At 45.4% G+C, this 70,861-nt stretch overlaps 4 protein-coding genes, 1 long non-coding RNA gene and 1 pseudogene across 8 annotated transcripts; 2 read left to right on the plus strand and 4 right to left on the minus strand.

Annotated features, from left to right (window-relative positions):
- Nucleotides 1-2,726: 2,726 nt before the first annotated feature.
- LOC136509296 (uncharacterized) lies at nt 2,727-5,471 on the minus strand (annotated as a pseudogene).
- A 19,515-nt stretch (nt 5,472-24,986) lies between these two features.
- Nucleotides 24,987-29,575, plus strand: LOC136508936 (BTB/POZ domain-containing protein At2g13690-like). The gene is made up of 2 exons (XM_066503716.1): nt 24,987-25,659; nt 27,969-29,575. Exons 1-2 carry the CDS (start codon nt 25,018-25,020, stop codon nt 28,890-28,892), a joined length of 1,566 nt encoding a protein of 521 aa, XP_066359813.1. The 5' UTR covers nt 24,987-25,017; the 3' UTR covers nt 28,893-29,575.
- Nucleotides 29,576-32,940: 3,365 nt separating this feature from the next.
- LOC136506757 (transcriptional corepressor SEUSS-like) lies at nt 32,941-41,092 on the plus strand. 2 transcript variants are annotated; one of them, XM_066501645.1, is made up of 10 exons: nt 32,941-35,052; nt 35,129-35,248; nt 35,431-35,479; nt 35,581-35,795; nt 36,433-36,501; nt 36,597-36,691; nt 38,565-38,658; nt 38,889-38,958; nt 39,613-39,843; nt 39,886-41,092. In XM_066501645.1, exons 1-10 carry the CDS (start codon nt 33,907-33,909, stop codon nt 40,563-40,565), a joined length of 2,769 nt encoding a protein of 922 aa, XP_066357742.1. In that variant the 5' UTR covers nt 32,941-33,906; the 3' UTR covers nt 40,566-41,092. The 2 variants fall into 2 exon arrangements, with proteins under 2 accessions (XP_066357742.1, XP_066357741.1); XM_066501644.1 differs by having other exon boundaries at nt 32,943-35,052; nt 39,613-41,092.
- Nucleotides 41,093-41,793: 701 nt separating this feature from the next.
- On the minus strand, nt 41,794-42,859 carry LOC136506759 (thioredoxin M-type, chloroplastic). The gene is made up of 2 exons (XM_066501646.1): nt 42,526-42,859; nt 41,794-42,409 (listed from the first exon to the last, which is right to left on the minus strand). The coding sequence occupies exons 1-2, from the start codon at nt 42,746-42,748 to the stop codon at nt 42,087-42,089; spliced, it is 546 nt and encodes a 181-aa protein (XP_066357743.1). The 5' UTR covers nt 42,749-42,859; the 3' UTR covers nt 41,794-42,086.
- Nucleotides 42,860-46,287: 3,428 nt separating this feature from the next.
- LOC136508690 (uncharacterized) lies at nt 46,288-50,153 on the minus strand. Its single transcript, XM_066503436.1, has 5 exons — nt 49,569-50,153; nt 49,416-49,466; nt 48,147-48,280; nt 46,694-46,782; nt 46,288-46,615 (listed from the first exon to the last, which is right to left on the minus strand). Exons 1-5 carry the CDS (start codon nt 49,959-49,961, stop codon nt 46,503-46,505), a joined length of 780 nt encoding a protein of 259 aa, XP_066359533.1. The 5' UTR covers nt 49,962-50,153; the 3' UTR covers nt 46,288-46,502.
- Nucleotides 50,154-52,543: 2,390 nt separating this feature from the next.
- Nucleotides 52,544-55,316, minus strand: LOC136509525 (uncharacterized). 3 transcript variants are annotated; one of them, XR_010772372.1, is made up of 7 exons: nt 54,956-55,316; nt 54,716-54,813; nt 54,219-54,535; nt 53,931-54,097; nt 53,624-53,674; nt 53,181-53,245; nt 52,544-52,911 (listed from the first exon to the last, which is right to left on the minus strand). It is a non-coding gene; the product is annotated as an uncharacterized lncRNA (long non-coding RNA). The 3 variants fall into 3 exon arrangements; XR_010772371.1 differs by having other exon boundaries at nt 54,716-54,818; XR_010772370.1 differs by having other exon boundaries at nt 54,716-55,316.
- Between the last annotated feature and the right edge of the window lie 15,545 nt (nt 55,317-70,861).

The following is a 70,861-nucleotide window of genomic DNA, read 5'->3' on the forward strand; positions in this document are numbered from 1 at the left end:
TTCCACTGTAGCCACAACCCCCGTCGATCGCATACGGGAACCAACTAGTTGCACCTTGGTGTTTCTCAGCGGACGACAGAACATTGTGATGGAGGTGGCAACTGGTGTGGCACATCCTCCCGGTGGCTTACACCACAATAATAAGATATCGTCGGACTACACTAGGGTCGAGGTGCATACCGTGAAGCCTGAGTTTATGCAGTGGAGGATAGACTACGCAACTCCTAAGGGGCTGGTGTTACTCGGAGACGTAATGGGGCAGTTCATCCTCTGGCACAAACAGGACATTATATTGACTGCTTCTTCGCCGCCTCCCCCTCTCCTAAATTTGGAGCGAGTTGTTGGGGACGGGGAGATATTTTCACCATCTCGTGACCACCACAATCCTAAGATGCCACATTCTTCCCTGCCTCCTAGCAAGCATATGCCTGATAAGCCACAACCTTCTCCAGCTCGTACCGAGCAAGTGCATAATGAGATGCCACAGTCTTCTCAACAAGCACAGCCGATACATGAACAACGAGTGCCTCCTGAACAAGGTGATGCACAAGAAAATGAGAATGTGCCTGAATGGGAACTTCAAAAGAAGCATCCAATCACCATAAGGCCAATTTATGTTTTGATGAAAGATATCTCGTCGGTGCACAAGTGGTATTCCCATGACCAGTTCAAGCCTGAGAATAAGTTAAAAAGTCCCATCATGGGCTTCTGAGGAGACTATCACTAGCAAACTCCACCAAACAGCAAAGCAGTATCCAAATGTTGATGCCATCAAATGGTCAAAGGATTGCCCAAAAATATATGAAAGAGGCAAGCCCTTCCTACCAAACCGATACATCCAGCGCCTACCACTTGGAATGAGAAGGTTTCATGATTGGTACTTGTGTGTTCTCCTAACGAGCATAGACCTCATACAAGCATGCTTCCCCACCGGCACATTTGGAAGCCTAGCTGGGAAAATTGTCTTTGACTTCAATGATATGCAGACATGCTTTCACCTCGGAGCAATGGAGATGAATCTAATTCGCACGTGGTGCCTGTAAGTCATTGTCCTCCTGATATGATATGAATGTAATCTTTGAATTTTGTTATAACTAACCCACGTTGTGATTTGTAGAATGCAAGTGCACATTGTAAAACAAATGCTAAGTGTGAAAGCCGGGTATATAGACCCTCAAGCTATAGCACAAATAAATTTTAATTACCCTAAACAGTGGCTACTGGATGCCAAAGAGCTAGCTGCTGGATAGGCTCTTCGAGAGAAAGAGCACATCCGTACGGCGAAACTAAGGGAAGAGCCCATTAAGGTTGCGGCATACATTGCCCTAGCTTTCAAAATTCTCCAACAACACTCTACAATATGGCTACCATACAACTTCGAGTAAGTTCAACTCTATACATAAAGCTTTGTTCGATATATTTTATTTGATGCAAAAGAGCTTATCTAGTTCTATGATTAAATCCATACAGCAACCACTGGATTTGTATAGGCATCGATGTCGGGAGGAGCATGGCATGGGTCTTTGATTCAATAGATAGGGACCCGGTGATATACAAAGACTTCATATCGATTCTCAAGACGTATACATATCGACAATCCTTATTAGCTTATATGTTTGTATACATACTTGTAACGTTCACTTTTGGATACTAACAAGTTGTATTTGCTAAAATAATTTGAACAGGACATTTAGGTTCTATATCACTAAACATCACGGAAGGCATGATCCAGTAAGGAAGGAAAAGCTGGCTATAAAAACACTATGTGCGGTAAGTGTAACTTACTTCTTCGGTACTCCATTACATGGCTGTCAAAAGTATTACTTAACATTTCCATATACAAAACACACAGTGCCCCAAGCAGAAGCCTACGAGTGTACATTGTGGATATGTTTTATGATGAGTAACACCGGTGCCTAGAGGAGACACCCCTTAAGGGTAAGTTTGAACCTCTTCACCCGTAGTATAAAAACTTCGCACATGGTATGAAATACTAAACCAAAACTTGTTCTGTTGTAGTGGAAAGAAGAGAATGAAATGAAAAGAGACCCATACAAGGATGACCAACTCTTAGAGCTCGTCGGCGACCTTTGCAACTTCATATTTGACCAGATTGTATACGTCAAAGGCACCTACCATGACCGAGAGTCTGACTTAGGTAGAAATCCTCAGTACCAATACATTCGTGAGACTGAAAGGCTAGCTCTAGGCCGCTGATAACAATGTGTATGAAATTTGATATTAGTTTTACTTTGTGAATTATGTCTATTTAACGATGGATTGTATATATTCTTGTGAATTGGACTTGTAATTGTAGCTTATATAATACTCTTGTGCTTTTAGTTTATATAATACTCTTGAGCGAACGCGATTCGGAGGCTGCGTTTTGCGAATCACGGGTCGTAGTTAAGTTTCGTGCGTTCCATGCCGCGGGCGATTCTCGGTCACGCGTTGGTCGCGGGGTGTTCGGCGGGATTATCTCGCTTTCCTCGCTCACTCGCAACGCGAATGCGGGAATACACGGAAACAAACAGGGCCATATGTATGTTCTGGTCGAATTTGAATTGTAAATTTAAATTTTTTTTGCGGAAAAATATACTGTAGGGGCGTAGAACCGCCCATACAAACAGGTATTATAGGGGCGGCTGGTACTACAGCCACCCCTACAAATCGATTTGTAAGGGCGGCTGATAACACCAGCTGCCTCTACAAATCGATTTGTAAGAGCGATCTAGAAACTGCCCTACAAATACATGATTTGTAGAAACGGTTTGGTAGGGACAGCTGGCCAAACCGCTACTACAAATAGTCTTGAACCGCCCCTATAAACCCTGTGTGACGAGGTGTTTAAAAACATGTAAGAAAAGAGAAAGTAAAAACAGGCCATCCAAAGGAAAGCAAGTCAAAACAGGCGAGAAAAGAAGAAGAAGAAAATTAAATACACAAGTACAGCAGACTCTAGACTATTCCTAGTACGCACGCAGCTAACAACTAGGAGTAGCTAGCTAGAATGGCGCTGTGGCGACGTCCATGGAGTGCCGCCGCCGTCGACCACGTCGACCGCCTTTGCTCCCGCCGCCGCAACAGCCTTTGTTGGAGCCGGCGGAGGAGCAGCAGCAGCCGAGCTCGACGTCGTCGTCCGACGAGGAGTCGATAGATGGAGCTCGACTTCCGGACTGTCGTCATCTGCACGGGCTTGAGGCCCTCGGTGAAGATCCGGATCGCCTCCTCTTCCGTCTTGGTGCTCACCACGTACAGCGCCGCCTCCTGCAACATGCACAGAAAACACACTCGCCTGTTATTTAATTTATTCGTGTTTATGTTTATTCACTTTATTAAATTGTTATTAATTCAGAGACCTACTGTTGTTAACACGTACTAGTACGTATGGACGTATCGTGGACGTACGTATATATACGTGTACGTACAGTATGAATAATGCAAATACGTCCTCATCACGGTGATGGGTACGTATGTACGCAAGGTCGTCTAGTCGGAGTACACGAATAGTCCATGTGCGACGTGTTGTAACAGCACACAGAAGGAATATGGAATTATTGTGCCGGCCGGGCACGTCTCTGTCTGTCACAGTTGCACCCGTTAACGCGTGTGGTGTGGCCAGTCGGGCGCATGGGGTACACGAACGTACGATGTTCAGGTTGCGTGACGGAGACCCGTAGTACGCCATGGACACGTGACACGTCGCACGCCAATCATGCGTGTTTCAGTACGCTACACTCGCCTTCGTAACTACCATGTGTTTCATTTCTTCTTTTAGAAAAGAAAAGAATAAAATTTATTGCATTCGGCTGCTATAATATACTCACTCCATCCTAAATTGTAAGTCATTCCAAGAATCTTGGAGAGTCAAAGCATCTCAAGTTTGACCAAGTTTATATAATAAGATAATAACATTTATGATACCAACTAAATACTAATAGATTCTTTGTTAATTATATTTTTATAGTATACCTATTTGATGTCATAAATCTTTGTAATTTTTTTTATAATTTTGGTCAAACTTGAGAAGCTTTGACTCTCCAAGATTCTTGGAATGACTTATAATTTGGGATGGAGGGAGTACGAGTTTAGTTACCCCTTCATCTTTCGTCGTCCTAAAATATAGTAAGTAATACTAAAAGTTTCAAAATAAATCATTAAATAAAATAAATGATGTATATTAGAGAAATTTTATACTATCATATTTCAAATTTGATTGTAAAACAAATGACGCATGTAGCTCTTTTTAACTATACAGTTAGATTTTATACATTTAAACCTGATGGTAGACACTAAATCTAAATATATATATAGGTAGACATGTAACTGCTATTTTTAATTTAAGGAAGGACAATTCACCTAAATAAATTATAATTAGTACAAATTATGAATGCATCAACATCTTATTATTTTAGGCCAGTTCACCTAAATACATCAATACAGTAATTAATATTTGTTCTGTGCATTTTGTGGATGGAGAAAGGTAGGTGAGTCACTACATGGAAAGATGGAGTGATGCAATGGTACCTAAACACGTGGAAGGGGCTGCCTAATTCAATAGGTTTTCAGGAACAGTTACACTCCAATTATTTGGGAATTATTTTACTATTATAAGTTATCATAGTACTTTGGAAAGAAAAATATATATAAATTCAAAACAGTTCGCAAGCTACCAAAATATGTGTCTATTATATAGTTCTTGTATGAATTATGAAATAACGTAGTCGACAGTGTTTTTACGAGAGAAAATAAAAGAAATATACGTACTCGACAATGTTTTTACGAGAGAAAATAAAAGAAGGGACCATGGAGGGGAAGATGCATTTACAAATCGAGAGAAATGAATGTGATACTAGTGTACTTATTAAGAAAATTTTGGATTTATGAGAAGAAATTTTGGATCACACACATTAATTTAGCTGGGCGGGGAACAGAATTCATCGTCATGCGAGATGGCGACAAACGGGGGGGGGGGGGGGGGGGGGGGTGATTTGCCGAGAATGATGCAAGTTCTGGGCTAAAATAGTCTCACACATCAGACGGCTCATCGGTCACAAGGACGACCCGAAAATTAGAGACATCCCTAGACCCTAGTGCATATACAATTTTTTTTTGAGAATTGCATATACAAATTACAAATGTATATTTATATATAATATAATGCATTATATATTCATAATATGTGTGCATGCATGCTTACCCTTGCCAACTTGATCCGGTCGAGGGTGAGCGTCTTGGGCTCCCACTCTATGGACGACATCCGCCCCGCCTCTTCCACTCTGTTGCTCGTCGTCGCCGTCCCCGTGACCGCCATCTCTGCCAGCGCTGCCATGGATGCCGCAGAGCAGCCTCTTCCTCTTCGATCGGTACTAAATCCGGAAAATATCCCAAGCCTTTTAATTTGTAATATACGACGTCGTCGTCAACAACCTCTCCTGTTGATCCAAATTTGGTAGCTCTGCGCGGTCTGCCTGCGCCCTGCGTTCGAGAACGATGAAGGCGCCACGGCCAGGTATATATACCCCGGCACGGCAGGGGACGCGAGAGACCAGGCCATGGAATCGACGCGTGTCGCTCCCGTACGGGCGGTCCGACCCCCACGTGGCGGCCGCGGAGTGGGGGTCGCGCGGCCACGCGGCGCAACCTGCATGCGTCGTCGTCGCCGTCGTCGTCCGGCTTTGTTGATTGCGTGCGTCCCTGCCGGTCCGAGGTACGTGTGGCTGTGGTGTGGCAGTCAGGTGCGCCCGGGACACGTAGCGGCGTCCCCGGGGTGGGTCAGCCGCGCCGCCCAATCGGGGCTCGCCGCGTCGCCGGCTTGGCTTTGACGGGCCGGCGCATCGATCGGCTCGCGGCCGGAATATTGCGGACGTTTGCGTGCCGGGCCTGGACTCGCCACCGGCCGGCAGCAGCAGGCAGGCGGTTCCATGCGGCTCGATCGGGTGGTCGTTACCGCCGGCTGGTTAATTATGTTCAGTACGTGTTCATATGCTACCTCGTGCATGTGCATGTGCCGACCGCCGGCCGGCCGGCCGGCCATGGTCTTACGTGTATGCACGTGGATCCGAAACATGCACATGCAATCAGCAGCGGATCGAGGAAATATTTCAAGGGGCTTAACAACATTGTTGCTCGATCTTAAGTCTCAACTCCTACACTATAGAACTTTGCCTAAAAATTCATATATGCTCCACAGGGGTTCCACTGCTCCGCCCCTGGCTTGGATGGACGATCACGGTGACAAGAAGCTGGGGAGGCCAAGACGTACGTGTGCACGACTGCACGCTGGCGTCGTTAGCCGTTGCTGCGGCGGCACGCTTGCGCTGCATGCATGACACACGTGACATGACACGGCACAATGCATGCCGTAACGTAACGTACGACGTAACACAAACGGTTTTTTTTTTGTGAGTCTACGCAGACGCAGGGCCGATCCATGGATCGATTTGCAATATCGTCACACCAGAGGTACCTACATGCCAAACCGACCGAGCGAAACAAAAGGAGATCTTTTGTGTGTGAGTGCCGGGTGCATGCGACGACTGCATGCGTATGCACCGATCGGGTGCTGCATGTGGTGAGGACGCGGCCCCTGTGGCGGAGAGGCCTGCAGGGGCACCACCCGGCGGGGCCCGCGCCCGTGAGGTGCCGCCTCGGATCTCCGCGCCATCGTCCTCATCGCTTTCGCCTCGATTCCATGCCAGCAGCATGTGTACGCTTTGCCTTCGCTAGCTTTCGTTCCCCTACCGCCGGCTATCGCCCAACACATGGCTACTCCGCCAGCCTCTTGTGCGTATATATGTGGAAGAATTGAGAGTACGCAGCTAGCTGAGTCGTTTTCATTTGCAAAAAAAGTCTACCCAGTCCTCCAAACTATTTAGGGTGGACTACTTCATCCTCAAACTATAAAACCGGACTTTTCTAGCCCTTGAACTTTTCAAAACCGGTCAAATAACCTCTCAAACGGTTTTGGATGGTGGTTTTGCTACAGTGACGGCGGTTTTATCTTTTTCTTTTTTATTTATTTTCGTTAAATTTTTGAAAAATCATAGTAAATCACAGAAAAATCATAAAATAGCAAATCCAATTTTGTTGGACTCAACATTAGTAAATCTACACAGTGAACATATAATATAGTATGTTTGTTGTAGCTTTAGATCTAAAGCTTTGTACTAAAGCATACCATATTATATGTTCACTGTGTAGATCTACTTATGTGAAGTCCAACAAAATTGGATTTTCCACTTTATGATTTTTCTGTGATTTACTATGATTTTTCAAAGATTCAACGAAAATAAGTAAAAAAAGAAAAAGACAAAACCACCATACTGTAGCAAAACCACTGTCCAAAACCGCTTGGGGTTATTTGACCGGTTTTGAAAAGTTCATAGGCTAGAAAGTCTGGTTTTATAGTTTGGGGTAAAGTAGTCCACCGTAAATAGTTTGGGGGTTACGTAGACTTTTTTTCTTTTCATTTGGATCTTATTCTACACTGCTCTCTAGATCTATCTTAGTTTCATGTATCATGAACAAGTAAATTTTACGGGCGCTTTCTAAATTTCCACGGCAATGTCATTTAGATCTCAAGCTCTTGAATTTTGATATTTGTTTCATCGAACACGTATGGTGGATTTTGATATTTAGTCCTCCAAACTTGTCATTTAGGTCAATGAGCTTGTGTGCACTTAAAGTCCACTAAAATCCTTTAATCCTAAACCCTAACTCTATGAAACTGTAATCCCAACCCTAAATTCACCAACCTGGAAAGCATGTTTGAATATTTTTAGCAGCTGGAAAGCATGTTAAAATATTTTAAGTAATATACATGTAATTTAATATTGAGATTTTATATTCCTCATAGTAACTTGGATTGTTCTTAACAAGTCCATTAAACACTAACTTATTAAGTGTTACTACCCCATTCACAAGTATTATATACATACACTGCATGATAGCAATAGAAAGCGAGAGTTAAATTTTCAAAGAAAATCAATATGTGTTTAAGGACGATTTTGATTGACAATACAAAAGTACGTGTATATTACTTAAAATATTTTAACAAAATAGCTCTTATAAATAGAAACTAATTTTTTATAGGAAAAGTCCAAGTTACTTTGTACAAGTTAAAATGTCCAGACAACTCATAAACTAATGCTTGGTTTGATTAATTCGCTCCCCTCAACTATTTTAGTTGGTTCAGTTTAACCCCTAACAAGATTTGTCTTTTTGAATTTTGATTTCAAATTTTGTGATGTGATAGAGGACATCATATTTTATGTTAAAAATAATTATGAATTTTTTCATCATTATATTTCGTACAACTTTGTATTTATAGTGTTTAAATGTCATAACATATCAAAATAATCATGAAAATTTCTGATGTATCTTTTTAGTATAAATTATGATATCCACTGTATCACCTAAAAAAATAAAACTTAACTTGTACATATAGAAACAAAAGATATACAAATGTTATTGCAGGGTAGAAAATATAAAAATTGATTTTTGTTCAGATGGCTTTCCAAACAATGATTTATAGAATAAGTTTTAGAAAGACTTGCTATGAGACATCATACTTCTACAAATGACTAGATATATGCTCGTGCGTTGCACCGGGATTACGATTATTTTAGACCAAACCTCAGTAATCAGATGTAGGTGTGAACTTCGAGGATTTTGTATAGGACACGGACACGTGGATCCGGTCTTCGTATCAAAACCAGATAGGACGCAGATGCGTGAGGTCCAAGTGGAGGATGATTCGTATGGGACGCGGATGCGTGAGTAAGGATCGAGATTTGGTATCACCAACTATGTAATATATACATAGTTCAAATATAGTACCTGGTAATCGATTTGAGATGTTCCCATTATCAACATTGTAACGTAGGTATGAGTTCCTATTGAGCCGTTCACCATTGTTAGCAGGATCCTCATTTTCCTTGTTTATTGATATGTTGCAACCTACATATTATTTCAAAAATATATATGGATTGTGAGATAATATTATGTCGTGTGTGTGTCTATATATATATATATATAAAGAAAACATTATGTCGTATCACCATTTTTGGCTCGAGGAGCTTAGGTTGCCCTTTCTTTGTTTGACATGATTCACCACGCTTCTTGTTCATTTCTTCCCTCAGGAGGCATTGATGCACGGCAGGCTCTACCCTTTGATTTCTAAGTATTATAGGGTTAACGACTCCTAGACGTGAACCACACGCATTTTGACCCACTGTAAAAACTAAAGATAAGAAACCATGGTATTGGTGTGTGTGTGTGTGTGTGATCATAATTCTCAAAGTTGCATTACCTTTTCTGCATTGGTACGATTCGCGACGCTTTTTGTTCAATTCATTCCTTCTCTCTTTAGACGTCGATGCAAATCTCTCTCTTTCTCTTCTCCTCTTACATTCCTTCGGGTGTTCATCCACCCTTGATGAATGTGATGTATTTTGACCAACTGGAATTAATTGATATTGTTTTCTGATGCGTGTGAGACCGGTTATATTCAAACATATCCAAGTGACCATGTGCATAATTTGGTACCTTTTATTTGAAGTGGTTGGAAGGAGTCGAGTTCCGTGACCGAGGGTGCGCGATTTCCTTCGGGTAGTTGGATCGGAGAGGCAGAGCGAAGCGGGGCGACGCGCGATGTCTGTCCGGTAGACTTTCTGTTAGAGGCTTTTTAGGTGTTGAGATATGAGTGTTCATTTCTAAGTATTAATTAGTTAATCCGGTGAGTGCCTTGCTTACACCGCTTGCCCACTCCTACTGCCGCACCATGCCAGCCGATAGGAACCGGATGCCGTCCAGGCCGCCAGGGCCGGTCTACGATGAACGGGGTGGACTCGTGTGGGACTATTGTTGGTTAGACAGCGCATCAGATGCAGATCTTTTCAAGCTAAGAGAAATATAATACGCCTTTTTATGTTCTTATTATATGTATATGACTGCAAGGATATGCCCTTTGATTATTGTAACGGAGTTGATCGAGTAGTTGACTAACACAATTTTCGAACAAGCCAAGTTAGGCGTAACTGATTGAGAGTTTTGGTCAGGTCGGTCTCCCTTCCACCACCACCAGCGTCTCCAAAACAGTAGGAAGGGTAGGACGACCAGCATGCATGCCTACGTGTAGACTTCTCATCGCGACGCATGCATTTCTGCTTCTTTATATATAATGCTAGGTGTGTGCGTCGTTGTCCAAATGCTTTCCATGATTGATTGATCTGGGCCATCGCCTGCGTTATCCATTGCTCTAGAACCAGAAGAGTTAGCTAGCTGTGCACATGCATGTATATGCTCAATGCTCCTATCAAAGTGGCAGGGTAGTATCAACGATGCAAGCTCTTTCAAGATGAGCACTGATCCGATCCAACAGAATTAAAAAAAGTCAAGATCATCTGTATAGTAGTGCCAGCTCTTGAACAGTCACATCATCATCCAAATAGCGGCTAATAATATTCATACAGCTAGCTATGCAGAATACTCCATGTCACTGTTGTTTTACTTCCAACCATGCAGCAGGAGCAGGGACCGGGACCCGCGCGGACGGCTGGATCCTCCTGTTTGTGTGCATGATTGCTCAGCTCTATGATAGTGCAATTAATGATAATTACGACCATATGCTTACCTACGATCGTGCATGATTGCTCTTGCTCAGCTCTATGATAGTGCAATTAATGATAATTACGACCATCTGCTTACCTACGATCGAACCAAACTACTCCCTCCGTCAAAAAAAATATTGCAATTATAGATCGACAGTGCTAGCGTCCGGACGCCGCGCTGCACTCCGTGCGCTCGGGCCAACACGCCCCAGCCCAAGCCCATATTTCGCGCGCCCACGCGGGGCCCGTGCCATACAGACAATGCCCGCAGACCACGCGTAGGGACTCGCGCCCCCTCCGCCTCTGACGCGCATTGTAACATATGAAACACCTGATCTACTTTTGCAGCATCTAGATAAAACGCTTACAACATACGTCTGAAACACTTGCAAAACACCAGAAAAAAATTAAAAATATGTGTGTAGCCATTACAAACATATGCAAATATCAAGATGAAAACTTGCAGCATACGTATGAAAACACCTAAAACACTTGCATATATATGCAACATCCCGATCTAGTTTTGCAACATCTAAATGAAACGCGTGCAACATACGTCTGAAACAGATGAAACATTTGGAACATACACTTTGAAACATACATGCAGTGTATAGCCTATTGCAACATGTGCAACATCCCGATCTACTTTTACAACATCCTTATGAAACACTTGCAATATACCTCTAAAACATCTGAAATATTTGAAATGTACACTTGCAACATGTATCGTATCTCGGTGCGGCCTCCTCCGCCATCTGCATCGGGGCGTTGCAGGCTCGCAGCCATAGCAGGAGCCGAGGCCGGAGGGATTCCACTCCAGGGCCCGACGCTTCTCCTTGTGCGACGGCCTCAATGGCAAGCTGGCGACCGAGGGAGCGATCAGCACGCGTGGGCGCGGCGGTGCCCGTGCCGCCGTCAGGTGAAGTGGGCCGCAGAACAGAAGCAGCAGGGCGACGCGGTGGAGCAGGAGAAGGAGCAGCGTGGGGTGACCGTCGCGGCGGAACGGGCCGCAGAGCAGGAGCAGCGTGCGCGACCGACGGAGCAGGAGCAGGCGGGGTGATCGTCAACACGTAGAGCAGAGCGAAGCAGGTCTCTCGTCTCCTTCTCCTTTTCTTATTCAACCGGCGCAATGGAAGAGACGGACGCAAATACCGTAGTAAAAAACGAGCGGGTGTAGAATAGAGGTCTATTGGCTAGTATGCTGACCCAAAAGACTGCACGTAGCATTTCCGTTATAGGATCCGCGCCCGTCAAACTAGCTCAAGTTTAACCAAAGTATTTATGTCTCTAAACAAATTTATTATAAAAATATATTCTATGATTAATCTAACGGTACTTATTTTGTATCATGATGTTAATATTTGTTTTGATTTTTTAGATATATTATTTTTATTATGTATTTAGACATAATATATATCTAAGTCTGTATCAAATGATATGTATATAGAAAACTCAAATGCCTTATAATTTAAAATGAAGAGAGTAATAACAAAATAAAGTTATCGTAATTTAACGGGAAGAAACAAAAGGAAAACATGGTTCAAGCCCATCTCTCCCTCTACGGGCCACTAGACTGCTGCCAGGCCGCGTCGGTTGCGGTTCGACTTCGCGAGTTCGCGCCGATGCGCTCTGCATAGGGCGACTGGGCTTAGCTGCCACCATGGGCTGTTGAACGATGACCACCCGGCCCATCTGCCACCATGGGCGAGTGGACTATGGGCTCTTACTCCTACATGTCGCGTCGCCACAGTGCCATACCAGGCCCAAGCCCAAGCCCTAGTGACCGCCACTCACATGTTTGTTTCTCTCTATATATAATAAAAAGACGTACTCTCTACCTCTGCAAGGTCAATTCTATAAAGAAAATCCTTGCGAGGTGACAATGTGTGCCATTGAAATGCTTGTAAGAAACTGTACTATCCTCTATCTGTACGGTGCATTTTTCTCATTAGTTCATTCTAATGGCAAACGCGCATAAAAAAGTATTCAAATAACGCCAGAACATAGAGAATGCGCTATTGCTACGATAACTGGTTGTTTCAAAAAATATATAAAAATCTCATCTTCTAGAATCTAGAGGGACCAAAATAAAGAGCCTTGCATCTTCGTTTGAGCCAAGGCCTAGTAAATGTTAGGAATGGTCAACACATATCACATTCTCTCTCTCTATTCTAAATTATAAGTCAGCTTAGCTTTTCTATAGATAAAAAATATTTTTATTGTATATACATAATAAAAAATATATTATACTCAAAAAAGCCAAAACGATCTGTAATTTGGTGCGAAGGGAGTAGCCCGATCGACCTCTGGTTATTACTTGAGCTAGGTTCGAAAGCAAAAGAGAAAACTTTCACTCAAATGCCCAAAAGCCCAAATGCCAAGTAAAGGCAAACACAAAGACCACTTGATATATGGAAGGACCATGGTAGCACTAAATAAAACTCTCGGTTTTCAAAGAAAGGGCAAAGGCTAAACACAACCAAAGAATCAAATAAGAGAGATAAGCAGCCTGTTTGGTAGGCTGGGCTTGCTCGTATAGGATCGTAAATTTTCAGTCAGAACAGTATTTTTCTCTCATACCAAACCAACCAAACCAGCCAGCAGTAAATAATCCACGATCGTTTACGGCCTGCCGAACAGGCTGAAGAGCTTCGTGCTCCCAAAAGCAACTTCACGCAATCCCAAAACCATTTAAAACCATTTCATCAATGGCTAGAAGTTGATTTACTCTGGGGCTACCTATTCTTTTTTATATGGCACAGTTTGATATAACATGGTCTTTCAAAAATTACACTTTGATTATTTATTTATTTTGTTTTATATCTCCATATATTCCAAATTATAAGTCGACGTGGTATATATCTAGATACATAGCAAAAGCTATATATGTACCTAGAAAACCCAGAACGACTTGTAATTTAGAATGAAGAGAGTATTATTTGTATGCTTATAAATTTGTCATAATTGAACATTATATTTGATTACAAATCTATCCATGTTAAGTTTGTATTACGATAATTAAAAATTGTTGCTAAATTACTGATTAAGATTTTTAAAGTTTGAATCTTGCTATGCATGAACATCGAGGGAGTATAAGTTGAGCAATAGAGACTCTTGAATCCGTCCTAGGCATGTTGGACGCATGCTCCCATGCTAGGTTTTTTCCCTCTCTACTACACACACCATGTAAATGGTAGGGTCATGGTCATACGTGAATCAGGAGCTGCTATCATGTTACTCGGAGGCACAAAGTACAATCATACAGAGCTGGTAGAATGTGGCCTCGGTAGGCTAGGTGTGCCATTGCCTACATCCATAGAGCGTTTGGTGCCAGCGCTAGGTAACCACCCAAGTGCAGAACTGTAGCACACGTACATCCTACCATTATGTTCGCGTGTGCAACGTAGCACCATCGTGCCTCCTAAATTAAATTATAAGTTGTTTTTTCTAGGTACACAACTTCTGCTATGTATCTCGGTATAGTATATCTAAATGTATAGCAAAAAGTGTACGTTTTGAAAAGCCAAAACAACTTGTAATTTAAAATGGAGGGAGTAGAAATTAGCACGTAGAAGCAGAACAATAGAACTACACGGGTGTATATGCCAAAATGTATATACCTCCTCGATCCCTGAAATGCAATGTATCTTTGAAATTCAAGTATACATAATTTCCCATAAGGTAAAGTAAATGACACATGTAACAATTTCTTAAGATATCGTTATTATTACCATATATATTTGGGTTATTAGTGACTGACGAAGGACTGATATTATTGGTAGGGATGTATGTGAATGATACCTATTTTTAAACTTAGTTGAGGGGTTATTTTACCTAGAATCTCTTATAAATTAGAATATATTGTAAATGATTACAAACCTTAGATTTCAGGGACAGAGTAGCTCTCTCAAAATGCTAGGAAAGATGGGATTGCCGATCATTGAGAGAGTTGGAGGGTAATGTTGTGTGTCAGCGCCACTAGAGTGGGTAGGGTGGTTGACACTTTTTTTTTTTTGCAAAACACTGTATAGATGCATACGCTCTCTTATACATGCACACGCATCCTTATGAACGTGCACACACATGCCCTATCTCTATGAGCGTTTTCGAAACTAGGCTGGATGGACAAATATCAAGATTAATAAAATCTCCATAGTCGCCCTTGCTCCCCACCGGTATCAAGATTTATATGCGTATGTCACCTACGACTAAAAGAATAACGTCGTTAAATCTTGAAATAAATTTAGAAAATGTAATCACCCACGTCAAATTAAGAACTTAAACCCAAATAGTCAAGTTCCACGAAGAAAATCTAACTAGCTAAGCTACACTCAATTCTCAAGGTGGTTAATACAATGATACTTGATACTCGTTTCATTGACGACACCCCCTAAGGGTATATTCGGTTGCAAGGGATTGAACCCCGGGACCATTCCAGATTATCAAGATTATACAAATTAGTGAACCATTCCAACTGAAAATCATTCCAGGGCCTCAAACCAAAGCAACCGACGAGCCCTCAATTAGGCAGGAAGAGTTGGTTTTGTCAAGCTAAGCATGCGGCCGGTTGCTAAAACTAGCCAGTATTAGCTATAGTAATAATCTCAACCAATGCAACCAGCTAGTTAAGGCTTAGTTTAATTGCAGGTGTGGCTAGGCTAACCACCGATTTAATTTGGTTGGCAACAACATGCGTATATATAATCCTGATCCAGTCCTTCGATGATAAATGATGGGCGCTAGTCTAGGGTTAATTAATTTAATCTGTTTATGCTTAACGCCAGGACACAGGCATGTCTGGTCATCAATAAGTCTAGTCGGTCGTACGGGCTACATACATGGATGCAAATAAATGTGGTTGCGTTGTATTCTCTTCGTCCACGAAAGAATTGAACTGTAAATTTGTGTAAGTTGAACTAATTTAATTTTGGCAAAATTAATAGTGAATAGTATTAACATTTATAACTACAATAAGATCCACTATGAAAATAAATTGTATAATTAATTTAATGATCCTTATTGTGCGTCATAAATGTTTGTATTTTTATGTAACTTTGGTAAAATATCTAAATCATTTGACCTCTCGAAAAATGAGAATGGGATCCTTTCATGATCGGAGATAGTATATTTGCTACCATAGGCTAAATATATATATGAGATTTTTTAGATGATTCTTGTAAATGAAATATTTTGTGACTCTCTCCACAGCGGAAAGTTTGGGCACTTGGGGGTCGCTGCTATAAAATCTCTCATAAAAAATAAAATTGTTTTGACAGTTTATATCACTTGCCCGTGAGGAAACAAACTAAGACCTCGTTTTAGCGGGGCTTTGGTTCCGGCTTCTTGTGGCTCCTTGCAAGGAGCCCTGCCAAACGGGCATCTAAAAACGACTCCTTGCAATGTGCCCGGAGGTTGGAGGAGCCAAAACCATCTTTGTATAGAGGAGCTAGAGCCACAGAAATGTGGTTTCTCTAGGCTCCTCCTTGCAAATGTATTATAAAACAGTCATTTGAGTTTTCTTTGGCAAATGTTTTCCAAAATGGCTTCAACTCTACTAGATAAGCTGCTCCACATGAGGAGCCAGAGTAAAATCAGAGCCCTAAATAAACTACTCCTATCACCACCATCTACTCCCTCAAATCCAGAGTTCAAAATTTGTACCAAAATACAATGTATCTTGGGTCATCATCAACCCTCTGTCTGTCTTTGTAGGCAGGAAATATTGAGATTTGTTTTAAACTTAGTGTCATCCATAACAACAAGCATTAGTTAAGGAAACTGAACTACTCCCTCGGTCCTAATTAGCTAGAGGCAAGATGGTATTTTGCTAAGCTAGCTTTTTATTTTGACTAAAAATTTCTTAGATTACTTATATGTATTACAGGATGGAGCGAGCAGTATATACTGTGCTTCGTCTGCTGGCGCAGATTAGTTAGACTGTTGATTGGTACTTGACACTCCTGGACAGGGCAATATATACAAATAATTATTATATGGATTTGGATTGGAGTAGTCAGAGGATGGAAGAGGTACGGAGGTGCCCACATCTTCGCTATGCTTTATCAGTCATGATATAGTTTTTTCTCTCACAATAAAACATCATCAGCCGGCTTATAAGCCACAGAAACGATCGAGCGAACGGGTGTCGACTCTCGGTATATAGCTCTCGTACTTTTGTGTGGTACAACTACTGCACAACAAGCAATGGAAAGCAAAGCAAAAGAGGCGTGTCATCATGATGAGAAGCTAGCCCAACTGCGGTTGCCAAACGGAACGGAGAGCCACGCGTACGTACGTCCGCCACACGGTATTATACTGCAGAGAGCAGTTATCAGCAAGTGATGATGGACCATCTGATATATATCGATCATGATCTTCCTATCGATGCAACCAACAAAATTAGGGAAAGCGGCGAACTAGGTAAACGAAAAACGAAAGCGCTTAATTTAATAATTAATCGTGATTGCAAGTAGCTATTGTGTGGCCGCCAACCACACAATGCAACCGGCAGCAGCTGTAACCACTGTTTGGTGCACCGGCTCCTCCTCCTCTTCATCTATCAGGCCTGCATGCGCTGCCGCACCACGACGTTGGTATCCCCCGGCCGGGCGCCCGTGAAATTTTTTTTCTTCGCGCATGGGCATTGGCGGCGTAGTTAGCTAAGCTAGAGGTAGCTTATCCGATCCATGGACTGTCTGTCAGTCGCATAGGCGCACGCTGGCTGGATTAGCTAGGGTATCCACCAACTAAATTTTAGTTAGTTAAATTTAGTTGCTAGAGGTCCAAACAGTCCAGCGAAAAGACCAGCTACAGTTTAACTGCTCCAATCCAGCTAAACTCAACTAAAATTTTGCTAAGTCTATTAGTCGGAGGATCCAAACGCCCCGACTAAAGTTTAGTCGGAAGAACTTTTAGCTGGCTAAAGGTTTAGCAATGAAACCGTAGCTAGCTAAACTTTAGTTGTTGGGTGGATCAAAACATACCCTTATTTGGTTAATCAAGATCCACCATTGTGTCATTAGGTTACTTGTTACTTTTTTTTTTTGAGGAACACTTGTTACTATTATTTGGTTATCAGTGGGGTTGGGCCGTTGGACTGTACGGCCGGGCCCATATATATAATCGGGTCGTTACGTCTCGGCGAGGCTGGCTGTGTGTCTGCTGCTGGCGAATCCACCGCCGCCCGGTGCAGCTGCAGCCGCTCGCTCTCTCTCCGCTATCGCCGGCGGTGATCACGCCCGTGGTCGGGCGGCGGGTTCCTCCATCGCTTGTCACGGGCACCCCCAATAACAATTTATGTACAATAGCAGAATGTATATAAATTATTAAAACGTGCGCGCTGCTGTTCCAACTGCCGCTTTCTGCTGGCTTCTTCCTGGCTTTGAAGCCACTCCTAGCAGGCTCTCGCTCCCGCGATTCCTTTTTCCGTCCGTGTACGTCTAATCGCAGAGAAATTAAGCCTCAGCAACCAAACAACAATGGGTTACATAATAAATAAGACTGTGATCGAACTGCACCACAGAGAGAGAATTCTAGTATTCCTCTTCATATTGGACGTAAGCTGGGCGTGGAGTACGAGTATTAGTGAGTAGTGACTTTGGTGTCAACTTGTTTAGTTTAATCCCCCCCTGAACGGTGGTAGAGGCTGCAGACACATGCATCATGCATGTTTTGTTTACACCAAAAGCAGAGCCGAGTCAGTGTATCGCAGGCATGCATGCGCGAATAATCATGATGGCTGATTAATGAGTGTGTGTGTGTAGGCGGCAACGGTAGGAAATTTTGGGCAGTGAGATTAATTAGCAACGATTACTGATTCCATGGGATTATGGGAGGAGGAAAAAGACTACACGAAAGCTCTAAGCTTTCGCCGCTTTAACCCAAGGAAAGCAAGGAGTAGATGATGATGTGCCTGATGGGCGACACAGGCAGACAGGGGCTCGAACGAATTCGATCGATGGGAGATCGAGCCATAAAAATAAAAAATAAAAAACACATGCCGTTGCGCACAAAAAGCTGCAACGGCAACTTTGCTTCCCGCTTTCCCTGTACACCATCGTCTTTATTATTATTATCAGCAGCTGAGCACGACGCCACGGCCCAACCTCGCTCCGTTCACCCGCCAACTGTACTCACACAGTACTGCGGCCATGTTTGAAATACTCCATGGATATATCACATAAATCGTCCAAAGATTCAACATGGTTGACGAAATCGAAGTGTCGTGCATGCCGATTTGGTTGGGGACACAAAGTTCATATGAAAATTTATTGTTTGTTTATAATGCAATTATTGCATCGTCGTTTCATTAGCGTGTGAACTAATGATTCTACTGCCATTTCACTCATGGGAAGCATAGGTACAGTGCCGAGGTGGCTTTGGTTTTTATGAGGTAGCACTAATATTAGACTTTTATGCCAGGATGGATGCTTGCAACCTATATATAGCTGAGCTGGATGATTTGGTGATGGGGTCTTAGAAAAATAGCATTGCTGCCAAAACAATGTAACTATTAATATCCAGAGCATTGTGAAGTACCTCCATAGTAAAACTAGAATACTTTAATAAAAAAACAAAAAAAGCATAGTAAGAGATTGGCCTACTGTACGTGCAACAGTAACACCGGGTTTATCTACTAATCATAGTATAACAATGCAAGTATTAATATGCTAGCTAGTGTCTTGTCCTAGAAGTTACCAATATATAACCACCAGGAGGTAGGATCTAAGTTGCAAGATTCAGTTATTTAGTTACCTACTCCCATGCGCTGTGATTTCCTTGAGGGTATCTATACCTTGTTCCTCATAAACATCACTTCTGTTTATTATTTCCTACGAAAAGCATACAGGTTAAGGAGTAAAAAAATCATGTAGAGTGATTTTGATAACATTTAGTTTTAAAATATAACACTTTACTTGGAATCAACGACAAGAAAGGTATAAAACTAGTATTTAGCCTAACCCTAGTCCAGGATGGGGGATATGTAATCGAGGCAACATAATTTACTAATGACGTATCAAGTGGCCTCATCTAAACTTAATTAGAAGCTACGATATCCGACACAATTGAGCATAAGTTATTGCTCAAGAAATAAAGCACTAGTGTATATCAATTCTAAGATGAAGCTAGGTCTATGACATATTGAATACATTTGGATTACTAGCTTAAGGACACTAAAATGTAAGAGAGGTAGTAGTTCATTTCTTTTATATTCCAAACAATGAGAAACATGCCTTTTGCCACACACTCTATCTCTCTCTTAAAAAAATCCACTAACTACAACCACCGAATTCTAGTCATAAACATCTCAATGAGCAAAGCTTTTATATGCAACTAATATTTTCTATGGTGATGAACAATAAACTAAATACTCATTACAATTTGCACAATGATAAGTCCAACACAAGAATATAGTAAACAAATGCAATCATCATCATTCACAAGCATGTACCCAAAAGTTTTTGGTTAATCGGAGAAACGCCATTATAATTTTCGATGTTTGGAGAAACATCATTACTATTCGTCTATTTTGAAGCATGCCATTACAATTCTTTGCTTCCCACAAAAATGCCACTGAATACGTATGGACACAGCCTGAGCCCAGCTGCAGCGTATACGAAGACGTATACTTTATCACCCCTGTCACTGACACGCTGTAACACCTTGGGTGTTGAAAATACTAAAACCTGACATGTCATCATATGCATTGCAAAGCATTTGGCATTTGGTGAAAACTTTGAGATGCATACACTAAAACGAGTTTATATTCATGTGGTATGTGTTGAATTGTATTGTGTGACTTAAATTCAAAGTTTGTTTGGATTTTTGAATTTTTCGAGAAAACCCCGCCTTTCAGTATTTAAATCCTACCCTGAAAATCCATTTCAAAATCTAAGCATAATTTGGGGTTGATCCCAAAATCAAAAGTGTAGATCTTGGCAAGTTATACAAAGTTTGTTTTTGGAGTTTTTCAAGTTGTTTAGAAAAAATTTGAGTAATTCAAAAAGGCGTAATTCGTTAAATTTCCCTATTCAAATTCAAAAGTTCATTTCAAAATCTAGACCGAATTAGGAGATGGTTATAAAAGCAAAGTTGTAGAACTTTTGATTTTGAACAACTTTTATTTTTGGAGATTTTTGAGTTGTTATACAAATTTGGGAGTAATTTGAATTTGAAACCGAATGGCAAATCTGTAAATTCGATGAACAGTACTCACCGCCCTAGCTACATGGCCGGCGATCTTCGGTTTGCTTCCAGGCGCGGTCGTGGCCGTCTTTGACGTCGCGCTAGCGCGGTGAAGGCCACAGCGCAGCTTCCTTGCGCTTCTGAGCCGCTCTACTTAGCCTTGGCCGTCGCCGTTTGCCTCCGCTCTCTTGCTCTGTTTTTCCGACGCCACGGCCATAACTCCGGCGAGCTCGTGTCGATGCCGTAGTGCTTCACCGTCGCAGACAAGCTTGTCCCAGCTCCGTCTCATCCTTGCGCACCTAACCAACTAGCCCTGGTCGCTTGCCATCATCGGGAAACGCCGTTCGGCGCTTTTCTTCCTCGCGGCCGGCAGCACCACCGTGGAGTGCGCGTCGCCGTGGCTAGCGCGCTACGATGAGCCTCTGCCCTTACTGAGTCTTGCTTCAGCTTCGCCTCAATGATGTAGTGCTTTGTGAACCATTGATTTCTTATTTTGACCACCGCAGCTACCGGAGCATCGCCGTCGTCGAAGATCGCTCCGCCGTGACCGCTGTCAATGTCGACCCGTGTCACCAAAGCTTATCCGGTCTCGTTCTTTGCTCCAACGTGTTCGTGGTGAGCTACTGGACCATCCCATGTCCTCTGTTTCACCGTTTTTGGCTTCATTTCGCCGGCATAGCGTAGCCGCACCGTCATGGCCGCCATGGCCGACGTAGTGCTTGGTCCAGTCCATAGTTAGTCAAGCTTGTGCTCAAAATGGATGCGCCTAGTCTCGGGGAGGGTGTAGGTATCTTGGCCGTCGCCGTTGGACTCACCGGCGGTGAGATATCGCCGGTCAGCGCCATCATCGCCGTAGTCAAAGCGGGAGGAAGGGGATGACAGGTGGGGTCACCATGTCAGTGACTCAACGTTCAAATGGATTTTTCTATTTTTCAGAATTAAATGAATAGTGTTGTAATTTGTTATTTTTGTGTAGAATTATTTAGAGCTCCAAAAATTATGTAATTTTTTGTGTGAATTCTCTATGATGTATATTATATGACAAAAATTTGAAATATTGATTTTCAGTATTTTTGGGATGTGATAAAAATTGCTCAATTAATTGATAAATGACTTTCCATGATTTTTCTAGGCTTAATTAATTATCCAAAAATTATGAAAATTGTTTTGCCACCTAGTTATCATGTAATGAACAATTACAAAAAAATTTAGCTTAATTAGAATAAGTTGATTTATTTCATAATTTTGAATTAAATAATTAATTCATAAAAGCAAATAGTAACCTTTAATGATTTAGGTTTTGTTTGAAATTTTGGATTGAGTGATGACCTTGGGTCATTAGTTGATAATGATCCTTGGCAATTGATGTATGTGTTACGAAAAAGGTTTGATTAGTTTGACTTGCAACTGTACCGCGAAGGAAAGTTGTATTCAAATTATTAATTTTGCGTCCATCATCGAGCATCATGTTTCGTATTCCACATCATGTTAAACATGGTATTGTTATTACGTGTAGTGAACGAAGGTGAACACATGGTAGTTAATCCAGTTGTTGAGGAGGTTAATCCGTTTGTTGAGGTCGGATCGAATACTTGTGTGATGTCGCAGGAATCGGACTTTTCCGTCAACAAAGGCAAGCCCCGGATGCATACAACCCTACCTTGTATTTTACAAATTGTTTTCGCTTTTGCTTTCCGTTACTGCATTAAGTGATGAGGAGTTAAGTAAGAGCCTAATTGGTGCATTACCAACCTTGTTATTCCATATTTACCATATTACCAGTTTTAAATTCGTATATGCCTAGTTTTGCTTAGCTATGCATAGAACGATGAAAGTCGGGTGATTACCTGCCACCTGCCAGTTTTAAATGGAACATTGGTTAATTATGTTAGCATGTGATATGGGAATGTGGAGTAATAAATCTAGACCGGGCGGACTCGGTGTGTGTGAGCCACAAGACATGGAGGTCTTGTGAGCGGGTTCTTTCTGCCTGTGTCGATTAAGGCACGTCCGTTGTTGAATTGCATGAGGTGAGAATTTGTAGTACTAACCACATACTCCGGTAAGCCTGAACTTGGCGATTCTATTACGAGAATGGCTATTCGCGCACTGGGAGTGGAGAGATGGCGGGAATAGCGTGTACCCATGTGGCTATGGGCTGGATTGGTGGAGTACTGTATTCTCGGGTGGCGCGGACCCGTTCTTGTTTCAGAGGATCTGAGGGTAGGTTGGTATATGTAGGTCGGGGACCTGCATATGTCGTGTGGTCTAGAAGCCCCAGCTGGGTTTATAATCGGTTCGAATCATCGTTGCTCCTCGGTTATGGAGACTCAACTCACTGTTCATCATCGTAGTATTAATAACTGGAACTTGAGAATGGTTGATGAAGGTGTTGGATATGAAGTTTCATGATCTCATTACGGATCGTGTCATCTTTGTATATGATTTTATGAAGTTTAAATTGTTGAAATAAAGAATTTTGTCAAAGAGCTTTTACGCAAAATAACTTTGATTATTGCTAAAACCATACCTTGAATCCCTGAGCCTGCATTCCTGAGTTATCAGTTCTTATTTTGGTTAAGTCTTGTTGAGTACTTTTGTACTCAGGGTTCGTTGACCCTTGTTGCAGGTGAGCCTCATGAGCAGATCTGTTTTGGATCGTGCTGCATGACAGTTGTACCTTGTGATGACGATGAGAAGTAAATGTGTGGCCCTTGGGCAGGGCAATCTCCTTGTGTGTTTTGTATTATATTATTATGCCACTCCACTATTTCGTTTTGTAATAAACATCGAACCTAGTTGCGAGGTTTGAAACTACTGTTTTATAAATTATGTTATTGTAAGACTTCCGCTGTTTTTTACTCTGGTGTAGATATTTGAATAAATGTTGTAATACTGCAATGACTCTGTAACGTGATCCTGCTCGGAAATCGTGGATGATTCGGGGTTCCCCGAGGACACCCGACAGTCTTTTTAAGTTAATGGAAACATATGCATAAATGTCAAAGGTCATCGGACAGTGACAGGTGCAAGTGGGCCCTATAACTTAGGAGGTTCTACCACACACGCGGGCCCCATATGTCATCTTCTTCCTCCTCTCCTCCTCTCTCTCCATCCCGACGCGGCCGCGGCCACGTCGAGCAGCAGCAGCAGCAGCACACCAGCAGCACGAGAGCAGCAACAGCAGCACGCGGCCGAGCAGCAGCAGCAGCACGCCAGCAGCAGCACGCCGAGCAGGAGCTCCAGCGCGGTGAGTTCCAGAGCGTGGCTGCGCGTGCGAGCTCGCGCGACGGCGCAGGCCAGCGTGGAGGCGCACGAGCAGAGCTCCAGCGCGGCGGCGTGTGCGAGCTTGTGCGCGGGCGTGCATGGAGATGGCACGCGAGCGCAGCTAGCGCGGCGGCGCGGGCCAGAGCGGAGGCCGAGCAGAGCACCAACGAGGCTATGCGTGCAAGCTCGCGCGTCGGCGCAAGCGAGCGTAGCTCCGAGCGCGGCGGCGCGGGCCTGAGCGAAGGCGCACGAGCACGGCGGCGCACGCCGGCAGCAGCACGCGGCCGAGCAGCAGCAGCAGCACGCCGCGGGCAAGCAAGCGGGCGGAGCAGCAGCACGTCGGTCAGGCCGCGAGCTCCGCGCCGGCCGCATCCTCGGCGCGCCGCCCGGAGGCGAGCTTCGCACCGGCCGCGTCCTACTGCTCGGCCGTTGCGTTGCCGTCGTCGGCTGCTCGCCCGCGGCGCGCGGGGTCACGACAGCGGCTCGTCGACTCGCCCGTAAGCCCGTAGTCGCCGCCGCCGGCAGCGCCCGCCGTGGCCGCGTCGGGATATAGAGAGAGAGCCGGAGAGAGAGGAGAAGAGGAGGAAGAAGATGACATATGGGGCCGCGTGTCACTGAAAAGAGAGATGAAGTATATGTCTTCGTATACGCCTGCAGCTGGGCCCAAACTATGTTCATACGTATTTAGTGGTATTTTTGTGGAAAACGAAGAATTGTAATGGCATGCTTCAAAATAGATAAATAGTAATAGTGTTTCTCTTGACATCGAAAATTATAATGGCGTTTCTCCTATTAACCTTTTTTTTTATCAGATGTACCCAAACATTTGGGTGCACTTAGCGACGCCACCTAGCAAAAACCGCCACATAAACAAAAACTCCTCCGAGCTAGAGTAGCTCGCACCTACATAACGTGCTCCCATTCCGCTTCCTCCGACCGATACGCCAACCCGATGCCGACGACGACGAGCGCGTCGACGGCGGCGGCGGCGCAGCGCCGCCGGAGTCGCCGCAAGGCGCCCCCGCCACGCCAGCCCTGGTGCTGCTCCTTCGGCCTTGACCCCTCCACGGCCGCTGCCACCGCCGCCGGCCGGAGCCCGGGCCCCCTCCCCGCGCCGCTGCGAGCCAAACCGCCGCCGCACCAGCTCCCGCCGCCGCTCTCCCGCCGCATCCGCTCCCCAGGACGCGTATCCCCCATCGACGACCCGACCTTGCCTAGCGCCACGGGTTCGTCGTCTGTTTCCGCGCGGCTGTCGTCCGTCACCGAATGCCCGCCTCCTGCCCTGCGTGCTCCGCCCCCACCGCCGCCGCCGCCGGCGGCGGCCGCTGTGGAGAAGCCGAGGGCGATTCTGAAGATGAGGCTGGTCGATAAAGGCGTGATCTTGGAGGTGGATGAATTGGAGGGGGTGCGCAGGGAGAGCAAGGTGGTGGGGAAGATTCTTGGGGAACGAGGTGGCGAGTTGACGGTGGAAGGAATGGTGGAGGTGGACGCCTTCAGGGAGGCGGTGGACATGATGCTGGAAGATGAAGACGAGGCCGCTGCGATGAGGCGGCTCGCACGTGGTGGTGTCGCGCGAGCCATCGACGTGCTCGAGGTGAGCTCTCTGTTGTCACGCTGCTACTGTTTGTTGATTTGTGCCCAAATTTCAATCTTTATATTTACAGTTGTTGCTTATGGTTATTATATGTTGTATTGTATTCATGAATTGCACATCTTAACTTTTACTGTGGTGGTATTCTAGTGTAGTGGAGACCGGAGAGTGCTAATTTTAGAATCTGGTAAATATTAATGTTGAGAGGTTTGGTTATTGCCTTGTTGGAGATTGGCATAGTAGAGAAATACCAGTTTGGTATCCTTGAATTTGGAGGGGATAGCATTCCTGGTGTTTGCAAATTTGGTTATGGGACCACGTTGTTGGGTCATCATTACATCATATTTTGCTGAGTGCCTCTTGTGATGGTTAAATGGGTACATTATACATAAAGCATGGATGCTGAAATTATTTTGGCTCTGGTATTTTGCCTGACTTTCCTCATTGGGAACATCTTCCATTTACAAACATTAAAGCGTTTATGTTTTAATTATTTTGAATTATTGTGACTCTTTTTTTCTTGCTGCAAAAATTCCAGTCTGTTTTCATGCCATTTTTCTTGTGTAAAATTTTATCTTTCTTCCATCTTATCAGTTTTAGAATCTTAAAGTTCAAAATTTCTTGTACTTGCCTTTACACCTATAGATGTATACTGCATCTTTGAATATTGTTATATGTGACTAGCGCTGTTGATTGTGCACTTTTCAGTGTTTGCTGTTTGCTATATTGAAGCGAATCTCTTTCATTGTAGATGCAGAACTAATATCATTAATGTGGTGACAAAAGGGATCTTGCTAAACTTTTATAATATTTGATGGACGTCCCATGTACTAGAACATGGTACTCTTTGAGTTATTGAGAATAAATGCAGACCCCGGGAGAAATGCTCCTCTTATTTGACAAATTAAAGCTCTTAATTATGCTTCTTAGGCTCTTATCTAGGAGTATTAGTTAATTTGGTTGTTGCCTGAAATGGTACAGAAGGTTGACCGTCAGATAATTGAGGCTGTGCAATAAGATAAGTATTTTGCTTTTCACTCTGGAAAGTAACTTTGAGGGAACTGTAAATCGAAGCAAGTTTGAGGGAATTACACCCTTGCTTCCATTTGCACTAGGTGCCGGGTTTAATTTTGTACACTTAGGAAATTATATACGTTAAGCAAACTCGTAACTATTGTGTTGATTTAAGCTTGTGTAGCCTGCTGAATTGACTAAGTTTCCATCATCTTCCATTCCTGTCTTAATTTTAATACAGACGCACTTGTGTTTAGTGAACCGTTAAGATTGCAATTGAAATGACTGCTTCATTCTAAGACAGCAATCTGATTTGATAATCAATACCTTATATGACCTGTCCCTAAGAACACAAGAACTAAATATCGAATTTGTTGTTAGAAATTGACTTCGTCACATTCTAAGAAATCCCATCAGTTTGTTCACTGATTTGTACATATTTTCTAAACACATGCCCACGCCCACCTATTTACGCTTTTGCCTTTTGAGGGATATATGACTGTACAACTATTTCCTTGGGTTTGGTAGTTTCACCAATCAAAGACAAGATAATAGCAACTTTAGCAAGTCCTATTTTTCAATCTGGTACAATTTGCTATTTATTTTTCTCAAACACGCAAGAGGGTAGTGTATCATTTCATTAAGAGAGAAGACAATTCACTATTTTTTTTCTCAAACACGCAAGAGGGTTGCATATCATTTCATTAAGAGAGAAGACAATTTGCTATTTCAAGCTACAGTTCTTAAGTGTAAAATTCGGTGCTTCCATGTAACAAAAGGAACCTGTCTGCCTCATGCTTGTAGGTGTAGGGCGTGTTTGGTTCCTTCCCTAGAAAACATGCCTGGTCCAGAAATCTACGCCAGCCGATTTATTTTGAATGCATAGGGTCAGGTGCGGCTGCCTGGTGGAGCTCCCTAGGCGAGGGCTCGAACCTGACACGCTCATAATCTTCACTAATGTATGATGGCAACAGTATACTCAGAAGTATTGCTGTGAAAAGCTACATATCACGCCATTGGTTTGCAACAGCAATCATGCTGCTCATAAATCGACTTTAACATGTCCATATGATCTTTGAGGGGGATAATGACCCACTTTATCTGATTGGAAATAAGGAAATGTAGACTAAAGTCAATGCAGATTCTTTGAAGTGTACTTCTATAAAAGAGAAGTTTGTGTCATTATCGCATTCACTTTACCCTTTTTATATGTCTGTTAATTTGTCTGAAAATGTGTATTGGTTTATGCTAACTTTATTCTCGACACATTTCACTTAATGCCTAAACAAATTTCTCAGGTATCCTTGTCACTTATGTTTGACAGAGGAGTTAACAACTGTCTAAGGTATCTGGATGCTGTTCCGTGGAATGAATCTGAAGAGGAGACAATTAAGAAACTGATGTACCAGCATTCTTCATACAAGGCAGCTTTCAGAGATTTGCTGGCAAGGTTACAGCTAGAGAGACCTGCCTCGTCTGCAGAACTGGTAGTTGAACTAGCTGATTCCATCACAAAGGGGACCAACAATAATGCTCGGAAAGAGCTGCGGAATTTAGTCAATGGGATCTTATCAAAATCATCTGTCTACATAAAGGGTGATAAAGAGCTGGACAGCAGGAGCATTTACTGTATCTGCCATTCTTGCCTGAACTCTCTGGTGGGATTATTCGAAGAATCTTCGGAGTTGGCCCAGGCTGATCAAACATCACTATCGTCAGTTGGAAAAGGACCACTCGAGAGGATCTACAAGCTAGTTGAGGACATCAACTGGTTACTGCAGATTCTAATCGACAGGCAGATGGGAGAGGAATTCGTCGACTTATGGGCGGACCAAAAGACCCTCAGCAGCATGCACGAACGGGTGTCGCTGATAGTATGCCACGAGCTCAGCCGGATTTCGGCCACGGTGTTCATCGCCATGGGAAGCGGCAAGCTCCACTGTACCGGAGACAGAAGGCTCCGCGTCTTCCAGGCCTGGTTCAGGCCAATGCTGGTAGATTTTGGTTGGCTCCGGAGATACCCAAAGGGCCTCAACATGACGGCCCTGGAGGAAGGAATCGGGCAAGCGCTGCTGACGCTCACGTTGAAGCAGCAGCAGGCGCTGTTCTTGGAGTGGTTCGAGGCGTTCAGTGGGAAAGGCCGGGAATGCCCCGACCTGATCAGAGCCTTCCAGGTCTGGTGGCGGCGGTCGTTTGTGAGATCCTTAGGTAGTAATAGCTGAGTCCTGAGCGGCCTTTGATTGAAAAGAAAAAATAGCTGAGTGGGGTTCAGGCGCGCATGCGTATGTCGGTATGTGCTTGTTTATGCTGTGTGATGGTATATGCTATAGCTGGTGTGCCAGATTGCCCTGTTGCCCTGACGAAGGCTGGCTGATCTGTATGATCGGCAAATTGTTTAGGTCTGTAGAGATGTAAGAAAACATTCTTCAGTTAGTGTGGAGCTGAAGCCTGATGGTATATATACATATATCTGCTGTGGGCTGTGGCAGTTGAGAAGCTGCACTGAATGAGTACTGCTCGCGTGTTTAATAAAAATCAATGTGACGAGAACCAGTGGTCCAATGCAACGGTGAAGATTGTTGGGAGCTTGCACGAGAAGGAGAAGAGGGGTGGTGCCCTGAGACTTCTACATGCAGGAGCCAGGAGAGCCACAGAGAGCTTTGCTGTCTTGGGGCCCAACTTGGCTTCTGAAAGTGAAAAGTATCATCATCTGTATCCATTTGCATCCTGGGCTAGCGTCATGGCGGCATGTCATATACTGTATAGATAGTAGTCTACTGTTGCCTGAATCTTTGTCTGTTTTTTTCGCTGGATTGGAATTGGAATCTCTTATGGCGAGTAGTGGAACTCAAACCGAATGGCTCTTTGCCGTGGCAGTTAGGTTATATATGCCCTTGGTTAGTTCCACCCCAACTTCCAAAAAGTTGCTACAGTACCTGTCACATCGAATGTTTGCGGCTTGTGCATGGAGCATTAAATGTAGACGAAAAGAAAAACTAATTGCACAGTTTGGTGAGAAATTGCGAGACGAACGTTTTAAGCCTAATTAGTCAATGTTTGGACACTATTTACCAAATAAAAACGAAGGTGCTACAGTAACCCCAAATTCCAAATTTCGTGAACTAAACAAGGGCTATGCAGTTATGCACCTCACGTGCTCCACTAAATTGAGAGTATCCATGAGCTGCTACAACGGCATGTATGCCAGCCAGCCTGCATGTTCCCAGCCTGGTTTCTCAGGGCCTTATTTATTTCCTCGTGTGCTGTACATACATACAGATACAGGTAGCTACCTGGACCTGGATGGAATTGGCATGCATGTATGGCGGCAGATTGTTTTTGTTTTTGAGGATTTGATTAGAGGATTCTTTTCTTTGGGGGGTTTGGCCAGGTGGGCATGCCGCATGCCACACCATACCGCGGTATGGTCATCAGTTTCCAGTGGGCCAGGAGTCTATTATGTCGAGAATGAGTTGGAATGTCATCATCAACCATCACCCAAGTGACCAACCATGAACATGAAGCATCCAACCACTGGGCACGTCCGCTGGTGACAACTGCCATAGTGGCATCACCAGCCCTAAAAAATCTGCAGCTCCGAATTGCTTTGTATCTGAAAGCTTAAGATTGGATGAAGTTATAAAATGGATTATAATCAAAGAAGTAATTAAAGTTTGAGGCTTTAACAATTGAAAATGTAGTATTGATCACAAAGAATGTACGTAGCTTAGCAGCCATGTTCCTGTTCTTATTCCCGATGTTCTTATTCCCGAGAACTTGGGGTATTATTTTATAACGTGAGAATGAGAACGTTCCCGTTTCTGGGACGTGGACCATGGCCATGTTCCCGTTCCTAAGCTGCTAAGGTCCAGCGAGTCAAAGACAAGGACTTTATCTGAGAGCTTGTTGGCGATGAGAGGATATAAAACTTGACTTGACAGTGGACTTGGTCAACTGTATCGGGATGCTGTTTGCCTGTTTCTGCGCAAGACCACTAGACCAGGCTTTTCTTTTCTATATACAGTTATCGGCCAGGTAATCTTGTCCTACTCCGTACTTATTTATTTTCCTTCTAGTAAGTAGTAACTCCAGTCTTGTTTGTCTTTGTGTAACGGGCTGCTGTTTGTACTTAAAGTATTGATGAGGCACAAGAAGAAAAAAAAACTTGGTTGCGTTACCATATTTATACGAAAAGGTTGACAACACAACTTAGCATCGCGGCAATACCGTTTCTTTTTATTTTATTATCTATATATAAGCCACTACTTATTCGCAAAAAAAAACACTACTAGGGGTATTATTAAAAGTTGGCAATTCCACTCTGGCGTATAGTATCATGGCCGACCTTTTTTTTAACGCAAAATGTTTGTGTTTTGCATTGGCAGCTAATTTGATTTAATCAGGAAAGCATTTAATTTACTCAACCCTTTGGTTTAAGATTGCATTGGTTCGAACGGGAAGGCCTGGGGAATTTATTTGCGTGCGTGTGTCAACAAGTGTCAACCACGAGTGTCAACAAGCCAAGTGCATGCCGCCTGCCTGCGCACCGGGCTCAGAGAGACCAAGAACTTGAATGCCATGTTTGTTGAATGCCATGTTTGTTGCAAAATAATGAAACCTTTTGAAGAAATGAAACCCAGGTTCAAACTCATTTGCTACATTTACTCTTTGCCAAACTGACAAGTGACATTGCATGGAATATATCGGTCTCTTCTTTACAAACACTCGAATAATTCATTTGTGTGTCCAAGAATCTCAAGCATAAAATGAGCACTAAAAATAAATCAAATGACTCAAGCACTACAACCATAGTACGTATTTTTGTCCATTCACCCTTTTGTGAAGTATCTTCTCCAAGAGTTATGAGTATATCACGAATTGTGGGATACATAGCAATCATATTGACCATAATTTTATAATGAGAGCTCTACCGAGTCTCGCAGTCTAGGCAGCCCCGTCTCTTGATTTAACCCATTTCCATATTCTAGAATACCACATTCAAGTGCTTTTCCACTACACTACGAACAGCCATTTTGCAACACATTTGTGTTACTAAATGTTTAAATACACGTTACAAGGGTCTATACCAACACATTATTATGTGTTGCAATAACTGGTGTTGCAAGGGTCTATGGGAACACATACTTATGCGTTGGTAAGTAGTACATATAAGTGTTTCAATCTAGCTGCGGATATACTGGGGATATAACAACGCTTATATGTGTTATAACTTATAAGTCCTAACAGAGGAAATACTTTTACTGACCGGTATAGTGTCTATCCTAGCCTTAATGTGATCTTGAATGACTTGAGTGGTGGATGAAGTGTAGAAATACTTGCTCTAACTTGTTTAAGCCTTGCGGCACTCCAGCACACCCAAGCAACTAAGGTAACCTCATATATATAGCTCCATCTTACTCAAAGAGTCGTTGAAAAAAGTCTGCCATAAAACCGTATTGCTGCGGATGATCAACTGCTAAGATATTCCATTGCATCATATAGTGCTACTAGCAGTTAACTTTTTCCGCTGCTCGGACGGTCCAGTGCTTGGTTTTTGGTAGGACTACTCTTTGCTTGTAATGAATAGGAAGTTAGCCTTTTATTTTGTCAAAGCCTCTGTATTTGAAATGGATTCACACCATATGGTCAAACACATGCTTCGGCGAGGAATATTCTCTGAGGACCCTTCCGTCTTGAACTATCCAATGATCTTCATATAAAAATACTACAGTAACTAAAAGCCAAAAATTTTCGGAACTAAACGGCGCTGAACATGTTTGGACCGTTGGAGTAGTAGTAACAGGAATAATGACTGGAGTCATGGAGTGAGCGTCCGCCCGCGGCGCGTTCACACGGCGAGCGACAGGACTAGGCGTGGGTGGACGTGACGGCTCCCATCCATCACCAGCACTGACACGGCAGACGCCAGTAAAGGCACAGGGGCACAGGCATCCCTGCCCAGCACACACACCCCACCATGCCGTCACGCGCCGCGCCACCGTCCGTCCCCGCGGTGCCGCGCCCGCCCGCCACCGATCTCCCGCCCCGCCGCACCCCACGCCACTGACACCCCTTACCCCACCATCCGCGGGCCCCGCGCACCGGTGGCCGCCACGCGCGCCGCGCTGGGTACGACGCGGCACGGGTTCCTTTTGACTTCCCCCCTCTCAGTCGTAAGCTTCTCCTCCACTCCTCGGCCTCTCGCACACCCAGCTACAGTCCCAGGGCGCGGGCGGCAGCGGCCGCGGCGGAAAGGGAAGACGAAGGGGAGGGGAAAAAAAAGAAGAAGAAGAAGCGAAAACAAAAAACAAAGCCGCACACACAAACACGAACCGCAGCGCCGGAACAGCGAGCGTGGCGAAGCGGTACCCGGGCCCAGCGAGCGCCGACGCGTAACGTGTCCCTCGTCCTCGGGGTCCACACCGGGTCCGCCGCGTGGAGGGCCCGCGCGTCAGCGAGGCAGGGCGGGAGTGCGCCGCGGCGGTCGCGGGACCTTGACGGAATCCAATGCGGTTGTGAGGTTTTGACGTCCGCAAGGACGGGTCCCGGGGACGCACGCACCCGAGTCGCAGGATTTTCTACTGCTACTCTTTCTCTCCGCTTCCCTTCGCTTCCCTTCCCTTCCCTTCCCTTCGTCCTCTCGCTCGCTTCCGCTTCCTCCTGCTACTGCTGCTCGCCTCGGCTCGCGGGGAAGTCCAGTGGAGTCGCCGTCGCGGGAGTGCGGAGCCCCGGCCCGGCCCGGCGGCGCCACCTCAGCGCCGGAGGAGGGACGTTTGCGCGGGTTGAGTTGAGGCCCGGATCGCCGGATTCCGCCGCGGGCTCGCTCGGATCGAGGAGGCGCGGAAGGCGGGCTCGGGCGGCGGCTCCGCCGGCCGTAATTCCCGTGGTGTCCACCTCGCTTTCGGAGACGCGGGGCTGCAGGGGAGACCTCCCGTGCCTGCTTCTGCCTAGCTAATCCGCGCCTCCTTCCTTGCCTCGGCCTGCCTGCCTGCTCGGTGCCGCTACTCGCTCGCTGGCTTGGTTCAGCTGGAGTACAGGACGAAAGGTGGTGGGGGAGGTGCGCAGACGCTGACGCTTCCGCTCGGCTCCGGTTTTGGCTGGCACCGGAGGAGTCGCAATCTCGGCTAGATTTGCCGCGCTGCGGCGGATGCTTGGACGCGCGGCGGATCTCGGCCGTTGTTCCTGCGGCGCGGAGTGAAGGTACGGTTTCCTCCCCGGCTGGATTTTGTTGGGAAGATGGTGCCGTCGGGGCAGCCCAACCCGATGGGCGGTCCGGGCCAGCAGGTGGTGGGCGCGTCGCTGCTCCGGACGAGCTCCAGCCTCCTCGGTGGCGGCGGTGGTGGCGGCGTTAGCGCGGGTGGCCAGCCCGGGATGGGGATGGGGATGGGCGGCGGCGGGGTGCTCCCGTCGCAGTCGCCATTCTCGTCCCTCGTCTCGCCGCGCACGCAGTATGGCGGCGGCGGCGGTGGCGTCGGGAACGGCTTGCTGGCGGGCGCGTCCAGTGTCGCGTCCATGCTCAACAGGCAGCAGTCGTATGGGAATGGGGGGACGGGGGCAATGCCGGGCAGCGGTGCCGGTCTCCCCATCGGTGGGATGCAGCACAGAGGCGGCCTTGATGGCGTTGGTGATTTGGTTGGCACTGGAGGGCCCGATTCCATGGTGTTCTCGTCCTCTGGCCCTGGTAGTTTGGGCAACCAGCTTGGTGCCGACGGCTTACAGCAGCAGCAGCAGCAGCTGGATGCACCGCAAGATTCACAAAATCAACAACAGCAGCAACAGCAAATGTTAATGGCATATAATCAGCAGCATATGGTGCCACAAACTCAGCAGCAGCAGCCTGCGGTGAAGTTGGAGGACGGAGGCGTCCTTGGTGGGGTCAAACTGGAGCAGCAGATGGGGCAGCCTGATCAGAGTGTTTCCACACAGATGCTGCGCAGTTCGAGTGGTGGTGTGAAGCTCGAGCCGCAGTTGCAAGCGTTGAGAAGCTTGGGTGCTGTCAAGATGGAGCACCAAAGCTCAGACCCATCTGTGTTCCTACAGCAACAGCAGCAGCAGCAGCAGCAGCATATGTTGCAGCTGTCTAAGCAGAACCCTCAGGCTGCAGCTACTCAGTTGAGCCTCCTGCAACAGCAGCAGCGGTTCTTGCAGCTGCAGCAGCAACAGCAACAACAGCAGCAGATTCTCAAGAACCTGCCTTTGCAGAGGAACCAATTGCAGCAACAGCAACAGCAGCAGCAGCAGCAACAACAGCAACATCAGCACCAGCAGTTGCTTCGTCAACAAAGTCTAAATATGCGAACTGGTAAAACACCTGCTTATGAACCAGGGACCTGTGCAAAGAGATTGACACATTACATGTATCACCAGCAAAACAGGCCACAGGTAAACATTTTTCACAAATAAATATTGCCATTGTTGCAACCTAGGTGGATGCTTATTATTAAAGATATGGTATTAGGACAATAACATCGAGTACTGGAGAAACTTTGTCAATGAATACTTTGCCCCAAGTGCCAAGAAGAGGTGGTGCGTTTCTCTGTATGGCAATGGTCGTCAAACCACTGGAGTTTTCCCTCAGGTTTACCTTTTCTCTCTGACATTAGTATAGGCTGGTAGTTCAATTTTAATGTCCGGAGTGTTTGTTTTGATTAATAGCAATCATGCAGTCTTTTGTTTACATGCGATATGTTTTTGGGAATACCCCAATTTGGTCTTTTTTATTATTCTTTAACCTGTGTACACTTTCATTTTATGTTTTAGGATGTTTGGCGTTGTGAGATATGCAATAGGAAGCCAGGGCGAGGTTTTGGTGGGTATAATTGTGATTGAAACCTACCCTACTAGATATCTTCTATTTCTGTGTTATTATGCATCACTACTAACAATTGGATGGTATCCTACCTTTTATAGAAACGACGGTTGAGGTCTTGCCACGGTTGTGCCAAATCAAATATGCCAGTGGTACACTTGAGGAGCTTCTGTATGTTGATATGCCAAGAGAGTCCCAGAATTCATCTGGACAGATTGTTTTGGACTATACCAAAGCGATCCAGGAGAGTGTCTTTGAGCAACTGCGAGTAGTTCGTGAGGGGCATCTAAGAATTGTATTCAACCAAGACCTGAAGGTAATATGTTCTCTAGTTGAGATATTTTGTTATTTTGTTGGAATGGTGTTCCCGCATAAAAAATGTTTGGCACTCAAAGGGTAAACTGAATGATAGTCTGGTCTGAAATTACCATTCTAGCCTTGTTTTTTGAAATAAGGACCGTGGAGCATTGCTCCCCAGCTTTTATTAAAGACTGAAGAGGAACAAAGTACAAAAAGGGTGTTAGACCAACAAAAGGACCGTGGACCATTCTAGCCTTGTTAATTAATGTCATCAAGCAGCATTTTTTTTTTGCTTTTTCGTATGATTAAAGAGATATTTTTCTAAATTATTGCAATTACTGAAATTTATTACGCTAGGCAATCTTTTATGCCCCCATGCATGCATGCATGCACTCATGAATTCATTCGTAGATAGAGCTATAATTCAGAGGAAGGCAGTAAGGTAGCCTTTTTGTCTCCCTTTATTGTGGAAGGCAAAAGGATTTAAAGGAAGGGATACTAGCAAAGCCACCTCAAAACATAGGATGGCATACATTTGTAAATGAAGAAAAGGTCTATAATGATGCATAATTATGTAATACAGGAGTAGTTTGTTACAGTTCTGATAAATTTAACACATTTTGTTAAACTGTTGTGCGCATTGTGCTCATTAGATTGCATCGTGGGAGTTCTGTGCCCGGCGTCATGAGGAACTTATTCCTCGGAGATCAATCATACCACAGGTATTATTTTCCCAAAGATAATGAAATGTGCATTTTTCATCTGCATTGTGATTCTGATCATGGACTTAATTTCCTGCACCTTGTTCTTCTATTAGGTCAGTCAACTTGGTGCTGTGGTGCAAAAGTATCAGTCTTCTGTTCAAAGCTCGGCATCACTCTCAAGTCAGGATTTGCAAAACAATTGTAACTCGTAAGGACACTTCTTTGATGTGCTTATGCTTTTGAACTTAACCCAGTTCTTTGTTAAATTCAATTTTTTTGCCCAGCTTTTGTTCTGATCTTAGTTATCCAACTGGCAATCTCCCCACAATGCTACGCTGATATAACTATCCATACTTGTGGCACATGGTTTCTTGATCTTTGCAGATTTTGCCTCTTTTATTTCATTGGCGCTTCTAGTGCTTGTATGGGTGGACCTCTATATACATCAACCATAGTTTGCATCCTCATAGTAGAACTGGTTATTTGCTGTTTGCTATATTTTTATAACAAGATACTGGAGTCCTGATTTGAATTTTGCATGCCATAACCTTCATTTTATAAAATATTAGTGCATGTGAGTATCTAGTTCTTTGCATTTGAACGCTGCACAAAATGGAGAGTTTCAAGGTGCTTTGTTAAGTTAACTAGAACATGCATAGACATAATCCTATGTATTGTATGCGTTGGAAGCTGCTTGTATAGCACACATGCCATCTGCGGTTAGGAAGTAGTCAATACACTTGTACCAGAAACAAGGTTCCTGTTTCAAAGGAATGTTTTGTTGAGCCAAAAAATTCTGAAACTATGCAACTGGGAGCAGGAGCAGGAGCTTGAGCATCAAAATACTGCAATGAACAAGTAAACCTGTTGCTATGGACATTTGAGCTTCCTTTGACATAAGTACTCCATTCCAAAACGATGTTTTGGCTTTACTGTCCCAAATTATAAGTCATTCCAACTTTCTTGCAAAAGTCAAAGCATTTCAAGTTTGACTAAAATTATAGAAAGAATTACAAAAAATTATGACATTAAATAGATATACTATTTATAATTAATGAAGAATCTAATGATACTTATTTGATATCTTAAATGTTATTATTTTTATTATATAAATTTGGTCAAACTTGAGATGTTTTGACTCTTCAAGATAGTTGGAATGACTTGTAATTTGGGACGGAGGGAGTACATAGCTTTTGCTATGCACTTAGATATGCAGTATGTCTAGATGCATATTAAAAGCAATGTATTTAGAAAAGCCTGTCTTACAATTTGGAACAGAGGGAGTAGTATACAAGCTACTGAACACATACATATTTTTCTATGCTGTTGTGAGCCACCTAGCTTTTTGAATTATACTGCTATCTATATAGCCGACATTTATATGCTGCAAGTGGTGCCCTTGTAGTTAATATGGCCTCATTATTAATGGCCCCTGACTTGTTTTGTTACTCTTACCTTTCTCAACTATTATGGCATTTCTGTCTTGGTTGCTGCTGAATTGAATTTTTGTAATGGGCTGAGGGCAGTAATGAGCACCACAAGTAATAACTATCTATCCTGCATGTGTTTTGGGCTGTAGCTCGTGCATGGGTTTACGGGAGCAATGATTTATAATTTTTTGCCATACAAGTCGCTGGCGTGGCCAGGCGAAGTTCGGTCTTGTGTAATATTTACAGACGTTTGTCGCTCCTGTAATCTAGTACTCCCTGGGTCCTATAAAATATAAGGCGGGATTTGACTTAGTGCAGTCTTCAAGATCACACATTGACCGCTAATATATAATAAATGGCAACAAAAGTTTGATCATTAGAAAATAATTAAAATACAAATTCATATGATTAGAGTATTTGTTGGTCAAAGATAACGATGTTTGAATTTTGAAATACGTGCATGCCTTATATTTTAGGATGGGGGGAAGTGTGACAACAAACCTCCAATATTTGATGTCATGTTACCCTGAATTAAGAGAGCTGCTTTTATTTCCCTCGTTATGATTTCTGTTTGTATTGGCACGTGTGATTTTCACTTCCATGTACTCCTCCGCATTAATTGTTCTAATATATACAAAATTATTGAACTAGGTTTGTCGCATGTGCTCGCCAGTTGGCTAAGGCACTGGAAGTGCCATTGGTAAATGATTTAGGATACACGAAAAGATATGTCCGCTGCCTCCAGGTACCGACTGTTTCATGAGTCCTTGCGCATTTCCATTTAAGTTTAACTTTTGATTCAGTTAATATTATGCCCTACTTTCTTGCAATTTGTGTCCACAACTCCACATGATTCCATTGTACTTGGCCATGTAGATTTAGCTACCAATTTCATCTTCTTTTATGCCACTCTCCTATTTAAGTGAAGTTATCACCCTGATTAATCTTTTCTTTTGTCTAAACATTGATAATCAGATTGCAGAGGTGGTCAATTGTATGAAAGATTTGATCGATCACAGCAGGCAGACTGGGTCTGGTCCAATAGGTGCAGTATTACTTACTTTTTTTTATCCCGTTTTTGTTGCTTAATGTATTCTTGCTTTGAAACATAATTTGTTCAATATGGAGAAAGGAAAATGTTATTTGTACCAGTTCACCCAATTCTGACTCCAGTTGTCTGTAACTTCAAGTACAGTATCAATTTTAATTTCTCATTTGTCAAGTGCTACAAGTTTTATTAGGGATTTTGTCTGTTCTACCATTGATTTTGAACCATCCTACTTGCACATATCTTCTGCCATCTATGACCCTATCACATTGGAACAGTTCTGTTTCTGTGTTTTGCAGCCCATATGTTTCTGACACTATCTTAGTAAGGGATGTGTGTGATGTTCCAACACAGAAGCAGGATAACTAAAAAAATATGGAAACTTTCTATCGGTTAATGTTCATGACATTTGTTTCTTATATAGCTCTTATTCCAAATCTCTGTATCTTAGTTTCTCTAGGATTTTGTCCAGATGAAAAGCTAATGAAATATACTATTGAACATACAACATATAGTTACTGGCTATGAGTTGGCATGCATTATAGTATTATTATGATAAGTTGTTCAACATTTTAAATGTGGCAAGCCTTGGTATTAATCATTTTCTTCTGCTTGTTTTTAACATAAACAATCATGTTCTTTTTTCTCTAGAGAGCTTGCATAAATTCCCTAGGAGGGGGAATTCAGGGGTTAGTTCTGTTCAAGCCCAGCAGCCATATGAGGAGCAGAAACCTGTTCCACAGAATTCTAACCAGAGTGGTCAAAATTCTGCTCCTGCAACTGGAATTCAAGTCTCTGCCTCAGTCAATGGTGATGCTACGTCAAACAATTCACTCAATTGTGCACCATCTACTTCCGCACCATCTTCTTCATCTGTTGTTGGTCTCCTCCAAGGCTCAGTAAGTGGCAGACAAGACCATCCAGGTCTCCTCCAAGGCTCAGTAAGTGGCAGACAAGACCATCCAACAAGCAGTGGCAATGGTCTGTATAATGGTGGAAACAGTGCTGCAGTTGCTAAGGCCAACTCAACGAATTCCATGCAATCAAATGGACCAGCGTCGTTTCCTTCGCCAGCACCCTCAGCATCAAATGGCAATATGATGCCTGCTCCTCAGCACTCAAGCCAAATGAATTCGCCAACCATGTCATCAAACCCACCTCCTATGCAAACACCTACAAGTCGATCTCAGGAACTTGAGCCAAATGAGTCTCAAAGCTCGGTCCAGAGGATATTGCAAGACTTGATGATGCAATCCCATATTAATGGTGTTGGACCAGTGGGAAGCGATATGAGGAGAGCAAACACAATTACTCCTGGTCTGAATGGTGTCAACTCCTTAGTTGGTAACCCTATGACAAATAACCCTGGAATCAATGGAATGGGATTTGGGGCTATGGGTGGCCTTGGTCAACAAATGAGAACAGCAATGGGGAACAATGCATTGGCAATGAATGGAAGGATCGGGATGAATCATAGTGCGCATGACCTGACACAGTTGAGCCACCAGCAGCAACAGCGAGATTTAGGAAACCAATTGCTTGGGGGCCTTAGAGCTGCAAACAGCTTCAATAACCTTCAATACGACTGGAAGTCGGCTCAGTAGAGTGAGCAGGAGTCAGAAAGGTCGCACCTGATATTATACAGTTACCCTTGCTGGGTCCATAACTGACAACACAAAAGTTACGTCGCCACAACCACAACCACAACCTGCCCTCCCTCGGAAGCGGTGGGTTCTTACTGATGGTGCATGCTACATGTTACAGCAAAAAGGAAACATTAGCGATGAACGGTACATGTCACAACAACTGTCTGTATGGCTGTGTTCCTTTGTATTCCACAAAAATGAGAGCCGGGAATCAGAGCCTACTTTCACTCGTGCTCATTGGGGCAAGTGTTGGCGGATTCCAAACTGGGGGAAGATCAGAGCATCTTTCCCCTGTTTTTTCGGGTTGGATGACAATGATTTCTCTCCTGTACTCTTGTGTACCATGGCTCTCTGTAAGTTGTGAAAGCATGAGTACCTATTTCCACCTTTGATGGCCAAGAATCTCATTGTAGTGTATAAGCTGTTATTTACTAGTGGAAAGCATCAGGAAAATTTTCTAAAGGGGGGTGTGAATCTTGATGTCTCATCTGTGTACCTGTTCTTGTGATGAATGCTCTTGTTTTGTTGCTTGATAGCAGCAGGTTGACCTGTATACATGAGCATGGCGTTGTCATTCACTGATCACTACTCACTAGTATTGCTAGATGTGTTCTGGACAGTATGCGTGTGTGACAACACATACGAGCTCATCTCGTTAGGTTCAGCACACTGCTCCTAGTGACAAAGCCAAGCTCAGGAGCCAGAGGATTCGACCTATGCCATGGCTGCTCCTAGTTGCAGCCGGCCTGGTTAAGTGTAAGTGTCACGATTCTCCACAGCATCCACACGTACGGCATGCGGCCCGCGGCCGAGAGGGAAAGAAAGGGGGTGTAGGTTTAGGCATGGAAGGACTAGAGTTTGTCTTTCCATAGAGAATGTTGGTATATTTATATAGGGAGGAGAATCCCTATCTTAACATCAACTAAACTAACGATATAATACTAATTAGTGTCGCATATTGCACCTCTACTAGTGAGCTTTAAACGTTAAAGCCGTCCCTTATTAAAAGAAAAGCCCATTGGTACTATTACTAATGATAATGAATTATGTTTTAGCCCACTTATAGATCGAATCCATAACAGTTTTTTTTTTGAACGAATCCATAACAGATATGATTGCCTCTTGGGCACATCACCAACAATATATACACATGTGAATTAACATATAACGAAGTGAAATCATGCACTGAAACTAATTAACGTACTTTGGATTTGACATACAAGTATACATATAACGGAGCAGTAGCAGACGGCTGCTTGCCTGAATTAATTAACGCATCGATCATCATATCCGTATGCAAGACTAGAGGAGATACATGGCTGGTGTATATGCGCGAGCATGGACACTTATGTATTTAGTTCTTCACATGCATCATCATCAATCCCAATATCCCATGCAGCTCGATCGGGGGCATAGCATAGCATGAAACATGAGAGAGGAGAGGGCTGCTCTCTCGCTCAGTCACTAGCTCATGCATGCTCATGAGCTGCCGATGTACTTGTCGATGAGGGTGGTGAGCGTGGACTTTGGGACGGCGCCGATGATGCTCTCCTTCTTCTCGCCGCCCTTGAAGATGAGCACGGTGGGGATGCTGCGGATGCCGTAGGTGGACGCCACGTTGGGGCTCTCGTCCGTGTTCACCTTGCAGCACATGATCTTCCCCGCGTAGTCCTTGGCCAGCTCGTCGATCACCGGCGCGATCATCCGGCACGGCCCGCACCACGGCGCCCAGAACTCCACCAGCACCGGCGTCTCGCACGCCATCACCATCCCGTCCCAGTTCTTCTCGTCCGCCACCAGCACTGCATGCATGCCCAACAACAAGCCACGGATCGATCGACCATAGGGATCGGAGGGCGGAGGGCCATCAGTCTATCTATCTACATATTTGCCGTCTGAAATAGTACTCCTATATTACCTTCGTCCACGGCGTTCTTGGACTGGCAGACGTGCCGCGGCCGGCGCGTGGCGACGCGGCCGGCGGACAGCGGCGCGACCGCGACGGCGGCGGCACGCTTCGATGGCAGCACCAGGTTACTGCCGCTGCCGCTGCCGCTGCTGCCGGCGACGAGGAGCCTGTCCTTGCTGCCAGCAGCAGGGGCGTGCAGCGCCCACGCTCTGAAGCACGTCTCCAGGGCCATTGTTGTCGGCTGTGGTGGTCGTCTCACTCACCTCACGCGCGCTCGCGGCGAGAACGAATGTGGTGACTAGGTGAGTGTGAGTGAACGGCCGGCGAAGGAGGGGATAGGATTTGTTTCCCTGCCATTGGATGGATATTTGGGAGCAGGCTGGGGTGGCATTGTGAGGTGGGCAGGGCCTCCGGCTCTGCATGTAGATGAGGTGTTTTTTCAGCTCCTGCGTTGTCCACTTGTCCCCACGTGATCTTCCTTTTTTTTGTGGCACCATTTCTCTGCGCTGCTGTCTGGCCTGGGCCACCTCTAATTCAAGTAACGTGGTAAAAAGATCTTGGGAAAATATGGTAGCAAACCTATATATGTCATGGTCTCGATCTCCATCCAGAATTACAAGGTGCACATACATTTTGAAATCCAAACTTTGTAAATTCTGATCAACAACTATGTATGCTAACTTGGCATGATCGCGTGCGCCTAGTAATACAAAGGTGGTGCTATGAAATTTGTATTTTTATACAAATTTTATTGCCATGGTTTTCTAATTTCTAGTTAGTTGTTACATATTCTAAGCGTCACCTGCAGTGCGAAATCGATCTAGAAGACCATGCCAAGTTAAATAGTGTTTTTTTTTGCAGAAATATAAAGGGCTACTTGCACAAAAACCGACACGCCAGAGTTCTAAAAAAATGACAACATGACCCAAACAATAATCAACCTTCACATAAATTATTAGACAAAAAAAAGACTGGCATACATGAAGTTAGTGGGACCCAAACTATGGACCATATATAGGGTTTGTATCCACAAGGTTTGGTACTTGGAGTTTATACATATATGTTCGGAGCCCTCTGTTGGATTAGTCCCAACATGAATCTTATTAGAGTGATCGAAACAAGGGCAGAAACCAGTTGACCCATATATAGGAAAGTGTTTTCATATATATAATAAATATCAATTTATACATGAAATAGAAAAATTGAATGGAGAAGAAAGGAACAGGCAAAATACATGCCCTGTTGACCTGCCTTGATCACTACACTGGTAGAGAACAAAGCTTTACTCCCGGTGGGGAACCCCCTCTAGTCCCGGTTCCCCACCCGGGAGCAAGCATCCGGGACTAAAGGGGGTCCTTTAGTCCCGGGTCAGGAACCGGGACTAAAGGGGGGACAAGTATTCGGGACTAAAGGGGGTCCTTTAGTCCCGGGTCAGGAACCGGGACTAAAGGGGGGACTAAAGGTCCTCCCAGCTTTAAAAAAAATAATGCCTCCGACCGCTGTGTCCCGTGAGATTCGAACCCAAGACCTCATGCATTGCCTCGCGCGTAGCTTACCACCCCAGCTACACAACACATCTGACAAAGGATGTGATGCTTCCCTTTTGAACTAACCCATCGGGGGACCTTTAGTCCCGGTTGGTATTACCAACCGGGACTAAAGGGTCCTTTAGTCCGGGTTGGTGTTACCAACCGGGACTAAAGGGTCTACCTTTAGTCCCGGTTGGTGTTACCAACCGGGACTAAAGGTTTGGGACTTTTAGTCCCGGTTGGTGGCTCCAACCGGGAGTAAAGGTCCATCTTTAGTCCCGGTTGGTGTCTCCAACTGGGACTAAAGGTCCCTTGCCACTGTGCCGAGCGCAGTAGCCGTTGGGCAGGGACCTTTAGTTCCGGTTGGAGACACCAACTGGGACTAAAGGTCTCTCTAGTCCCGGGCGCAAAAAATGCCGGGACTAGAGCCCATTTTAACCTCGGATGAAAGGTCTGTTCTCTACTAGTGCTATAACCGGAGGATGGGATCTCTCGAGGTGTTACCATAGATACTAAACACTAAGAGCATCTCCAAAAGATTCTTCACATCCTTCCTAAATGCTAGAAATAGAGATTTTGGTAAAAAACTACGCTCCAACAGCTTTTCTAAATGGTGATCCAAATATAGCCATCTTTTATTCTGGATTTTTCGCTAGCAAAAAATAGAAAACAAGAATAGCTCTCTACAGTGCGCATGAGATATAGAAAAACTGTTGAAGAGTGAAAAGATATAGAAAACGATTTTTTTGCAAATGACTCTCCAAATGATGATTTAAAAAGGCTTTTGGAGATGCTCTAAGGGCGCGATTGGTTTTGAAGGAAAACTGGAGGAAAAGTACAAGAATTGCATTCCTTTGGAAAAGACTCTCTCTCACCATTTGGAATGTATGAAACGATATAAAACTTTCCAGAGCAAAGGCTTATTAAGCTATACTTTTAGAAAAATATGAAAAAAACTATGAGCCAAGAGAAACTTTCGCCAAGTATATATAATTTCTCATAGCCTCAAACCCCCAAGAAAACATGTTAACAAAAAGTTTTAAAATCTCAAAAACCTTGTTGTTGCCAAGGTTTGAACTCACAACCCCAGGTTCCAGAGCAAAGGCTTACTAAGCTATACTTTTAGAAAAATATGAAAAAAATGAGCTATGAGCCAAGAGAAACTTTCGCCAAGTATATATAATTTCTCGAGAGCCTCAAAACCCCAAGAAAACGTGTTAACAAAAAGTTTTAAAATCTCAAAAACCTTGTTGTTGCCCAGGTTTGAACTCACAACCCCAGGTCCCCAGCCGTCACAGGTTATTTCCTTACCACTGCACCTCCTAGTCACTTATCACTAAGTGTCTGATGCATTCTAGTGAATTTTGTAATGCATATTTGAGACCCTAAACAAATTCAAATGAGTTTTTTGAACCGAACAATTTTAGATGTCTTCGAGTACAACAACTTTGGTTTATGTCATTTCTCCATCCGATGTCATTTGAAGAATAGATAAAAAATATTAATTTCAAAATAATGATTTTTCTTGGTAGCTTACAATAGCACTCAAGGAAATGGCTATTTTCCTTGGTGGTTCACAATAACACTCAAGGAAAATTGTACATTTACTTGGAGGTCAAGTGGAGCCGCCAAGGATACAAATTACCGGTTTAATACAACCCTTAAGGAAATGATTATTCCTTGGCGGCTGGATTTTGGCACACTCGAGAAAATTCTAGACCCCCAAGAAATTTTTGTTTTCTGATAGTGCTTGCATGTGTTTTGATTCCGGTGATAGGAGCACCTGTGTTCCAAACACCCATTTCTATCCATTCCCTGTAGTTTTTCAATCAACAAGCCAACAGAACCAGTGCACGCCATGCCATGCTTCTACCATACAAAATCCAGTGATGAGCTTGGTACAATGACAGGTTAGTTCGGGTGGAAGCAGCAAAATGAACATAAAATTGACCGGTTGAATTGGGAGAAGCTGATGAAGCCAAAAGGAAGAGGTGGCCTGGGTTTCTGAGACCTGCATAATTTCAATCTTGCTATGTTAGTTGTTAGGTTAGGACGTCAGGCTTAAGAGCAGCCACTCCAGTGGCTGGAACAGAGACCTGCCCACTTTTTGTTGTCACCCTAATGTCGTAGTTTAGGCCTTGTGGACATGCAAACCTAGTCTGCAAAAATTTCTTTTTGGGGCCAGGCATGTCTTTCGCTATGGGCAAAGGTAGGTATCCGTATCTGAGAGACCACATTCACATTGCATTTACATAAGTATATTTTTTCGCACCACAGAACGCGTGTCAGACAATGCTCAACTTACATTATTCAGAGCAAGCAGAAAACGTTTGAAAACATACATGACCTCGAAGAAAGATTTATACTTACTATCAGACATTTTGTACATACTTCAGAGCAAGGGAAAAAACATAAAAAAGAACATACATCTCTTGAAGAAAATTGAATACTTCAGTTTCAGGTATTTGCACCTCTTTCTCGTCGCCCCTGCTGTCTAGAAGATTTATGGGACCTATTATCTGGTCCGGCAGTGGGAATAGTCTGCAAGCTTGCTCGCTCTTTAATCATTGCTGCGCATATGAATGACGTAAAACATAAAGCATAAATGTGGTAAAGATGAATGGTGAAGTTCTCTCAGGAAAACATACACATTGCTATGTCCTGCATTTGTCCCATGCCAGCTTCCACTGCTTGCGCAACCTTTGCTGACTTGTTGACACCATCTGCTATCTCATGACTGCAAATGGATATGCCACACACTAGTTAGACGATGGTATGTGCCTTTCTTAAAGAAAAATAGCTAGCACCTTTGCCATTCGCTAGAGAAGATTAGTGCCATCTGTCCTAGGATGACAGATCCTATTTGAATGTGCATAGTCTGTGACTTGATTTTGTAAAGAATACATCAAAATCACTTCTAAAGTTAATTCAGCTAAACTATTTTATGGAACTAAGCATATCAATATCATAATGTGAAGGCTTTTTGGCTAGCAAGTCATTGTTGAGCCCTCTCCATCAGTGCTGCATTCTCAATCTTGCAAGGAGTCCAACAACCCAAATTTGCTACTCCACCACTTGCTTCCATTTGTCATGCGAAGCTATCAAGACCTACAGCTGTGGTTTCCACAGTAAGCTTGACCACCACAGCCATATGATGGTGGGCTGGTGGTGGCACATGGGTGCTGCTTCTTTTTTTTTTTACTAATATCAAGCATCATAAATCTTCTGTGGCAGCCAACTGCTCATTTGCAAGAGCCATGACATCCATCTGTTGACTCTGGAGTATCAAAGGCCAACAACTTTGACCACTACCACACCTCGAGGACAAGCAGTCTTGGAGAGGTCATGTAATGTCATGGGCAGCATAGGCCCATGAAGGAGGTTGGCATGCCTCCAGAAAAGGAAAATGGCCAAGTTAATAGGGCTGGCAGTTGGCTAGATGTTAATTAGCAATTAAGATAGGGTTATCTAGAGATAAGGATTTATTAGGTGTCACTTCTATATAAACAGAGACAGATTAGAATCAAGCAAGAAGAACACTAGAAAGTAGTCAGAGCCTGCAGAGGGAGGGCGACTAACTGGTTCTTCCCTCTATCCCAACCAAATCCATATATCACATAATATAGACTATGCAAACATCGAGGATTGCTGTCCAAAGATATGAACTGTAATTCAGGTCCTTTGGCATTTATGAATGTCTGAAACTATAAACCAACAGAAGTTAGAATGATTGTGTTACAGTGTATGTTAACTGGGGTCCTTTAACAGCTCCCCATTTTAACATTAAAAAAGATGAACTACTAAAAAGGGAAAGAATGTGCCCATGTTGACAGGAGTACTGCTCCCTCCAATAAAAAATACAAGTCATCTAGATTTATCCAAAGTCAAACCTCAGTATTTAAAATTTTATATAGAACAATACAAGAATATGAAAGTATTTTCTGTAATGCATCTGGTACTATCAATCTTAAGTTGCTATAAGAATAATTTTGACTTAGGACAAAGACAAACCTAGACGGGCTTATATTTGTCAGAAAGTATATTGAACCTAGACATCATTTCACATAATAAATAATAAATACTCCATTTTTACACTCTTACCTCAAGTCACTAAGTCCAAGGGTAAGATCTGTGACTTCCATGCCAGAAAGCCTTATAGCGGCCATTGTACTCGGTAATTCCTCAAGAGCTGCATCTGCCAGCATGGTAAATGAATTTGCAGCTCTCCTCATAGCCTGATGAGCAATGAAATCTTAAAATTCTATCATACAGATTACAGTATGGGGCAAAACTGTTTCGAACAGAAGCAGCACAAACTTATGAGTAACAACTGGCCTGTGGGCTGTGGCCTCATCAGAAATAAGCATATAACAATTGGAAATTTCTCAAATCATTTGTGGGTGTATGGGGATGGTGGTATTTACATGAGCATTCAAAAACCAAGAACAAACTCAACTGCATTTGGGAGAAACAGAAAAGACAAGTTCAGGTATGAATTATGGTTGCTACTATTCATTTCCTTTCTTCCAAACCCATTCAAGTTTGAATGTTTGATCATGAGAAACAATGTCCCTACCCCCACACCCACGAAAACTTTGAGGAATTCTGACCACTTGTGGACTAACTTCATGAGGTTTTTCACCAAGAAGTTGGTTCGTAGTTGATAAAACCTCACAGCCCGATGTATAATACATTTGTCTGGGTTATTAAAGAAAGAGTCATCGAGCTTATAAATATTGATATTCATAACTAACAAGGTGCTGCATTGTAATTAGTTCCAAGTAGAACTGTAGAAGATATAACGCGATACTTGCACTTTGACAGCCCTTACAAATCAACTAATTCCAGTGACAAACATTGTTATTAGTTCCAAATAGAAGATATATTGCATTCTGGAGGATTGTCTTTACCCCTTTAATTCAGTGTGATGGACTATTTATATCTGTTTTAAGGGTGTCCCCAATAGTTCCCAAATAGCTAGTCTAGGAAGAATTCTATTGGCTATCAAGGAGAGAGAGAGATCAAATAGCTAGCGACTCTCAAATGGCTAGTCTAGCATGATCTCCCATAAACAACTCTCTCACAGCTCACGTAACTCTCCACTACAGTGTTCTTTGTTTATTATTTCTGAGCCTCGTCTAGCTAGCTATTTGCAATTTGCCATTGAGGACGCCCTAAGTTTTAACCACCATGAACAAACTTCAATGTGGTGAAGCAGCATAAAGCAGTAAAATCAGTACTTATCTTTTTGAAAAATACTGGAATGGTTACCAATTGCAGCATTAATAAAAGCAAATTAATCACAGTAGAAACAGCAATTGCAGAGCCAAATTTTACAGGTTAAGCTAGGAGCGGTATCGGAGGACTTACTAGCATCGTTGGAATCGCGACGGCCACCATGCCCAAGAACGCTACTGACGTCTGGCCGGCCGCACACACAACAGAAGGCAGAACAGCCGATGAGCTTATTGCACAAAAGGAAAGGAACCAATAAAGGCCAAGCCCAGGCCATGCGAGTCTCACCGTGACGGCAACGGCGGTCAGGAGGAAGAACACCGGGTCGCCGACCGGTCCTGCGCGGCCCGCGCGAAGAAGCGCCGGGAGGCCGGCGGTGCCCACGCTCGGCGTGTACACCCCGCCGGCCCCGTACTCCAGTTGCTCCTCCGCCTCTGTCGTATCATCTGCCACCGCGTCGCCCACCTCCCCGAAATCAGCCGCGGCGACTTCGTGGCCGGAGCGTTTCTTTGGGAGTGGGGAAGGGAGAGACTGCGGTGGCCGGGGCAGGTGCGGACGAAATGCGACCGAGGGAGGCCGCGTACGGTGAAGACTGCGGATGGGGACGGGGAGGGAGATGTGGTGCAGGAGGCCGGGAGATGGAGGAGCGTGCAGGCTGTGGTGGTGCTGATGGCCTGACATGTGAAAACTGCGGATGGGGAGGGAGATGTGAAGCAGAAGCAGGGCACCGAGCTCCGAGCTCCGAGCTCAGAACTTCGTGGGGCTCGGCACTGTGTAAGTGTGTAGCCTTGCCTCGTTGCCTGACGAGTGACGAGGATGTGAATAGAAGCCAGTATATTTATCCGTTTGGATCTCCAACCGGAGTACGGAGTATCTCACGACTGTGCGGGAGCTGAAATGGCTTGCTTGGCCTGATAAGTGATAAGACAAAGCTAGCTAATTTTTAGCTTAAAAAATTAACTTTTAGTACATCCAAAGAGCTAATAGCTGCACTAACCTTTTAGCCAAGTCTTTAAGTAGTTGTTAGTCAACTAGCTGACCAACCATAGCTAATTCGACACTGCTAGCCGGACGCACGCCTGCGTCTGGACTCCTGTGACTACAGTTCATTCCACGTGTCCATACGAGGGCCTGCGCTGACCGGACATCGCCCGCCCACACATGCGTTCCCCGCGCCCATACGGGGGCCCGCACCGTCCGGACATCGCTCGTGCGGGGACCGCTCACGCCCCTCTAGCTTCCCACATGCATCCTATGCACCCGATCTGCTTTGAAACATTCAGATGCAACACTTACATACAAAAAAAATAGATGAAACACTTGCAAAAACATTTTAAAACACTTGATAACCATTGCAAACATATGCAACATCCAGATAAAACACTTACAACATATGTGTGAAACATATGCAACATCCAAATAAAACACTTGCAACTTGCAACATGAAAACAATTGTTGCAACATAAGACTGAAAACACATGAAATATTTTAAACAAATGCTTGCAACATACCTCTAAAACACTTGCAACATCACGATCAACTTTTGCAATATCCAATAAAACATTTGCATCATACCACTGAAACATATGAAAAAAGCATTTGCAACAATAGAGGAGGGAGGCCGAGACCGGTCTATTATAGCTGTCGGGGTGGGAGCCGGTGGCGAATGAGAACCACCTGCACCAGCCGCGCTCGTGGGTGCCCTTGGCTCGGCCGAGGATGACCTAAGGGGCCCCGGCATGTGCACCCAGCGGCCAACGACAAGGGCTAGCGACGGCGCACCCGCAGCGGCAAGGCATCCCATCGGCACTAGGGTTGGGGAAGAGGCCGGGGAGACGCTGTGCGAACTGAACTAGGAAGAAGGTGGCTTGGTCGGCTCGGGTGGAGAAAGAAGGTAGCGGGGAGACATGAACGAGAGAGAGAGAGAGACGAGATGAAACGAGAGAGGATAAGTCTGAATGGCCATTTGAGGCGGAGGTATCGAATATATTTTTTTCACGTGTGGTTGATATAATAGGTGGACAACATGAGACCACGTAGTGTTCGGAGGGACTCCCGGGGTCCAAACGCTCTAATTATAGCATTGCCGTACATAATTTAGACTAACTTTTAGTCTCAACAAGTAACTAGCATGTGTATCAAATAGGCATCCAAAGCCAGGAAAGAAACTAAACATACCCAAACTAGGTTCGTACCCATGCGTTGCTACGGGACAACTAAACTTTTATACTAAAAATACACGGATCGCACGATAAGATAACAATACTGTGAAATTAAATACCGATGTTAAAGTGACATTTAATTTAAAAAACAAAGTTCATAAAATTAACACGATCACGGAGAGCGTGGCTCACAGGCTCACAAACTCTAATGTATAGACCTTTCCGTGATGCGGTTAAGATTATGTTTTATATCGGCAGGAAAAAATCTCCGATATCTATTTTTTTCGTGCGCTAATAAATCCACGAATAAGTTGCACCGCATCTCCATACCATCCTGTACACATGTTCGAGCGTATATGTAAATACTAGTGCATGTCACATGGGTAATACTACGTGTCTTGAAAAATCTCTTGCAAAACCTTAAAACAAAGTATGTTATACTTACCGTATAAATATGTGCGGTCTATTCCACGCAGGCATATAATATAGAATAAGATATCCACTTAAGTGTCTGTGGCAAGATTCACCATCAACAATATGTATTATTATTGCAAGCGATAGTGACTCTGAGCTAGTTACCCGTCTATCATCTGCAAATGTTTTTTTCACGGATGAATTTTCATTTAAAGATATCCTCGTTCCATTAAGGAATATGTACCTTCACTGTGGCCATAGAGTGCAAGTTAAATCCAGGAGTTTACCCGACATACATCAAATCAAGATACAAATGCTGGAAATGATACTAACAACAAATCAATTGGTTTTCGAAACTATATAGTTCCTACTTGTCCTCATCCATGTTTAGCAAATGGTTGCTTGACAAAAACAAAAAAAATACTTTAGCCTACTATTGCTAGAAATCTACAAATTCGCATGCTAGATGTGTCTATCCTCTGTACCCGTATGTTTAACAAGTGGTACATGTTCACATTATGCAAATATATTCTATGATATATCGAGTGATACCAATTTGTTACCATAAATTATGATGTTTTTTTTTCTAGAAATTCGGTCAAAGTTTAAAAAGTTTGACTTAAGACAGCCCTAATAATCTATTTATTCATGGACATAGGAGTGTCAAGTTAGAAGAGACAGAAACATACCGAGATTTTTGAGTTTCATTAAAGCTGCAATTCACAAAATTATATGCGTACTACTCCGTAGCACAGCTGAGTAAAACATAACTTTACATGGAGAGAGTATAACCAATAGTTATAGTAGCCAGCAGTTCTTCAAAACAGCAGGGGCAGAGCTACGCGCTTTGTTTGGCTGCCCTGCTGCCTGCTCATCGCTGGCCGGCCCTCTACTGTTGTGCCATGTTCTCTCAGATCCTGGACGGGATCAGAGGTGTCGAATTCGACAGGTACGCCACCGCACCATGTCCGCCATGTCGCAGCCAAGCTTTACCGGGTAGCACACGTTCGTGAGGACCAACTCCACGCTGCTCAGGTATATCCCAGCAGTTCAAGCTGCAAAACAAATTGGGGGTTTAATTACCAATGCAAATTGAAGTGCGTCTAGGACCATCTGTATGTCTTTGGGGTTTCTGAAACACAAAAGCACTCCGTGCACCTAAATGCCTATCCTTCGACAAGATGGGTATATATAAAAAGGCAACTGGTATCAGAGTCATGCAAGTTTGTCGTGAAGAATCAATAAAGCCAGCTACTCTATGCATCGATCAGATGATCGGAATGATGATGCATTGACATCATGCGGACATGTCCTATTTGCTCACCTGCACCAAGAGTTGCAGTTGCTCCAGACGCCTGATGCTCTTGTGATCTTGTCAAGCATGAATCCCTTGCATTCAGAAAAGACCACCACAATACAAACACACTAAGTTCACATCTAGCATAAACACAACTCAATAACCTTCAATTATGGCAACACATACACACACATACTAAAATTCATGCTATTTTTAATTGGTCTGCTATATTGGGCAATTAGAGTTCAGAGTTTCACTTACTCACAACCAGGCTTCTAATGGTTTAATTAACAAAAAGACATAAAGATTCAACAATCAGATTACACTAATTTAGCAAATGGCAAATCAAGACTAAAAAACATTCAGAGGATCACTTCCACATTAGGGGATTAGAGAAAAAAACATTCACATAAGACCAACCACTCAACTGAGAAATTATATGATAAGATAGAGTTCGGGTGGATGCATACCTATTGAGATGGCTAAGACTGTTAGCACTCAGCAGGCCTTTGACCAACAAACTGAAAGAGAAGCAGCCTTTTTTAATAAGTTACTACACAAGAAAATGCCACAGTAACAACAGGAACATGGAATATAATTATCTTATCAGTTGCATGACAAATAGGAAGCATGAAACTATGGAGCAAATTGTGATGGATATCGACCTATGTGCATATGCTATTATACTATTCTCAAGAAAAAAATAACAGTTTGACAGAACTATATCAGAAGAGCTATTTGGATCTTTAGAATATTCCAACAAACTCAGCTATTTACCTTTTGTCTAAGGCATTTCCTAGAAAATGCAAAAATCTTAGCCAGATTGTAGAGCATTATTATGGGCTTGACAGAAGAGCGTGTCACCAAGAATCTCAAAACCCATCTTCTTGAGGTCTAACTGAAGACATCACTATTCTCATGGATGTGTGCAAGTTTCTGTGCACCTGCAACATAACAAAACCAGGGAATCTTTGTTCTTGAACTCAGATTATCAATAGATAGATAAGCAAAAAAAGATTATCTATGCCGAATTTCGAATGAAAATTACAAGAAAAATCTCCAAACCTTGTATTTTTTTTGCAAACAGCTATAATCTCAGGGAGTTTACATTGCTCCCCTTCCATGCTAGACACTCTCAGCAATGAGTCAATGACAATGATCTTCTTCCATGGTCTATGTCCATGGCTGACCACAAGCTATTTGCTCTCTGATGACCTCTTCCAAATGAGCAGGGGCTGCAATAGTACATTTTTTATGGTGACTCATCTGCTGTAGCAAAACCAAGGTGTAGGATCCCAGGTTGAGGCATTAGTGGTATTTGAGCTACAACTGCAAGTGCACTGCAAACATGGACAGTAGAACAAAGCTGGTCTGCAAGAGCTCTGTAAACAATAGCGCTTTTTCAGTTAAATGACAATAGTACAAGATTGGTTACTCATTAAGAAAACTTTGAGAGCTCAAAGCTGTCACTCTAACTTGGACCCAAGTGGAATGAAACAGTGAGATCCACATCAAATTCACCAAAAAATCCACGACAAATCAAAACTTGTACCATATATTACCTTGAGGGCATTTCAGCGAACACATGGTGGCCATCATCCCGGTCAACCTCTATGCCAGCACCAGGAGCAATGGCGGTTATCTCAGGTGAAGGAGGATGCTGCCCTGCCATGAATGATGCAGATCAAAGCACACAGAGCTACAGGCGTAGATTGAGTAAAGGACATTGGGTGTGCACATGTACGACTGATAATCTTTGGAAGGGATCAAAGTTAGTAGGCATAAGAGCAGGGGTGGCACACCTGCTCGTCGCAAGCGAGCTGCTGGTGTGCAGCGGCGGCGGCACGAAGCAGCTACGGCGTGGAGGCCGCGCCGCGTCCATCGGCTTGGAGGCGGCGGCGCAGGTCAGGGAGGCGACGAGGCGGCCGCGCACGTTGGGGAGGCTTGGGGAGGCGTCCGACTTGCGAGGTGCTGGTGTAGGCGCGGAGGATGGTGGCGAGGCGACGGTGACCTCCACGTATCGCAGAAGGCGGCGCGATGGAGCGGAGGAGCGAGGGCAGGGAAAGAAGCGAGTCGCAATGCGAGGGGGAGGGGGCCTGCCGGCCTGATGGATGACGGATCTCGTGCGAGGGGAGGGGAGTGATTGGAGTTGGCGTCCTGACGTCGCATGCAGGGAGGACGTCGATTGGGGAAGGTCCCACCTGCCATGACCGGTTGTATTAGCAGAGCAAGGAGAGGATCGCACGGGGAGTGGAGAAAGGTGAGGTGAAGTTTTTATTGCACTAAAATACGGTGTCTTCTCTTTAATTTTTTTAGTTGTGACAAGAAATTATTTATAGATGGGTTTGCTACCACCGTTTTAGTAGAAATAGTATTGTGTTGGCACATTGATCGTTCCTTATTCTTGCGACAATAGACAAAATCACTGAAGTTTTACTCCACAATCACTAGATTTATTTCTCTTTTTATGTTTAATAAGGAGAAATAGGAGTTGCCAGGTTTCACATGATTCTCATTTTTGCCCCCATTTTTACCGGCAACCATAATTTTTTACATAACTTTTAAAGTTAAATAAGTTAAAATGGGTTGTATTTAAATTGTTCTTTACCTATAAAAGGTTTTGATTTTTTTAAAAATATTTTCATCTATATGTTTTTATGAAAAAAATATTTCTATTGAATTAGAATCAAACTTAGTTGCCAAACGATCTCAGAAAGTGATTTTGATTTATCGTCTAAACGTTTCTTGAGATAATCTTAATCTGAAACGTTTCTATGAGAATTTGAATCCTTACCGAACACACTTGTCGGGTATCGATATTAGGGATATCTAAAGTAAGGAAGTTAGCACCCATGTTGACTTCCCCGAATGGCTCGAGACGTATTAAAAGGTCCCACCTGACCCCAAGGCCGTGGGCTCTGTCTCGCCCACCCTCGAGGCTACGGGCTCTGTCTCGCTCGACCCCATTGGCGCGGGCTCCGTCTCACCTGACCTCAAGGACCTGGGTTCCGTCTCGCCCAAGGTCGTGGGCTTCGTCTCGCCCGACCTCAAGGCCACGGGCTCCGTCTTGCCCGACCTCGAGGCCATGGGCTCTGTCTCGCCCAACCCCTTAGGTGCGGGCTCCGTCTCGCCCGACCCAAAGGACACAGTTTTCGTCTCCTCCGACGGAGACCTATACCACCATCAACCACTCTAGGTCTAAGCGTATGGGCATAGGTTAAAACTCTAACGCCAGGGAAGAGGCTGGCATGCCTCGATGTAACTCATGGCCATAATGGGCCTTATCTGGGGATTCACATCAAGAATAGTGTCGAGCGTGCCGGTGCTGTTATACCTAATCCTCGTACAGACAAGCGCGTCAGTTCACCACGACGTCCATCAGAACAGAGTGGAACGCCATGACCGGCAGATGACACCTACACACGGATCGACGGGACCTGCATGAAGGAGAAGAAGGACCCAACAACTCTGGAGGCCTTCTTCTCTCTCTCGTTCTTATCTTTTTCCTCCTATGTAACCCGCGCTTCCCTTCGCCTATAAAAGGGGAAGCAGGGCGCCCCACAAAAGGGGGAATTGGGACACGGGAGATCTGGACATAAGAGCAGGACACGGCCACATGGCTGAGCGGCAAGCGAGCTCTTAGCATCCGTTCATTCGTTCCACCAGAGACTTGGGATCCTCTCCCTCTCTAGCCTGTCTGTAACCCCTATTGCAAATCAAGTGTCGGTAACACGAGCAGCAGCGAACTGGATATGGGAACGTTTCATCCGAACCAGTATAAACCCTTGTGTGCTCCGAGCACACCATCTGAGCCAGATGCGCAAATACAAATTTACTTGTTGGTGGTCCAAAAACACCGACAGTTGGTGCGCTAGGTTGCGGCCTTTTGCGTGCCTCGATGTCCACATCAGGCCTCGGATGGCTAGTCACGGCATTAGCTGGGTCTCGGACACTCACATGTGCTTTGGAAACCTGGACTTCATCGTTACGATGGAGGGAGAGTTGGCGCAGGTTCCCACTACCGTCCGACCTCTCCTGTCGGTGTTTCGAGTAAACTCCAACAAGTAAATTTCTAATATTGCGCGTCTGGCCTGGAGGATGTGCTAAGAGGACATGGAGTTTATACTAATTCAGGCAGAATGTCCCTACGTCCAGTTCGTTGCTGCTACTCGTGTTATTAGCACTGAAAGTTTGTAGTAGGGGTTACAAACGGTCGAGAGAGGGATAGGTCCCAAATCTCTAGCGAGAGGAGGAACGGGCACCGATGGCTCGATCGCTTCTTTGCTGTGTGCTTATGTGTTCTAATTGGTTCGGGGTTCGTCCGATCCAGTGTGATGTGTTTCAATCATTGGTCCGATGCTTGGTTCGATGCCCATAGTGGGATGCCCTGCTTTCCCTTTTATAGGCCAAGGGAAAGTAGGGATTATAAAGGAGGAAAAAAGAAGAACCAGAAGGAGAAGAAGTCCTCTAGGATCACTGAGTCCTTCTCTTCTATGCGGGTCCTGTCGACCCTGTCGACATCAATAGGGATAGCTTCATGTTGTGGCCCTATCCATCACTGGTGCCATGTGCAGGCATCATTCGTTGGTCATGGCGCTCCACTCTGTCTTGGCGACCATCATGGTGAATTGACACGCCCATCAGTGTTCGTACGAGGGCCAGTTTGCCCGACGCTGTTCCTGATGTGAGTCCTTAGGTATGGTCCATCACGGCCATGAGTTATATCAGGGCGTGCCGATCACCTTCTTGGTGTCAGAGCTTTGACCTAGGCCCATATACTTGGACCTAGAGTGGTCGGCGGTGGTATGGGTCTCTGTTGGGTGAGGCAGAGCCCAAACCCAAGGGTCGAGCAAGGTGGAGCTTACGGCCTTGGTGTTGGGTAAGGTAGAGCCCACCCTCAGGGGTTGGGCGAGGCGGAGCCAACCCTTAGATGTTGGGCAAGGTGAAGCTAGCCCTTAGCGGTAGGGCTAGGCGGAGCCAACCCTCAGGGGTTGAGTGAGGTGGAGCCAGTGGCCTCGGTGTTAGGCGAGGCAGAGCCAACCCTCAAGGGTCGGGTGAGGCAGAGCCTGTAGCCTCAGTGTTGGGCAAGGTGGAGCCTAAACCCAAGGGTCGAGCAAGGCGGAGCCAACCCTCAGGGGTCAGGCAAGGTGGAGCCCTCAGCCTAAGGGTCAGGCGAGGCGGAGCCAACCCTCGAGGGTCAGGCGAGGCAAAGCCCGCGACCTCGGTGTCGGGCGAGGCAGAGCCCAAACCCAAGGGTTGGGCGAGGTGGAGCCAACCCTTAGAGGTCGGGCGAGGTAGAGCTAACCCTCAGGGGTCGGGTGAGGCGGAGCCCGTGGCCTCGGCATCAGGCTAGGTGGACCCTTGGGATGGTGATTACCTCTTGTTGAGGTCGGACCCTTCACGGGTATGGTCGTGAGACTTTGGTGGGTTGGAAAAGGTCTTTCCTTATTTTTGACCCTCATGGGGGTCCATTGTTCTATGATCGCGCATCCGATCTCCTTGCGAGTCCCACTTTCCTTGAGCCCCTACACGTAATGGGGGTTCGGTCGAAGGTCGCCTTGCCTCTATGATTATCATCCTATCCATGGTTTTCGTAACTAGAGGGGTGAGCCGTGCCTTGATTTTCATCTATGGATGAGCCGTGGTGCTTAGTGAGTTATTAGCTGGCTAGTTCGAGTAGGGTCCTAGCATCTCGTTCATGGGGATCTAGCTAGGATCAACTTTGTGACTGACCTTAGATTCTTAGTGGTCAATCTATATAGTTCTTGGGTCTATTTGACCAGTCCTGAGGGCTCTCTGCCTTTCCCTAGGGAAAAAACCATGGATCATACCCGGCCGAGACTCGATCATGGGTTGAGATGCCCGTGGCGCTCGTGTGCCTAGGCATTGACCACTTACGGGTCCATTCCTCTCCATCCCTTACTCTAAGGGTGCCTAGAGCGGTTGTCGAACCTATCAATGGGCCAACCTTTGAACTCCTAGGCCTAGGTGGGCCGTAGAGGTAGTTTTTGATCCGTATTCCTCTCACTTGTGATGAGTCGTGGCCCGTCCAGAGAGGCAAAACATCCGGCGAGTTTTCCGAGGGAACGAACAGAGATTACATGCACACTTCCCACGGTGAGATGTTGTGGTGGGTCATGGCAGGCATGGAGATCCTGGCGGGTGGTTGGTTGCCTCACACCCATCGCCCCTATAAAACCAAAGGGTTCGCTCCCCGGGTTCCATACCTTGCATCCTTGCCTTCGTAGCCACGATCGCCAGCACCAATCGCCTAGGGTTCCCCATCTCTGCATCCCCACCATCGTCGAGCCCGCATCCAACCGTCCCTACCTCCAATGGATCCATGCTACTGCTCTGACATCACCTTCCAGCACATGGAGGGCCTCGTCCATCATGATCTTCTCCATGCATGGACCTCGGTCGAGGAGTGGCTACTGCCCAGCGAGGAAGATCTACCATCACCGCCCAATGGCTACATGGTGTCGTTCGCCCACTTCCATGAGAGTGGGTTTACAACCTTCGCCCATAGATTTCTTCAGGGGCTTCTGCACTACTACAAGATTGCGCTGCAGCACCTCAATCCCAATGGAATCCAACACATGGCGGCGTTCATCGCCCTATGTGAGGGATTCCTAGGGATTAGCCCCACTTTGATCTATGGAGGTACTTCTTCGCCACCACCCTCCAGAAGAAAGAGGGAGAAGAGCGATAGGTAGGAGCTGCACATGCTGATGGGGTGCGTTGGCATCCAACTCTGGAACAACTAGGTTGGCGAGTACCCGCCGATGCGACTATCAATGTCCAACAAGGGGTGGCATTCATAGTGGTTCTATCTCAAGAATGATGCCGCTGCTCCTCCATCGGAGTTCACCGTGTGCCTGATCGAAGAAGCCCTAGAGTCATGGAGGAAGTGGGGTGTCCCAAAGAAGGACAAGAAGAAGATCCAAGACCACATCACCACCATCCACATCTTGATGGAGAGCAGCCTAAAAGGGTCTAGCATCATCGGGGCCTACCACACAAGGAGGGTGGCGTCGTTGATGATGCGCGCGCTCCCGCTATACGTGATGGTGCCTGAGGCATCATTCAATGAAACGACGCTCGCCAAAGGGGTGCTCCTAAACTCTGAGATCACGCAATGCATCAAGGAGGCCATGGAACCCTCACAGGACGACGTGGGTGCCCCCTCAATTTCATCTTCCTAGTGTTGGGACATCCTCCGATGTGGCCGAAACCTAGCCATGTCATCTTCGTAAGTTTCCCCTTCCCCTGCCTTCTCTTCAATTAACTTCTGACCCCTTGATACTAACTTTGAGAGGGATGGGACTAGCCGAGGGACCACATCTTCATGGATCACCTAGCACCATTGCTGAGGGATTCGTCTGTGAGGGCGGCGAATCGTGCTGAGGGTGAGCGACTGAGGAAGTGAAGGAGGACAAGAGGAAGAAGAAGCAGTGGAAGCTACAGGCATAGGAGCAAAGGGAGGACACCGACAGTGATGGTGATGATGATGATGGAGATGACGAGGTCATCGACGACATCGAGTGGGATGACCTAGAGAATGAGGATGTGCTGACAAGTATTGGTTCGACCTTGCAGGAGTCGGAACCCTTCCCGTTCCACGAAGGGGAGGGCACGTCTAGGGAGCCAGCAAAGACAGGCCATACCGTCAGCCTTTCCTAGGAGACAACAGAGGCAGGTGGCTCTGCCACCACATCTAAGGTGCCAGCGGAGGCGGGTGGCTTCACCGTCGCACCCCAAGATCCGAGGGGAGTGAGCCCCTCTGCCCAGGAGCAGGGGGCGGGCTCAAAACAGTCTTGTGCCGATGAGGCAGCAACTATTGGCTGGTGTCACACCCATTTTGAGCGGGAGTGGTGCTAGTGTGACTGCGTCGCTAGTCGGTCAGGCGCCACCCACGGCGGTGCCTGTGCCCTCGGTAGGATGGGCGGACGTGGGGGCTCATGGGACGCCTTCGGAGGTCACAGAACATTCGGCGATGGCGGCGATACTGCTACCGACAATGTGGCGGATGGGGCTATCGACCGCGCTCATGGTGCCAACCATGGTGAGCATGATGCAACCGATTGTGCAGGCAGCTATGATAGGCAGGTCATAGCCAGGTGCTATCATGGCAGCGCATGAGAAACCGATGTGACCCGTGCCATCGACGGCCTAGGTGACGGTGTCTGGCATGGGCCGGATAGAGGGTGACATGGCCGAGGAGTCCCTGGAGGTCATGGTGCTAGGAGAGGAGTCAACGTTCGTACCGTTGACCCCTTCCATCGCCGAAGGGAGTGTCCTGGTGGGGACATCATGGCGAGAAGGGCCGACGATGATCATAGCTAGCAGGGAGCCGTCCTTGGCCCTGACGTCGATGGGTAGTGACTCGCCTATGCAGGGTGAACCCCTACTCCGGTGGGCGAGTCCGAAGGATTCAACATTGATGCTCTTCACTCTCGACATCGCCACCGAGGGCATAGAGCGGGAGAGCCTCGATGTGGGGGTCACATCCATGCTCGAAGCCCTGGACCACACCTGAGGTGCCTTGTACGACATTGTCATTCCCTCTAGCTAGGTATTCACTTGACCCTGCTTCTCACCCTTTTCTTTCTCTATATATTTTTTGTATTCTGACCATCGTCTCCTTTTGGTCCCTTATCGCTCGTAGCTAGGGGAAGTATCGGTTCCTTCATGAGCAGAAGGGAACCTAGGACTGCCTCATTGAGGAGGCACGACCGCACAAGGAAGTGACTACTCAGCTTGTTGCCGCCTAGTAGAGGGTGGCCGAGTTGACTCCCCTCGCCGAGGAGGCGGACAGTCTTCGGTCGTGGGTGGCCGAGCACCGTCAGCATGCTGATGAGGCCGAGAGGGCATTTGAGGCCCTGTCGGTGAGGTCGTGGAGGGATGATGAGGAAGCCACCAAGGTCAGGAAGGAGCAGGACAAGCTGCTCCAAAAGGATGTCGAGACCCGCTAGTGGATCCTCAACCTTCTGGCCGAGGTTGAGAAGGAAAGGGAGCTAAAGCTAGGAGCCAAGGAGATGCTCATGGCCCTAGAGAAGAGGGCAAGTCTGGATGCCATGGTGGTCGCTTGTCTACGCAAGGAGCAGGATGATCTGCTCAAAAACAGTGGAGAGGCTATGCTTGGAGCGTGGCGTGGCTCATGAGGAGTGTGACTAGGCCCTCCGAGAGCATAACTAGGCCTGCTAAGAGCGTGATGATGCACAACAGAAGGTCGACTCCCTCTAGGCCAAGCTTGGAAATGCGATAGCCTAGAAGCTAGAGGCCAAGAGCGTTTCTACCGGGCTGGTCATGGACCTCACCGAGGCGAGGAGGAATCTTTAGGCAGAGAGTGATGAGCTCGGTATCCTAAGCGCTGCCCTTGGAGTGGTCTATGATGACCTCGAGGTGGTGCGGTCAGAGGGGACCAGTTCACTCATAGCTCATGCCGTCGAGATCATGGCACGGGTGCGTCAGCTCAAGAGGAACACCCTTTGCATTAGGGTCAATCAATCCTTCATGATTGCTCATTCTCACTATGGGGACATCATCGATCTAGAGGCGACGAGCCACAGCTTTGCGCCTAGCTATGAATCCCATGAGCTGGATGAGATGGAGATGATGGTGGCTCCCCTTTCCTAGGACCTGGCGAACAGAATAGAAGACATAGTTCTCCCCCAGAGGGGCTATTTAGTCAGATAGGTCGGATGATCATTTTTGTCATAATCGAAAAAATTACTAACCCCTGTGTATAGTTTAAACAAACTCGTCATCTTGTTTTGTTGTGAATGAATTTGTTTTTCCTCCCTTTTTATGTGTGAAAAGGGGTTCATGTGTTCCGACCCTTCTATTTGTTAAGACCATAGAGCCTGAGGCGTAGGAGGGAAACTCTGATCACGCTGGTAAGCAAGAGTGCCATAGCCGCTGGGGCGTAGGTTTCCTATAGTTCGACCAGCCTTACTCAATCATTTGTTTCCATAGGCCTTGCCACTAGGTTTAATCATGAGGAAGAGGTCAGGCATGGTGACTATTTTAGAAAGGGTGTATTTATACCCTTATCAGCCCTCGAGTGGGATCCGACCCCTTGCCGTTGCTAGGGTCGAGTGTCACTAAAGATCGAGGAGAGGATAGCAAAATTAGTAGGAGAAAATGTCTCTTATTTTCGCATGTACCCCCTCCCTAGGTTCTAAGCCATCGTTCTGTGACCACGTGTTCGGTCTCCTTGTGAGTCCAACTTTCTTCGAGCCCACGCGCGTAGCAAGGGTCTGATTGAGGGTCGGCTCATCTTTGTGATTGTTGCCTCGTCTGTGGTTTTCATAACTAGAGGGGTTGAGCTAACATCACTTGCCTCGATGACTTGAGTGATGCACTCGGTGATCTTGCTAACGAGCATGTTCGAGTGGAATCCAGGTCCGTCTTTTGTGATAGGGTCAGCATAGCCCTCATATGGCATTCCACTGCTCCTTAACCTGCCTCCCAGGAGATGCCTAGCCATTCCAGAGGGTGACTTAGGTGGCTCGATGGCCTCCCCTTAATGGGGATTCTATGAGCTTGGCTCGAGGTTAGGATTGAACGAGAAGGTCGAGATGACCCTGTCCTCCTCTAAGTGGGTCGGCCGAAGGCCGCTGGGGCTCATCTGCGTTTTCTCCCCTGTCTCTGTTCAACGCGAGGCTTCCTTGGGCCCTTCATGGGCTAGCCTTCGAAGCCTGGTCTCCTGATTTTAGGTCGAGCGGCTCGAGCCCCCAAGCCCCATGGAGGTCAACCAGATTTCATGCATCACCCCGTCCTTGGTTTCCACAACCGGAGGGGCTGAGCTAACGACACTTGCCTCGATGGCTCGAGTGTCGCGCTCAGTGAGCTCGCTAATGGGCACGTCCGAGTGGAATCCGAGTTTGTCATTTGCTAATGGGGTCGGCATAGTCCTCATGTGGCATTCCACTGCTCCTTAACCCACCTCTCGGCAGATGCCCTAAGCCATTCGATTGGCTTGGGTGGCCCACTGGCCTTTCCTTGATGGAGATTCTATGGGCTTGGCTCGATGTTAGGATCGAACAAGAAAGGTCTAGATGTCCCTGTCTGCTTTTGAGTGAGGTCAGGCAAGGCCGCTAGGGCTCATCTAAGTTTTTCTCCCCTAGCTTTGTTTGATGCGAGGTGGCCTTGAGCCCTTCGCAGGCAAGCCTTCGAACTTCGGTCGGTCATCACTCATGTCAAATGAGACGACTACCGCTTCGTGACACGACGTAAAGCATTGTGATGCAATAACTGCATATGCAATGCTTGGATGTATGAGATGAATGTATGGATGAATGTATAAATGAATATATGAATGCATGCATGAGAATGGATGAATGAATATTCATGTATTGGAAAAGTAAAGTGGGGGTTGGTAAAGTTACCTCGATGGCTCGAGTGACGGGTTTGAGGAGCTCTTACCAGAATATGCCCATGCGGGGTCTAGGTCCGTCGTTCATGATGGAATTGGCGTAACCTGCATGGAGCATCCTGTTTTTCCCTACCCATCTCTTGGTAATGGCCTGACCTGTTCGATCAACTTGGGTGACCTGTGGGCCTCTCCTCGGTGGAGATTCTGTAGGTAGGCCCCTCCAAACCCTTCTGGGGAAGGAGGAGGCTAAAGCTCAGGGTATGGGGATAAAAACTCTAATCATGCTAGTGAGCAGAAATGCCATAGGCGCTGGGGCATAGGTTTCTAGTGGTCCGACCAGTTTTTCATAGAGTTTGTTTCCGCACACCTTGCTTTTAATTTTTTAACATGAGAATGGGTCAGGCATAAAGAATGTCTAGCGAACAGATATTCTTGCCAGCCCCCGAGCGAGCCCTGACCCCTTGTCGTTGCTGCGGTTAGGGGCTAGATAGCAAAATAAATGTGTGTAAAGTAAGGTGACCCATCTCTCGGCAGTGGCTCGAGCCATCTGACTGACCTGCTGGCCTCTCCTCAATGGAGATTCTGCTGGTGGGTCCCTCCGAACCCTTCCTGAGAAGGTGGAGGCTAAAGCTTGGAGTGTGGGGAACAAACTCTAATCATACTGGTGAGCAAAAAAATGCCGTAGCCGCTGGGGCATAGGTTTCTTGTAGTCCGACCAATTTGACCCAACGTTTGTTTCCACACACCTTGCCTTTAGGTTTTAGTGTGAGAAAGGGGTCAGGCATTGATAGTTAAATTGATAAGAGAAAATGCGCATAAATAAAGGGCGACCTACTGGCATAGGACCTATCTTGATGGCATGAGTGATGGGTTTGAGGTGCTCTTACCGGACATGTTCGAGTGGAATCTGGGTTCGTCATTCGTGACGGGGTCGGCACAACCCACATGGGGCATCCTGCTGCTCCCTACCCGTCCCTCGACAGCGGCTAAGTCATTCGGTCGACTTGTATTGCCTCGCTGGGACAAGACTTATCTGTGGAGATAGAGGATGAAAACATCCAGTGCAAGAATTTAGTTAGGCAGATAAGCCAGGTGGTGAACTTGTAATAATGGATAAGCTCTTAGATTTTGTTATGGCCAAACAATTTTTAGCCCTTCTCCCCCTTTCATATAAAAAGGTTAGTGCATTCTAACCCTTTTTGTCATCAAGGCCGTAAAGCTCGGGGTGTGGGTGAGCAAACTCTGATTACGCTGGTGAGCAAAGGCGCCATAGCCGCCGAGGCATAGGTTTCTCGTAGTCTGACTAGTTTTACTTAGAGTTTGTTTCTGTATCCCTAGCTTCTAGGTCTCAACGTGAGAGGGGGTCGAGAAGGAGAATGTTCGCCAGGTGGATGTACTCTTAGACGCGCATTGACCTCTTTGGTAGCTAAGGTAAAAAATCCCAGGGTGCAAAAAAAAACTCTGATCATGCTAGTGAGCAAAGATGCCATAGCCGCTGAGGCATAGGTTTCTCGTAGTCTGACCAGTTTTACTCAGCGTTTGTTTCCACAAACCTCGCTTCTAGGTCTTAACGTGAGAGAAGGTCGGGTGTAGAGAATGTCTACTAGATGGGTACGCTCTTATGAGCCCCTGAGCGAGGTCTGGTCCCTTACTGTTGCTGGGGGTTGGGTGTCACTAAAGGTTAGGGAGTTTGATAGCGAAACTGATAAGAGAAAGTGTGCGTTTATTAAGGGTACAAGTGATGTAGCTGATTGATGTGCCAGGCATTAGTGAAGACCTTGCCGTCGATGGTCTTCAGCTTGTAGGCACCTAGCCAGAGCACCTCCATGATGATGTACGATCCCTCCCATGGTGGTGAGAGTTTGTGGCGATCCTTACTGCTCTGGTCAAAGCAGAGCAGCAGGTCCCCAACGTTGAAGGCCGGACCTCACACTCGACGGCCGTGGTACCGGCGCAACGCTTGCTGGTACTTGGCCGAGTGGAGGAGGGTGATGTCGCATGCTTCATCTATCTAGTCTCCTTCATGTGCTCTCCCTCATTGAAGCCCTAGACAAGAACCACTTTAAGAGGCCATAGTCCTCGGGCACGGCCCTTCGAGCAACCTCTTGAAGTGGTTTGAGGTACCCTTGGTGGGCTTTCGGCCTCCCTTACGATCGGTAGTGGCCATGAGCGAGCCCTCACGCCGCTATTTGTTGTTCTTCTTGTTGGGACAGTTGGAGGTGCCTTTGCCAGCATCCTCGTCCTACTTCGCTTTGCCCTTGAGGATGCGTCGGCCAAAGGCCTGAGATCCCGGTAAGTTGGGGCTTGGGCTTTGGTCCTCACCATTGTCATAGCATGCGCACGACGTGGGTGGTAGCCATGGCTAGCCCCCTCACTCATGTCATGGCAGGTACGCCTGTGGGTGTTGAGGGTGTCACATGCGTCATGGTGGAGGCCGAAACGCTCATGCACCAGAACTGCAATGCGTGGCCTATCGCCTTGCTATGCCTGGTGGACTGCCATGTCCTTGCCAAGTTGTTCTAAGGACACATCATGCCTATGGGCATTGAGGGTGTCGCCTGTGTCTTGGTGGGGGCCGAGATGCTCATGCACTAGAACCGTGGTGTGCGGCCTGCACGGGAGTGCTGTCAGGGTGCTTCGGATGAGGTATTCCGGAGAGAGCGGCTCTCCTCCAGTGAGACACGTCATGATGTTGGTGAACAAAAAGGTGAGGTGGCGTAGGTCCTCCTAGGATGGTTGGGGTCCTAGAGAGGCACTGAGCTGGCGCTCTAGCCTCCTATAGTCAAAGCCGGAGGGTTGTCGCTCCAAGGGGCGTGGGCCTCCGATGCGTGCAGCTGTAGTTACTCCAGCGCCTCAGCGATCACGCCGAGGCCAGTGGAGTGGAGAGGTTGGATGGCGGTGGTGAAAGCTCTAGTTTGGTTTTGGTGAATTGATGAAACCCTAAGTGCTAACCTAGTTTATCAAGTGATCATGAGATAGGTAGCACATTCCAAGTGGTGAAGCAAATGAAGATCATAGCATGATGATGATGATGACATGATGTTGATCAAGTGTTTGGACTTAGAAAGAAGAAAGAGAAAAACAAAAAGCTCAAGGCAAAGGTATAAACCATAGGAGCTATTTTATTTTAGTGATCAAGACACTTAGAGAGTGTGATCACATTTAGGTTTGATAGCCGTACTATTAAGAGGAGTGAAACTCTCGTATCGGAATACGGTTATCAAAGTGCCACTAGATGCTCTAACTCATTGCATATGTATTTAGGATCTAGTGGAATGCTAACACCCTTGAAAATGTTTGTGAAAATATGCTAACACATGTGCACAAGGTGATACACTTGGTGGTTGGCACATTTGAGCAATGGTGAAGAAGTTAGAGATGAAAAGGAGTTAGTCTTGCTGGTCACAAGGTGACCGGACGCTGGTCCTAGTGGAACCAGCACGTCCGGTCAGTTATAATAGCGGAGATGCTGGCATCGGTCAAACAACCAAACACTGGGTCATTCAGTGACCGGATGCTGGAGGCAGGGTCTGGTCCTGTTGTTGGGTAGCGCACAGAGGCTAGGGTCTCTGATCGAACACTAGCAGGGTCCGGTCGTGCATGACCGGACGCGTCCGGTGGGCAAAATGCATTTCTGGAACCTTACTGGAAACGATCGAACGCTGGTGGCATAGCATTTGGTCAGCTATAGCACAGCGTCCGATCAACTCAAGTGACCGTTGAGATCAGGACACGTGGCTGTTGTCGGGCGACCGGACGCTGTGGACCAGTGTCCGGTCAACATGACCAGAGCGTCCGGTCAGCCCACGTTGTGCCCAGTGAAGGGGTACAACGGCTCTATTTCATGGGGACTTCTATTTAATCCCCATGGCCGGTTGAAGCTCATACCTTTGTCCATTTTCATTGACTTAGCAACCTTGTGAGTTTAGCCAAAGCCCTCCCACTCATCTCCATCATTGATTCATCATCTTTGTGAGATTAGGAGTGAATCCAAGTGCATTGCTTGAGTGATTGCATCTAGAGGCACTTAGTGTTCGTGTTTCGCTGCGGGATTCGCTTGTTACTCTTGGTGGTTGCCGCCACCTAGATGGCTTGGAGCAGCGAGGATCATTGAGCGGAGGTTGGTGATTGTCTCCGGCTCTGATCATAGTGATTGTGAGGGGTTCTTGACCTTTCCCCGGCGGAGAGCTAAAATGTACTCTAGTGGATTGCTTGTGGCTTGTGTGATCCTCATCTTGTGTTGGTTGTGTGGCATCCTATTGAGGGTTTAGCGTGTGAAGCCAATTAGCGCGTGAACCTCCAAGTGAGTGAATCGCCACAACGAGGACTAGCTTGTCGACAAGCAAGTGAACCTCGGTAAAAAATCATTGTGTTCATCATTAATTCCGAGGTGATTGGTCTTCATTGTTATTCATCCTGTGATTGATTGGTTCCTTCATCTACACAGCGGTATAACCTTCTTGATCACTCTCCTTACATTCCATAAACTAGTTGTCAAGCTCTTTAGTGTAACTAGTTATGAGAGCTTGCTTGGTTGGTTGGTGTGGCTCTTTAGTTAGCCTTTGAGAGCACACTAACGTAGGGTAGTGTCATAGCTATTGTTTGAATAGATACTATCTAAACTAGAATTGTGGTAGGTGGCTTGCATTTTGAGTAGGCTAGCGCAACACTTGCTTTGCCTCATAGTTGTCTAACCATTTTGTTAAGTGTTGTTGTAGAAATTTTTATTAGGCTATTACCCCCCTCTAGCCATTAGGACCTTTCAAGTGGTATTAGAGCTGAGGTCACCGTGATTTGAGGCTTAACAACCTTCGGTGTAAAAATGGCTCAAATCAACAACACCAAGAAGCCACCCCAATTTGATGGCACAAATTATCCTTATTGGAAGTCAAAGATGACCACACACATCAAGTCAATCAATAGAAAGGTGTGGAAGGTGGTAGAAACCAAAATTGAGATTGGTGATCCGGAAAATCCCACCGTGGCCAAAAAAGTACTTCTCCAAAACAATGACATTGCTCTAAGTGCTATTCATGATGCTATTGATGAGAGAACATTTGAGCAAATCAAGAATATTGAGATGGCTCATGAGGCATGGAAGAAGTTGGAAGAATCATTTGAGGGCACTCAAGCCGTTAAGGGTGCAAAGGCATACATCCTCAAAGAGAAGTTTGCAAGTTTCAAGATGAAGGAGGGTGAGAGTGTGCCAAAGATGTTTCATAGGCTTCAAGTGCTTGTCAATGATCTTAAAGCACTTGGTGAAGAGGTGAAGGACAAGGACTTCTCACATAAGTTCTTGAGATGTTTGCCTTCAAGATTTGGTACATTGGTCACCATTTTAGTGAGAAGCGGTTTGGATACCATGACACCAAACCAAGTATTGGGGGATATAATGACCAATGATACATATAGAGATGATGATGAGAAGGAATAAAAGAAGGAGAAGAAAGATGAGAAGGATGACAAGAAGAAGAGCATGACATTCAAAGTCACATCATCCAAGGGCAAAGCTAAGCAAGAAACATCAAGTGAAGATGATGATTCATGGGATGATGATGATGATGAGAAGATGGCTCTCTTTGTTAAGAGATTTGGCAAGTTCATGGTGAAGAAGGGCTACCGTGCTAGAAGGAAGAAGTCTTCATCCAAGAACAAAGAGGAGTCAAGAAGGTGCTTCAAGTGTGGAAGCAAAGATCATCTTGTTGCTCAATGCCCATACAATAGCGACAATGATGATGACAACAAGAAGAACAAGAAGAAGGACAAGAAGGAAAAGAAAGAGAAGAAGGACAAGATGACCTTCAAGAAGAAGAAGGATGGTTCATATATGGTCACTTGGGATAGTGATGCTTCCTCAAGTGATGATGACGATGATAGCGATAATAACAAGACCACCAAGAAGAAGGTTCTTGCAAGCATTGCAATCAATGAGAAGCCTTCTCTCTTCGAATCTTCATCATGCTTCATGGTTAAGGCCACTAAGGTCTTGTGATGATGAAAGTAATGAAGAACATCATGATGAAAATGAACATGAAAATGAAAATGATAGTGATAGTGATAATGATGAGCCTACCAAAGATGAATTATTTGACATGCTAGAAGATGCTAAAGAACACTTTGACATCAAGAGGAGGGAATACAAAAGCTTGCGTAAGGAACTAATAGACCTTAAACAAGCCTTTGATGAGCTCAATGCATCTCATGAGAGGCTAGAGGAAGCCAATGAGAAGCTTAGCAAAGCTCACAAAAAGCTTGAAAAGGTTCATTCCTTTTTGCTTGATAAGCAAAATAAAAAGAAGCATGTTGAAACTTGCAATGTAGGTTTAAC

The sequence above is a fragment of the Miscanthus floridulus genome, chromosome 15 (assembly GCF_019320115.1).
Source record: "Miscanthus floridulus cultivar M001 chromosome 15, ASM1932011v1, whole genome shotgun sequence".
In the NCBI taxonomy this organism is placed as follows: Eukaryota; Viridiplantae; Streptophyta; class Magnoliopsida; order Poales; family Poaceae; genus Miscanthus; species Miscanthus floridulus.

Coding starts and splice junctions, on each gene's coding strand:
- LOC136508936 (XM_066503716.1), top strand. CDS start 25,018: ATGCCGACGACGACGAGCGCGTCGACGGCGGCGGCGGCGCAGCGCCGC. Junction 25,660..27,968: donor GAGCCATCGACGTGCTCGAG/GTGAGCTCTCTG, acceptor CAAATTTCTCAG/GTATCCTTGTCACTTATGTT.
- LOC136506757 (XM_066501644.1), top strand. CDS start 33,907: ATGGTGCCGTCGGGGCAGCCCAACCCGATGGGCGGTCCGGGCCAGCAG. Junction 35,796..36,432: donor TATTCAACCAAGACCTGAAG/GTAATATGTTCT, acceptor TGTGCTCATTAG/ATTGCATCGTGGGAGTTCTG. Junction 36,502..36,596: donor GGAGATCAATCATACCACAG/GTATTATTTTCC, acceptor TTCTTCTATTAG/GTCAGTCAACTTGGTGCTGT.
- LOC136506759 (XM_066501646.1), bottom strand. CDS start 42,748: ATGGCCCTGGAGACGTGCTTCAGAGCGTGGGCGCTGCACGCCCCTGCT. Junction 42,410..42,525: donor CAAGAACGCCGTGGACGAAG/GTAATATAGGAG, acceptor GCATGCATGCAG/TGCTGGTGGCGGACGAGAAG.
- LOC136508690 (XM_066503436.1), bottom strand. CDS start 49,961: ATGTCAGGCCATCAGCACCACCACAGCCTGCACGCTCCTCCATCTCCC. Junction 49,467..49,568: donor TGACCGCCGTTGCCGTCACG/GTGAGACTCGCA, acceptor GCGGCCGGCCAG/ACGTCAGTAGCGTTCTTGGG. Junction 46,783..48,146: donor CTTGGACTTAGTGACTTGAG/GTAAGAGTGTAA, acceptor ATCCATTTGCAG/TCATGAGATAGCAGATGGTG.